Genomic DNA, 60,948 nt, shown 5'->3' on the forward strand with positions numbered 1-60,948 from the left:
AGGCCTGAACCCTCAGGCCCTTGAATTCCTTGTCACCACTTGCCAATTTAGATGAGCTGCCGCAAGGGGGCAGTGGTGTCCAGGCGATGACCTCCTATGTTGCGCAAATTCGTAGAAATACTGAGTTTCAGATTCTCGAGTTTCTCTCGTTGAAAGTGGTAGCAATTATCCCCAGGCCACTTAACAAGCCAACAGCCATTTAGAAAATATGTACGTATATTAAAGAAAATGCTGGATCTGGAAAAAGATCTTTCAAAAACAGCATGTCCAACCAGGGTTATTATACAGAAACTGGGTTAAGAGAGGGCAGTGACTGGCCCAGAGCCGCGGAGCCAGGTCTGGGACCCAGGTCTCGTATATTCACGTCCCATGCTCTGGGTGCTGCAGCCTCCTGCTCTCCTGAGCCTTTCTCCAGCGTTCAGCACAAGCCATACCTGCATGTTGACATGAGCACGTGTCATTGTTGTTCCTACAGCACAGTAGGAACTTGACCCCTGCCTCCAAATTCCCACCCCAGCTGCGCCCTTTCTCCCAAGCAGAGCTGGCGGTCCGAGAGCAGTGACTGGGGACAAGCGTCCACGCGGGGCTGACGAACTGTCAAAGTCGCCACCATCTGTCAAGACCTATGAGGACGCACACAGTACGGGCAGGCGGGCAGGAGAAGTGGCGGACGCAGTCGGTCACCCAGCATCAGCTTCCGAGGCGCACTGCTTCACCTGGTGACCTGTCCCCGGCCTACGGGTCTCCAGGAAGCGCTCCAGTCCCTGCCAGATGCTAGCGGGAAGGCGGGAGGGGGCGCCCTGCAAAGCTGGCTGAGACGCCGTCCCAGCGCCCGAGAAGCTGCGAATCTGCCTGCGGGGCTGAGACCAATCTAGGAAAGGGTAAGCAAAGATGCACGCGCCTGGGAGGCACGCAGCGGATTTCCAAGTCGTCTGCACAAATCATTCACCCCCCCAGGACACGTGCGCATGTTGACAGGGCCGACTCCGGAGGAATTCCAACTCTCCTGAATCTGCCATGTGGCAGAGGGGACAGCTGACCCTTCGCCCCATCTCTGAAAGGGCGGAGGATCTTTCCTCCCATTGCTTCCTACCGAATGCTCAGGATGCCTCGGTGTTACCTACCTTCCGCAAAATCCTCAGGGCTGGATCGTTTTCCGAAACTGCCACCAGAGGGAGCTCCAACGATAGAGCTGGATTTTGCTTCCTCTCAGCTCATAAAGGAAGTTAGGGGCAGGGGAAATGCTGTTCTCTGCTACCAGCAGGTGCAAAGATGAGCTTAAAACGCCCAAGATTGTAACTTCACTACTAATTCATGAAAAGCATATGGTGGAATAATGCTGGATCTGCAGAATGACAGAATAGCTGTCCTCCACCGTGAGTTTGCCTCATTTCAGACTCAAATACTCCAGACCCAAATGATCTCCAAAGTAGAACTCCTGCCTCTGCATTCAGTCTGTACTGTTCTCTCCAGAGGACTGAATCCCAGCATCCTCCCTTCCCTCCCCTCCCCTGCCAGGCTTTACAGCCTCAGGAACTGCCCTTCCAACCAGAACAGAGCCCAGACTGTCACCTCGAACATCAGAGGAGTCCCAGCCCCATTCCTGAGTGCCCCCTCTTCCCCAAACTGCCCTGTGAACGGTGATAAGAGCCGTGACTGTGTTCTCCAGGCACTGAAATAAAGTCAGAACCACTCCAGCTATAGATTCCACGTGCCACTTCTTACTGCAGACCCTCATCTCGGTTTGGGATGGGGATGTGGGCAGTGTGTTTTGCTGCCAGGATGACGTGGCTCAATTCTCCTAGAAGGAGATGCAGCAGTCAAGTCCAAAAGCATGACAAAGCCCGCTGAGATGAGCGGTAGCTTAGAATAGTCTGAATTCATGAGTTTCCCATCATGTGAAGGTGTCACTAGCACTTGTTCCTTCTTCTGGGGGTTATTTTACTCCTCCAGCAATTTCCTTCTTTATGTTTGGAGGCAGTTGTAAAGAGGGGAGAACCCATGGGCTCGTGGGCCTTTCTGAGCAAAACCTGAGACCCCACCTAGGGGGGGAGGCAGAGGGAATTGGCCCTTTCAGGTTTTGGGGCTCAGCACAGATCACTGTTGTGAGCTCCAGACATTCCTGCACCCAGGAGATGTGCAAGGACAAGCATGAGAAAAACTATGCATCTGGCCGGGCACAGTGGCTCACGCCTGTAATCCCAGCACTGTGGGAGGCCAAGGCAGGTGGATAACCTGATGTCAGGAGTTCGAGATCAGCCTGGCCAACATGATGAAACCCCGTCTCCACTAAAAATACAAAAATTAGCTGGGCATAGTGGCACATGTTTGTAATCCCAGCTACTCAGAGGTTCAGGCAGGAGAATTGCTTGAACCTGGAGGAGGTTGCAGTGAGCCGAGATGGCACCACTGCACTCCAGCCTGGGCAACAGAGCCTCAGAAGAGAAGAAAAGAAAGGAGAGGAGAGGAGGGGAGGAGAGGGAGAGGAGAGGGAGAGGAGAGGATAAAAGAAAGCAAAACAATGTATCTGAGGCGTGTGTGACTGCCTAACGGCAGCCGTTCTTTCCTGGTGATGTCTGGAAAGGCTTCAAAGGGCAGGCCGACCTGAGCTCCTCCTGCCCTCTACCGAAAGATGGCTGCAGCCTCCGCCCTGGCCTGCACTAGCAGACACCTTCGAGAGGGATGACAGAGGCCGGACGCGGTGGCTCACGCCTGTAATCCCAGCACTTTGAGAGGCCGAGGCGGGAGGATCACGAAGTCGGGAGATCCAGACCATCCTGGCTAACAAGAAGAAACAGCATCTCTACTAAAAATACACAAATTAGCTGGACGTGGTGGCGGGCGCCTGTAGTCCCAGCTACTCGGGAGGCTGAGGCAGGAGAATGGCGTGAACCCGGAAGGCAGAGCTTGCAGTGAGCCGAGATTGCGCCACTGCCCTCCAGCCTGGGCAACAGAGCGAGACTCCGTCTCAAAAAAAAAAAAAAAAAAGAGGGACGATAGGACCAACAGGGAGCTGCTGCTGTCCCCCAGGCCTCCCCTGCTCAGATCTCATTTGGCATTCATGACTCGTAGCTGAGGTGAGTGGATAGGCGCCCTCTGAGGCGTCTGGATTCAAAACTCCATGAATGAAGACAGCGGTTGCGTTCTCTTTCTTCTCATGCATGGTCAAAAACGCAGACTGTCCAAGATGGCGCACACTCAGGGTTTTGGTCAGGGATGATCAGCCCCTTCATCGGTGATTTTCATCCTTATGTCAGCTAGTGCCTCCTCTGAAATAGCCTAGAGACTTCATGCCATTGCCTCTGCCTTCCCCAGCATCCCTATTTCACAGGGCAGCTTGGGGAAGAGGGGCACTGAGGAACAGGGCTGAGACTCCTCTGATGTTTGTGGTCACAGTCTGGCTTGGTTCTGGTTGGAACGGCAGTTCCAGACCAGCCTGGCCAACATGGTGAAACCCTGTGTCTACTAAAAATATAAAAATTAGCTGGGTGTGGTGGTGCACACCTGTAATCCCAGCTACTTGGGAGGCTGAGGCAGGAGAATTACTTGAACCCAGGAGAGGGAGATTGCAGTAAGCCAAGATCCCACCACTGCACTCCAGCCTGCAGACAGAGTGAGACTCTGTTTAAAAAAAAAAAAAAATCCACCACACTGCTCACATTCTGTTATTCTTGTGTGCGTTTTTCAAAAAAAAAAAAAAAAGAAAAGAAAAGAAAAAAGAAAAATGGCCTTATCAAGGAAGAGGGTTTTGGCATTTGTGCAAAGCCTGAGGTTTTAGGAAAAAGTCATTGATGAAGAGATGCTGGCAAGACTCTCCATTTACAGTAACCTGTGACTAGAAATGTCTCATGATGGGAGAAAAATGTGGAATCCAGGAGAATAAGTGTGAAGGTGGGTTTATGTGGGGCATTTTCTTTTTTGTCCAGCACCTCAGATCTGTAACCAAACCAGCAAAAGCAAGTATGTCTCAGGAAAAATTTCTGCTTGTTACCGAGCTTCCTGGAAAATTGCATTTGGAGAGCTATGATGGCATGGCCGTGAGTAATTTGCTTTTTAAATAGTTCTGTTAGTTGGTCTACATTGTGTTTTTCATTCCACCAGAGCTGAAGGTGGTGTTTCTTTTGTTTATGGTATTAGTGTTATATTATTGGTGATCTCATTGTTCTTGTTTGTGACATATTTACCTCAGTAGGACAGTTATTGTAGAAGGGAAGTCGGGAGCCAGTCTACCCACCAAACCTGCAGAACTAAAGAAAAAGACTCCAATCTGTCCCGCAGGGTGCATATTACTCCTCTCTTGGATTGTTAAATTCTAATTATAGGCTGTTGATCCCCATTAGAACCATTTGTAAGCCTAAACACTGTTCTGCAGCATCTTTTGCCAATAGGTATGTTTCATTTCGATCGTTGTATAAAACATAACATTTGTGCTTTTGGGGGACTAGAATACGTTAGTGTTCTCTGGCAAAGTTGGACAAAAAATAGGCAAAATATGACTCAAAACTAAGATAGGACAAACAAAAGTGCACTTTGCCTTGATGTTTATTTATTAGGGATTTCTGAAACCCTAGGACTCTAGAGCTCACCTTTCAGATCTCAGACCTCAGATGCCACATCCTCAAGGAAGCTCTCCTAGACTGCCCACCTCCACATTCTTGGGACAGCAGGGACCTCCCCCAGCCCTTCCTAGCACTTGACACAGTGGATCATTTCACAGGACTGGGGGGATTATTTAACTGTCTTTCCACTAGATGGAAAGTTTCAGAGGAATCCTGTCAGGATTACAGATACCTAGTATAATGCTTAGCACACGGTAGGCATTTAATAAATTTGTTGTGTAATGCCTGTGTACTGTTTTATTTGGTAATCTTCAGAAGGTAAGAAAAACAAATGGATACATTCATAATAAGTATGAGATGTGGAGAGCAAGCAAGTCAGTAGATTACAAGATAGTAGCAAAATTCATAGGATGTGTTAAGTAGAAGAGGGGATGAATAAGATGGAGCTGTGAGACTCAGGATGAATTCACAGAATTCACATGGATAATGAGTAAATCAATAACCTGTGGGAGATGTTGAAGACAGATACAATAAGTGGAACATATGATAGAACCAACCAGAGTGCTATGGACCAATGGAGAGACATTAAGAGACCAAGTTGTAAGATACATTCATGCTACTTCAGGGCTGGCAGCTATCTGATTTCCAAAATCAGCCACTCATCCATCAGTGACACCCATTATGGTCCCAGTTGTGTTCTGCCCAAGAAGCACAGATAAACAGAGAGAGCTGTTCAGGAGGCTAATGGATGCTCCTGCTGTGGCCAGGAGAACTTGCCCCTGGCTGTCCAATAGCAAAAGGGTGTATCGTTGCCTTGGGCACCTTCTTTCTGTTGGTTCATTCACTCACCCTCAATTATGGTCCTTGTAACCACATCATTAAGAGAGAAAGTTAATATGGGTGGGAGGGAGAGAGAAACATGTGAACATTGCGTATTAAATGCCCCAGGATTCAGGCAGGGGACTTACCACCTGCTTCTGTGGTATATGTGTTAACCTACCCCATCTTTTTCTTCTTGCTTCTCCCTGTGTGTTTAAAAGGTATTCGACAATCTGTGTGATTCAAGTATCTTAACTTGATCTTTCTATTCTATCACCTCCAGAATAATTTGTCTGGTAGCACATTTGGAGGTTAATTTCCTATACAGCATATTGAAATAGTGCGCTGTGAATTAGCTACTATGACTGCTGATTAGGGTGAGGGTTAGGGTTAAACTAGTTTCTGAATCTAGCTACTCCCGCCTACCATAAAAACCACCTGCATTCAACAATTAGCCATTGCGTTAAGTGCTAAAGATACAATGATGAGAAAACAGCCATGATTCCTGCCCTCATGAAGTTTAGAACAGAAGAAAGACCATCTGGTAATCACACAAATAAGTGACAAATAAATCTAATGTTTTAACCAGTGATAAACCCTCTGAAGAGATAGTACACCGAGGTCCTCTGAGAGCATATGCCAGGGGAATTTGACCCATTCAGAGAGAGTTAATTAAGCTAAGGGAAAAGGCATAAATGTCTCAGGCAGAAGGAACTGGCTGTGCAAAGGCCACATGATGGGATGATGTCATCAACCATTCATTCAGCAGTCAGCACTGACCCCGTGTGCCCGGCCTCATGCTACAGGCAGGAATACGGGGGAGAAAGACCAGCTCTGCCCCAAGAAAAGCCCAAGACGACTGTCGGACCTAGGAGGATCCTTGGCAAACTTCAAAAGGTTTCACATTGCATGGAGGAAAAGACTAGAGCCTTATAAGATAAGACATCACTAAGAGTTCAGTTGTTAATCCTGGGAGGGGTGCATCCCTGGCTCTAGTCTTACCCTCCATGCAACTTGAAAACTTTTGATGCCCCAACTCAAACCTAATTTTCAAGCCTTCATTAGCTAAAATCTTACCGAATTCCAGCTTTAGAAGAAATAAATAAGATACTATTCCCGGGCTTATGCCAAACTCTTTACATGCATTGTTTTGTTTTTTGATCTTTGTAACAACCATGTGAGATTGCACTAAACTGACACTCAGAGAGAAGGTAAGTCATGCCCCCGAATCATTCAGCTAATAAGTGAAGAAAAAAAAAAAAAATCAAGATCCAAACCCAGGTCATTCTGGCCCTAGAGCTGAATGAAATTCAGTGAACACCAAGCTCTAGCCAGGAATTGTGGTTACAATAAAGCTGCTGCCGACTGGATACTCCAGGGTGTTTAGGAATGTGCAGTTTGTGGGTATTTCTTGGTATTCTGGTTGTGTTGGTGCTATTGTAGTTTTGGTAATGTGGTCATCTCTTGACAATACATGCTGGAAATGCTTGCAGATTAAATGTGGCAATGTCTAGGTTTTACTTGCAAATAATCTATGTGAATGGGGGAAGCAGTGTGTGTGTGTGTGTGTTTTGAGAGTTGGGGAGGCAGAGCCCGTGGGGAGGAGGGGAGGAAATAGATTGGCCTTGGTTATTGGAGGTTGGGACAGGCGTATGAGAGTTGATTATAATACTCTCTTTTCTTTCGTATATGTTGGAAATTTTCCGCAAAATGTTTTTCTCAAAAACAAGTAAGTTCTGGGTTATGTTTTGAGGGCCTACTCCTTCATTTCCAAATCCCATAGAATTTCACAATTGTATTTTCCCCCATAATTGGAAGTTCTATGGGGCTGTTTCAAAAATCTGAGTCATCAAAGAAGTAATCGACTTCCTACCGCTGGATTAGCAAACAAAAAGGTACCTGATACTTTGTCTTCCGGCGCTGTGTTGGGCTCTGGGCTGAAACCCAGTCTCTCACAGGCCCTGGGAACAGTCCCACCAATTAAGATCCATCCCTGATTTCCGACTCTGTAACTGGGGACAAGTTAATTAACTCCTCTTAGCCCTTAGTGTCCTCATCAATTATTACGTGGTAATAACCCCCCCAGAGTCGCGGGGAGAATTAGCTCGGAGCGGTGCATGGGGCTAGAACTCAGGGACCAGCGGATCTGACAATGCAGGTTTCCCGCTCGCCTCTTGGGTTTTTGAAACGCCCTCAGCGGCGTTTTCTTCCTAATTCTGGTTCGGAGGAGCCATCTCTCTCCATCGCGTCTGCCAGCGGGGTTTGCTTCACACACAGACGTGGGCAGATGGCATCGGGGGCACACGTGTGAAAGCCGAGAAGGTTGCGGCGCATTCGCGGTTTGGTTCACAGGACGCGGGCGTGGGGTTGGTGGGGTGGGATGGGTGTGCGGGGTGGGATGGTGTCAGGGGTCGCAGGGGACAAGAGGGTGTTTGGTGGTAATTGGGAGTCCCGGGGATCTTTGTCAAATTTGGATGCCTACAGTTTTCCACCCCTGAACTTGAGTGGGCTTTGGGTTTTTGTTTAGGTGGGGCTTTTCTCCTCTTGTCAAGCACAGCGCTTGCCCCCAGCGGCCTGGCGTCGGGCTGCAGCCGGCAGAGGGAGGGAGGCGACCGGCATCCGCGCTCGCTGATCAGGGAGTGCGGGGCCTTCTGCTGGGAAACGTGGAGGGGCTCCGGACAGCCGCGCGCCCTGGCGGGTCACGGAAAGCTCTGAGGGACATTCGGTCGGTCTTCTGGGACGAGACTGGCCGCCGCAGCGCGAGCTGGGGGTGCTGGCGGAGCAGCGAGGGGGGCAGGATGAAAGGGGATGGAGCCCCGAGGGCGGGTACGCGCTCGGCTTCCTGCCGCCAGGGGGCGCCCACGGGCAGAGCCGGGCGGGGCGGCAGCTACATAGAGAGGGGTGCGTGGAAAGCGACTAGGCCAGGCCAGGAGGGCGCAGCCCCCGCGCGGTGTCTCCAAGCTCCCTCCAACTAGTGTTGGGTCACCCTCGGCTTAGCCCCGGGGGAGGACGAAAGGGTTGGGTGCAAGGCCTAGCACCCAGTGGCCATTCATTAAATACGTGCTGGCTGACGAGCTCAGGAACGGCTCCAGGGAGCAGCTGGCTCAGAAACCTGAAGTTCAAGCCCACTCATTCCCGTCTCCGTCCCCGACGGCCTTTTAGTTACCGTGCCCTGGGCTGCGACGGCTTCCTTTTGGAGTAGGGTAGCAAGTGAGCCCCCGCGCAGCGAGGACACCGACTGGGCGGCGGGGACAGGGGTGTCCGGAGGTATCCCCGCTCCGTGTCCTCGCCTTCGACTGCCTCCCCGGTACACAGCAGTCATGGCTTCGACTGTGACTTCTTAACTGGCTCCTCCCTGATCTCTGAGGGAAGCCACGGGAGAAAGGCAGGAGGGCTTCCTTCCCATGACCTTAGTCCAGGCGCCGGCCCGAATCGTGCTCGGGTGGATAAGTCTGATCTGAGCACCACAGGGGCCGGGCGCCTGGACCAAGGGGGTTCGCCAAGAGGGTCTCAGAACAAGCTCTGAGTCTCTGGAACTAGCTGGGGTGCGTGGGAGTGCGCGCCACGGCCCGCGATTTCCGGGAGCGTGTCTCGACTTCTGCCAGTGCCAACGCAGGAGAGAGAATTGCAGCTCAGAGAGGGCAGCGGGAATGGAAACTGAAGGGCAAGAGCTTGGCTCTCTAATGCCACCCAACTTAGTGGTTCAGAGCTTGGCCTCAAAGGAAGATTCAGTTCAAGTCCCCGCTCTCCCACTCACCAGCTGTGTGATCTTGGGGGAAGTTAACCCCTCCGAGCCTGTTTCCTGCTCTGTAAAATGGAAATTTAAAAACTTAAACATCTACTTCTGTTGAGGCTGTTGTGAAGAAGTGGGATTGTGGGTGCATAGCTCTTAGCACTGTGCCTGGCACAGGTTAAGGCTGGGTACGTGGCACCTGTGAGAACCAGTGTTCTCGTAGCTGGCCTGGCCAGATGCAATCATAAGCGAAGATGACTCATTTCCCCAGCAAAGGTGTGCGAAACCTTGCGCATGCTGCTGTACTCTGCACCCTGGCAGAAGAGAACCCAGGAGCGTCGGGACCTCCAACACTCAGCCCTCAGGGCTGAGGACACTGCGCTGTTTCTGCCCCTCCTAAACCCGGAGGCCGCAATGCCCCTGTGCAGTACGGCTGGCACCCACCCTACAAGCTGATTCCTGGGGGACTGTCCTGCAGCAGACACCGGCAACCATCACTGGCGACCTTGACTGAACACATGTGGGCATCCTAAGGACATTACCTCAATCCTCACACCATTCCTGAAAAAAACAAACAAAGAAACTGGTGCTCAGAGAGGCAAAGTAACTCACTCAAGGTCACACAGCCAGAGAGTGGCCAAGCTGGGACCCCAACCCACTCTGGCTCCGGAGCTGGCGCCACTTCCTTCCTTCCTCTCCATCAAGCTCAGTCCCAAAGCCTGGGACAAACCATCCGATTGGGGTAGGAAAGGCCACGCGCGTCCTGGGGTCGAGGACCCTGTGCCCACGACGGCAGTCTTGCTCTCGGCAACCGTAGAAGCCAGTGCCAGACAAGTTGGGTTGGAAGGGGCGCGCTGAGCTGGCGGAAGGGGGCTCTGGGCCCCGCCCTGCCCGCGCCCCCGCGGATCGCGCCTCGGTGCTCTGGCTCCTGCCAAGTTTGCCCCCATCTCTCAGGCGTCCTTGGACTGGACCTCTGCACCTCTCCAGCCTGGGGTGCACGGAGGGGCTGGCCCTGATTGACCCACTTCCTTTCTTCTCTGGAAAGCCCAGGTGCCAACGAAAGGTGCCCTGGAAGCTGGTGTTGCTTTAAGAATGAACAGTCCCAGCTCCAAACCAGTCTCTCTGAACAGAAGCCTCTTCCTTCCGTTCGCCCGGGCCAGTAGTCGAAGTCTCCCTGGGTCTCCAGCCCCCTCCCGGGTAGACGTCAGTCGGGACCTGGGCCCCGGAGTTGAGAAAGGGTGCGGACCATGCTGGGGACCTAGCTCAGGCAGTCAGGGTCCGGGTCCCCTTTGGGGAAGTGAGCGCTTGAGGCGGAGGGAGAAAGGCTTTGAGTACGGCTTGGGGGACTTCTTGAGACCCCCGGGTATAGCTTCTCTGTCAGGCCAGGAAAGGAGAAAAAATCTGTCCCGCGCAACCCAGGGAGGAGCCTTGCAGCTGCGGAGGGGGGCAGTTTCAGAGCTGGATACCAGGGGGCAGTGCTGCGCAGCGAATCTGCCGGGCTCCAGTTGGCAGCCCGGGGCAGCACGTTTACCGAATTCCCTTCGTCTCTCAAAGCCGCTGCAAAGTTCCTCTCAGAGTGCTCCTGACGCCAACAGCCCCCTCGCCCCGTAACATGCGAAAGAGGGCACGGTCCTCTCCCTCCGCGCGTTGTCGTCGGTGCGGGCGTCCTGGCTGTCTTTCCTTGGTAAAGGCAGCTACCCCCGGCTTGGTTTTTGACCACTGACTTAGCCGTAGGGAAACGTAAGGTGGGGTGGCGGGGTGCCCCGTCGGGTTTTTGCAGGCCGTGTGAGCAACCTCAGATTAGAGGTTGAGGGGACTTTCTCAGCCTGGGCTGGAGCTCCCGAAAATGCAGGCGCCGCCTTTGAGACGAAAAAAAGGCACTGGAGATGGGCCGCCTGCATTTGATCGCCTTCCAGATTTACGTAGAAATGCATCCGAGGAAAGGTCTGATAGAAGGCAGAGAAGGTGGAGGCCCACCCCCGCCCAAGTAGGAGCCATCCCAAAACTACAGGTGCGAAGGGGGCTGAACCTTATCTCCAGGACGGCGCCAGGCCCACTGCACCCCCAGAATCGGTGTTGTTTGAGGAATGTCTTTCTATTCTAGAGGAGGCTGTGTCCATGCTTAAAATGTGCAGAAGCAGTGAGCAGACGTGACCTGGTGACGTGCACGGGGCTTTTCCCACCCACGGGGCTAGGAACTCCACTCCCTGTCCCGTCCCGGGGAAAGAGACCGAGCACTTCGGGCTCTGGGGCCAAAAGTGAGCCCAGGAACTTGGTAAAATAGAAACCGCACATATTATCTTTGGACTCGGCCTCCTTTTGCTGGGAGTTTTGTTTTTGGTTTCTCTCTCTCTCTCTCTCTCTCTCTCTAATAGCGCTTTGCAATAAATAAAATAAAAAGGCATGTCTGTGTGTGAATGCTATGGCCGTTTGTTCTTTGAAGAATTCACACTTTAAAATTGCTTTCTGTGAGCGCAGAGGAAGAACATATAAACCACCGTTATGTAATTTGAAACCATCAATAGCCCCCTTTTAAGGTTGTCTTTATTGTGGGAAGTCAAGGTAATGATTTTGTCGCTGTCTAATTTCATCCCAATGTATGGCGTTGCTTTTATAGCCTTTCAAAGGTAAGTGAAAGGCATCAATCTAGGGCCCTTTTTTGTGGCCGATTAACAGTTTAAACTGGTTTTCTAACCCTGTCACAACTATTGGGCTGATAAACAGGATTTCTGCGGAGGCATTAGCAAGTCTGTAAATAGATCATTAAAAAAAAAGAAAAAAAAAAACCCACAGCACCTCAGGCAATTCTGAGTTCCTCTGACAAAAATAAACCGTAAGTCCACAGGGGTGTATGTGTGTATGCATGTGTGTGTTTCTCACCTCCAAGAAGAGGTAGTTACAAATGACTTCTCAAGAGTTATTTGTGTCCTGGTTATTATTATTACTACTATTGTCATAATCTTAGGAGAAAGTGAGCAAGCTGACGACACAGGGATGGAAATCAATGAGCTTGTGGGTTCTGCATTGACTCTACCTTATTGTAGGAAATGTCCCCCTTTAATCATTGGGTAAGCCTGGCGCTGCTGCCAACCTTCTTTGACATAGAACGGTCCAAAGAGAAATATCCTATTTTATTGCAAGGGTTCCTTGGAAGAAGATACTTTATGTGGGACAACTGCTGAAGAAACGACAGACATGAAGGCATACTTGACACCAACATAGGGATACCCGTCCGTCACCTTTGATCTCCCCTCCCACATGCCACTGAGAAATAGTTTTTAAAAATAGAAGCAAAATGACAAACTAGACAATTTGAGACTTAAATAAAAATAGCTTTAGGCCCAGTTCCACTGAAAGCTTTTTCTCTTTGACGCTGCCGTGTTTCTCTGTTGCAACAGAAACCTCTAACTCCCCGCCCAGGGTCTCACACCAAGGCCAGACAGCCCCGCTCCCGGGATCACCCGAGGGTTACCTTTGGGTGCAGGCGCGGCCTCTTTCTCCGAAGGGAGGGGCAGCTCCCCCAGTGCAAAATGAAGGAGAAATGATAAGCAGCGGTGAAACGGTCTAGAGGCCCAGCCTGGCACCCGTCCCGCAAGGTGCTGGGGGAGGCGACACCCTGCAGCGCCAAGGGGATGCTCCTCAGGCGCAGCGGGCGGGACAGCTTGGGCTGTCCCTTTTGTCTTCCACGCTTCTCCTGCGGCGGGTTCCGGGAGTTTAGGGCCGGGCCCAGAAAAGAAAAGGCGAGAAGGCGCGTCTGGGCTCTGTAGGAGTGCAGCCGCTGCCGAGTCCGCACCCGGCCTCTTCCCTAGCGGCCCCAGACCAGGCCAGACGTTGAGGTGAGGTTGCCCGGCAGGCGGAGACCCCAGCTCGAGGGTTCTCCGAGTCCCCAGCCGTCGGCGCAGGAAGTTGAAGAGGCCAACACGCCTTCCTCCCCACTCGACTCCCGGGCCCACGTGCTGGTCCACGCCGGGGACCCGAGAGCATCGCGACGGGGCTGGGGGACGCCTCCCGGGCGTCGAGGAAAGACTGGACCGAGGGGGCAGGCGGGGCCCACGCGGTTGCATTTCGCGCCCCGCCGCCGCCTTCAAGAAGCAGAACCCAGAGCCCGACCTGCACCCTCACTCCGGCCCCCGAGCCCGGCCTGGCCCGCAGTGCTCGGGGAGGCCCTGGGTGGCGCTGTCTCCTCTGCTCCTGCAAACGCCACCGCCAGAAAATAGCACCCATCCGACCCGGCCCGGCGAGACACCGACCCGGGGCTGCGTCAGCTTCGCTTCAGCCTCTCCGGGTGCGGATCCCAGGCCGGGCCGGCCGAGGGAGGCGGGCGGAACGCAGAGTCCAGGCGGCTCCCACCTCCCGGAGGGGGCACGGGGACCTGCGTGGGGCCGGCGGGGGCCGGGATTCCGGGCGGCGCGAAGGGACCCAGTTCGGCTGCGGGGCGCGCGGTCGCTCTCCCTCCGGACGCCGCTCGGATCCCGCCCTACCTCTCCGGTCCCTCGCCGGACTCTACATCGCCTTCGGCGTTTCCTCTCCCTCCCGGAGTTTCCACCCCTCGGCTTGTCTTATTCTCGGCTCCTTCGCCCACCCTTTCCTCCCCACCTTGTCCCCCGCCCCCACTCTTCTGCAGTTTGTGACTGAGAGCGCCCCAAACACCTCATCAAGCCAATAAACCCAAAATGTAAGCACTGCCCAAACCCGTGTGCTTATCCTGCCGCTTCTAGAAGGCAAATTGATACGGGGTGGATTTGGATCGGCTTTCTCAGAGAGGCCAGAAAGCTTTCAAAAATTCTAAGTCAGGAGACAGCTGTCTGTTTTCTTAGCACCTCTGTAGCGCTGAGGACGTCTTCAACCTCCTTAGACACCCCCAGCCCAGGGACGTTAGCCCATTGCCCAGATGGAAGACAGAGCAGGGAGGTAACCCCAAAGGTTACAAACTTGATTCTTCTCATGTGGTGGATTCCAGTCTTTTGAATACGATCTCCACCTCTTGTTTTCCCTTCTTATTTAATTTCTTGATGTTTTCTTGGATGGCTTAAGCGACAGGAGGAAGAGAGGGCAAAGGCAGCCCCCATACCTTTCAATAGAGTGAAATAACCTGAAATTACAGCTACATAACTATCAAAAATGAAACTGTGTTTGTGAAAATCTGTAACCCTAGCTATGTAATTGGAGAGATTCATGAAAAAGGATATTGCACAGGTGAAAGTGATTTTACAATTGCTTTCATATTTTTAATATTTTTCAAAAATTGTTGAGAGGACTTTTCCTGAATACAAGGGATGAATGTTTCGGCTTGGAAAGTTCAGTGTAGCCCTAGTCATTGGAAGGCTACAGTTATCATAAATTGCTTTTAAAGTGTTTATTAAAGTGATTGAAATTTGTTTCTTTGAAAAAAAAAAGTCTCTGAACTTACAAACGTCCTACCTTACCAAATAGACTTTCCTGAAACTTGAAAATGGTTCCCATGAACTTTCTCTTGGCGAAACTGCACAGTAAACATGTTCTTGGAACTCTTTTTAAAAAGGAGTTGGAGCCAAATTTTCACAACCATTCATTTTCCTGCCAGATTCTTTGCATTGGGCATTTCCCTGTGTGCCCGGGACCTTACTATTGTTGAAGCAGAAGTTCTCATGTAGGAAATTTTGTATTCCTAGGGGACTCTGCTTTAGGGCAAAGGCTGACATGATACAGGTTTAGGCATCCCATGGTTACTGAGTCAGTGGTCATCACATTAAATATTTTGGGCATGCTGACGAGGTAAGGAAGATGCAGAAACTGACCAGATTGATGAAGGCTGAAGACAAAATTCTAAGCAGTCCCTTGTTTTGCATGAAGCACTGTGATATTCAGGAAGATAAGGTGTTAAGATCGGAATTGCCCAAAGTGTCTATGCACCTTCATATTTATTGCTAATTATCACCTCTTTTCCATTTCTCGTTGTATTTGGCCAGCCCTGAATACCTGGAGACTGATCTGGGAACTGTTTGCTTTCGTTTCTTCCCATATATTTTTATTAACAACTTGAACTGATCCTGCCTAATCCAAATTCTTATACTTTGATCTTGTTCCTTAGCATCCACATTAAAGAGGTTTTTTTTGTTTGTTTCCACCAAATTTTTACCCCCCGCTTAACTTTGTCCCTATGCTAGTTCTATTTGCTTATTATTCTCCCATTTATTCTCTCGACTTGAGATTTCTGTGATGGTTACTTATATTAGTGACCACATTGCCAAAGCACCTTCAAAAGTGACTGATGCCCTTTATTACGTACTGGAGTTGCGTTTAACCAGGGAATCCTCATCAAGCCAGAAAGGTGAGGGAGAAAACTGAGATAATCACATACAGGTAACTGAGGGCAAAAACATTGTTTTGTCTCATCATTGAGTTTTTTCCAAATGAATGTTTTAAAATTAGAAATATCAGATTAATGACGGTAATAAAAATATAAATTGCCTCTTTCCAATGAGTATTCAGGCCAGGATCCTCTTCTGCCAGTGACAACATGCAACATAGAAAAGTTATGTGTCTGGCCCCAAATGCTTAGTTCCTGTTACTAACAATCGATCTGGCGTTCTTCTTTGTAGGGAAACCTGACCTTAGAGGAAATGGAAAAGTTGGAGAGACACTGAGCACTGATATGAAATAATTATCTTGCTGAAATACATGAAGGGAGTCCCAGCAGCCATATTAGTATTTCCATGTCCTGTGTCAGCCCCAAGTAGAGAGAACTTGGAATGGGAGGAGAAATGGCAGCCATCAGGAAATAAAATGCTGGCCCAGAGAATTCTAAGCAAGTCAATCACCAGTCCAAGTAAGGAGGTGTTTTTTTGTTTTGTTTTGTTTTGTTTTTTTTAAAAAAAAAATCCACTTGCCATTTGTTTTACCCAATTCAAAATTTTTTCCCAAGAAAAAAAAAAATACACTTGTAAAATGTCTCATTAACAGCAAAGATGAATTGGACCTCAACTTTTGAATGCCATGCTGCTTTAATGGAAACTGTAGAAGTTCGTGGAATGAAAGAATACTGCCAGCATGCATTCGGACTATTTTCCATCTGTGTGGTAGAGTCTGAGCTGTGTGTTCTACAGAAGCTCCAGTTGGCAGAAGGACGACTTTGGCCCTGAATTTTCATTTATTTTTGTTTCAAAAATGAAAGGATAGTTGCTATTTTTCCAAACTTTAGAATTTTAAATCACTACCCACTTTTGATTTCTGATTTAAATCTTGTTTTGAGAGACACATGAGACAGTCTCTACATATTATATTATTTTGCAAGGGAAAAAAGGGAGAGAAATCGGAAAGTGCTGACTTTCTATGTCAAATGAATGGATTATCGGCTTCATTCTTCTTTATTTTATAAAGGTTTTCTTTTCAAGAAATGCAGAACCTTATCAATACAATATATATCAGTCTAATCGGCAGTCATAAAATGGGTGGCATGAGGGTGGGATATGGCAGCAGGGAGATCTCAGCTGGTAGCAAAGCATGATGTGATTGTGTTTTTATGGAAAGCCTGTTTTGTCCAGTGGCTGATGAAATTCAAAATGGTCCCCTAAGCCTATCTCTGAAGTCAGCAGTTCAGAAACAGTAGAGCTAGCAGCTCTCTTAACCTCTGTACGCTGCCCCCTACTTACCCAGCAACACCCCGGCCCAGAGCACCTCCAAATGTAAGACTTATATAACCAAATGGAAGCTTCTAGGAAGTACTCAGTTCCAGGATCAACAGTTTTTGCTTTAAAAAGAAGGTAGCAGTTCAACCCCTTGTTTGTTTTTGCGTCCGCATTTCCCTACCAGCAGGAGACCATTACCCGGGACAATGTTCTATTCCATTGTCATTATCTCCTACGGAACTAAAACAATGCTCTGTTTGGCCTCCCAGGCAAGGGGGATTTGTTCTGCTCTTCTTTAAGCAGAGTTTCCGACTGAGTTTCTGACCCAGTCACTTGATATCCAGCAGGGATACCTGGTGACAATTTTTTTAAAATGTGCTATCTTGTGTTTTGTAATTTCATTTTCTGAGAAATAACCCAGAAACTCGATTCTCAATCAAGAGGAATCACACCATGGCTAAGAGAAGAGGGCTTGCTCAAGCTGCATGAGCTCTATAATTTAAATCAGCCAGATAGGATTTATTTATAGTTGTTTTATCTTTTGTTTTGTTTTGTTTTGTTATTGAATAGCGAACCCTAAAAGGTTTCCTAACATTGTGTTGTTGATTATCAAACCCCAAAAGGTTGGGAACCACAGCAGCTCAGATGTTTTCCATTAGACCATGGTGTTTCTTTTCTATTTCTTTTTAAATACACAAGTAAATTATAAATATAGATAGAGATGAGATTGAGATAGAGATCAATGATGCCAAGATTTCTAACATGACAAATGTTGATGAACAATAACTCATTGGAACTATTTTGTCATACTTGAGATTTTCCAGAAAATAGAACAAGTCCACAGAATGGGCTTAATCTGCCAAAGCATCTCCCTCTTTACAAGCATCTACACAGGCCTCCAGCCCTAAATACTTTCACCTGGACAATGTTATGAAGCTTAATCCAGTACTAGTAGCAGAAAGACTTGTTTACTTTGGAGCTAAGGAGTGAGTAGGACACTGAAGACTTTGTTTTGTCCTTGGACTTGAGGCAAACTAATTGTTAGCATCGCTCCAGTTGTTGCTATCATTTTATTACTCATATGTAGCTATGAATAACTTGAGAAACTGAAATGTAACTGCTGCATATAATAAAAAATCGATGGCCAAGACTGGCTACCTGAGGAGACTGAGTCCCATGCTAATGAGGCTAAGATTTTATACTGATTTTGTTTTGCTCTGAGATGGTAGTCTAATAACCACCCCCCACCACCCCCCCCCCCCACTCCCCCCCCGCCCCGTCTCCAGCAGCTTGGTGGCTGAATTGGTGGAAACCTATTCTCAGATGGCTAGTGGAGAAACAGTTCAGAGCCCAGATCATGCTGGAGAGCAGGAGAGCCTTGGTGAAAGATGAGATGGCAAAATGCTTAAGATGTGGGGATCAGGAGGCAGACACACCTGCATTTGAAACCTGGCTCCCCCATTTGCTCTCTAGGTGATAGAGTAAGTTACTAACCGCTCTTACCTTCTGATATCTTATCTCTAAGAGTAGAAGAAATAAAAGGAATAGTGCCCCATTATTTGTAAGAAAGTGTGAGCGATAAGGTGCAGGTAAAGTGTTCTACACTAAATATTAGCAATCGTCATTATTATTTGTGTATCCAATGAACAGCACTGCCCACTGAAGGCTCCAACACTAGAGTCCTTCCCAACCCTGTCTCTATCACTTGAAAGAATGGTTACACGTTTTGTTCCTAGAGCCCAGCCTACTTACTGTCATGCCCGAGGGAAGCTTCATTTAGTTGATCTGTTTGGGTTATACATTCATGGATTTATTCTGCAAATCACAGTGGTCTTCACAGTCATGATGATTCTTCTTTATGAAAAATAGTTGAGAAAGCTAGAATATATTTTTAAGCCCTAGTTTTACAAATGGGAACCTACAAGCAGAAATTAACTGGCATATTACTGTGCTCCATGTAAGTCTAAGAGGTTGAAATAACTAAGGCCAACACATTTTATTTTTCCTTAAGGATACCAGACATGTGACAAAACAAAGCTTTCATAAGGAATGCCTGAAATAGGGGAGACCTTCTCAAGGAAACTCCAGCTATGGGAGCTGATTGGTGACTTGTGAGCAGTTCTCATTTCCCTACTGATGGATTGAGAGGCTAACAGAAGTCTATGGAACAAAAGAGATCCACTCCAGCTTTGAGTGCGATAAATTTTTTAAGGCCATGGCTGTCTTATTTATTTATTTATTTATTTATTTTTTTGAGACAGAGTTTCACTCTTGTTGTCCAGGCTAGAGTACAATGGTGTGATCTTAGCTTACTGCAACCTCTGCCTACCGGGTTCAAGTGATTCTCCTGCTTCAGCCTCCCGAGTAGCTGAGATTACAGGCATGTGCCACCACACCCGGCTAATTTTGCATTTTTAGTATAGACGGGGTTTCTCCATTTTGGTCAAGCTGGTCTCGAACTCCTGACCTCAGGTGATCCGCCCACCTAGGTCTCCCAAAGTGCTGGGATTACAGGCGTGAGCCACCGCACCCAGCCGTAGGTCATGGCTGTCTTTAATACCCTTTCCTTAAAGGTCCCTAGTCCTAAATGTATGAATTCTGAAATATTCTTAAAGGGTCATGCTTTTGATGGCATTACATTGGTTTTTTTGTAATATGACCCCATTACACATCATGATATGATGATGTATGGTGTGTCTGCAGAAAGTCCAGGATTATGGCAACAAGTGAACTGGATAACCCTTCTGCTTTCTTACAGCTCTTCTGAAAACTTCCTTGTTTTGCCTTTTCAAACATCAGGGGCACGACTTATAAGAGCCAAATTTTGCCCCGCATGCTATATCATGGTTTCCAGTCTGTGGAGCTCCATCATACTCTGTTGGGCATCCTGGGTCTTATTCCTCTCTTTAGGTCCAGTTTCTACATCCGTTATCTGTGTTACCTCAGGCTTCAGAAGCTTCCCCATAATGTGGGCTACTTTCCCCTCGTCACTGGGTATTTATTTATTTATTTTTACTGAAGCCTGAGCCCTGTAATCTTACCACACTGGCCACAGCTTCAGGAGAAAGATCACTGCTCTCAAGAACTTACAGTCTAGTGATGGATACAAATGTGCATGAAAAAATAACTAGCAATGGAAAGCAAGGCATGAAATGCGATGAAACATGGTCAAGATGCTAAGTGCTATGACATATTACACTCTGAACCTCACTTTGCTCATGTGAAAAGCTGGAGAGAATCTTCCCAAGCTTAGCACACCCTTACAGGATTTTGGTGAAAATCAGATGAGGTGGTAGGTATGGAAGATTTCTGCCAACTACAAATCAATTACACCAAAAAATTAAGAGGGCTTGTCAAATCATAAAATTAACAGAATTATTATTAAACCTTAAGAGGACACTTAAGGATAAATGCCGGATTTAGTAGCATGGTAGTATCATTCTATCTGGAGTGGGGGCAGGAGGGAGGGAGTACCATTGGGAATGGTACACAGAGGGCCTTCAGTTCCATTGGTGTGCTGTGTATCTTATGCTCAGTGGTGGTTATACAAATGTTTGTCATCTCATTTTATAAATTTTGGTAGATATTAAATATTATAACATATATAATTTAGTTATTGAGTTTTTTGTTTGTTTTTGTTTTTGTTTTGAGATAGAGTCTTGTTCTGTTGTCTAGGCTGGAGAGCAGTGACACAATCTTTGCTCACTGCAATCTCCACCTCCCAGATTCAAGTAATCCTTCCACCTCAGCCTCCTAAGTAGATGGGATTACAGGTGCCTGCCACCATGCCCAGCTAATTTTTTATTTTTACTAGAGATGGGTTTCACCATGTTGGGTAGACTGGTCTCCAACTCTTGACCTCGAGTGATCCACTCACCTCAGTCTCTCAAAGTGCTGAGATTACAAACGTGAGCCACTGTGTCTGACCAGTTATTGAGTTTTAGAAGTGTTATTTTCCTGATAAGGAACTGAGATCTAGAGAGGGAAATGCTTGCCTAGAATCAAACAGCCTCTTACTAGCTAAACTAGTGCTAGATCTTAATTGTTTCCACTCCCTCTCAATGTGTATTTCCTTTGTCCTCTGTAGATATTGCAGTCATCCTGGATTCCCTTTCCCTCATACTCAATCCAACGGCAGGTCCTGCCATGTCTACCTTCTAGCTATGGACTGCGTCTGTACTTCTCCCCCTCACCCCTGCCTGTGCGTCAGGGCATTCCCCAGCTGCCCTTGACTGAGGGTGGAAGGGGGAGCGTAGAGTCAGGCAGGGCTATGGTACAGGTTTCCTGGTTGGGTCTAAACTGAAGGAGCATTGTATTTATTCAGATGGAAAACATAAGGAACCAGCAAGTCTGTTATGTGAACTTTCATAAGACATTTATGTAGTTATATTTGAAAGTACTCTAAAAGTATGATGTGTTCTTAAATTTTTTTTTTTTTTTTTTTTTTCCAGATACGGCCTTTTTCTCTCACCCAGGATGAAGTGTGGTAGTGCAACTATAGCTCCCAGCAGCCTCAAACTCCTGGGCTCAAGTGATCCTCCAGCCTCAGCCTCTTGAGTAGCTAGGATTACAGGTGTGCACCACTACATGCAGCTATTTTTAAATTTTTTTTGTAGAGACAGGAGTCTCACTACATTGCCCAGGCTGATCTGGAACTCCTGGCTTCAAGCGATCCTTCTATCTCTCCCTCCCAAAGTGCTGGATTACAGGCATGATCTGGCGCCCAGCCTGAAGTGTTGTTTATAAATGCATATGTGCATGGGGAGGTGTTTAGACATGGTTCTGCAGCCATTGGAAGAAAGACACCTGCTTCTCTCCTATGCTCATCTTTGAATGCCAGGATTGAGTTCCACATCTTCAAAGACGCTGTGGCCACAGTCCAGCTCTCATCCCGGCCAGTCCTTTCTTTCTTTTGAACTCCTTCACCACATGCAGCCTGGACCACAAAGTTTAGCCCTCAGGAATGTCTTGATTCATCTGACATTTCAGTGGAAGATTAGAAGCATCCTGCACTGGGAGCACATATGGCAGGTGAGGTCCCCTCCTGCAACCCAGGAGGCTCTGTGCTCCCCGAGAGTGGGTGTCAGCACATTATGTGGCAGGTGGGTGCTCCTTAAATATTTGCTGGGTGAACGAATGAAGAGCCTCCCCACTGGGGTCCCTATTTGCACTCTTACATTGCTGTGAGGTATCTTTACACTGCTACAGAGGTCTTTTAAAAGCATCGATCAGATTGCAAACTCTCGTGGCTGCCCATTGCTCTTAGAATAAATATAAACTCCCTCTCGTAGCCTATGAAGCCATTCTATGGCCTGTTGCCTGCTTCCTTTCCAAGCTCTTCTTTCACTCTCTCCTTGACTCAGCCAAAGCAGCCTTCCTCTGTTCCTCTAATATGCTACACGTTCCTGCATCAAGGCCCTTGCACTTGCCTTTGTTCTGCCTGGGAATCTCTTTCCCTGGTTCTGCACGTGCTTGGCCAAAACAGTCCCAGTCACACACTCTATGACCTCGTAGCACTTACCACTGTCTGAATTATCCAGCTGATTGATGTGTTTACCTGTTCCTTGCCTGCTGCTACCCTCTCCCTCTAGACTTAAATTCCTAAGCCAGGCATGGTGGTTCACTCCTGTAATCCCTGCACTTTAGGAGGCTAAGGTGGGCATATCACTTGAAGTCAGGAGTTCGAGACCAGCCTGGCCAACATGGTGAGACCCTGTCTGTACTAAAAATAAAAAAAAAATTAGCCAGGCATGGTGGTGCATGCCTATAATCCCAGATACTCAGGAGGCTGAAGCAGGAGAATCGCTTGAACCTGAGAGGCGGAAGTTGCAATGAGCTGAGATCACGTCACTGCACTTCAGCCTGGGAGACAGAAGGAGACTCCACCTAAAAAAAAAAAAAAAGAAGTCCTTAAGAACAAAGCCAATATTTGCCTTTTTCACTGCTGTGTCTCCAGCCATTTAACCTAAGAGTGGCAATTCTTTGTGCTCAGTAAGTGAATGAATGAAAAAAATCATTCCACACTGTTATGGACTGAATTGTGTTCCTCCAAAATTCATATGTTGAAGTCCTAACCCCCAATATGACTGTATTTGGAGACAGAACCTTTAGGAAAGAGATTAAGTTTAAATGAGGTCATAAGGGTGGACCCCTAATCCAATATGACTGGTGTCCTTTTCAGAAGAGGGACACCAGATCTTTCTTTCCACGTGGTCACAGAGGAAAGGCCATGTGAGGACATAATGAGAAGAAAGCCATCTACAAGCCAAGAAGAAAACCCTCGCCAGAAACCAACTCTGATGCTGGTATCTTGATCTTGGATTTCCAGCCCCTGGACAATGAGAAGATAAATGTCTGTTGTTTCAGCCCCCAGTCTGTGGTATTTTGTTGTGGCAGCCCCAGCAGACTGACATACACACCATCACTTACCAGCTGGCTGGCCTTGGACAAATCACTTAACCTCTGTTTGCCTTAGTTTTTTTCACCTGTTATTTTCACCTGTTAAATGGAGTTAGTCATAGTCCCTGCCTCATAGAGTTGTGGTCAAAGATTAAATGAGTTAATATATGTAAGACCTTTAGGATACTATTTTAGTGTTAACTGTATTAGTGTTAGTAAAGCAGGTTCAGTTATATTTAGTGAATAACAGCAATAATGCAAAATTTTAGAACTCCTGATAGGACATCTGGGAGGAAAATGTCACTGCAGAAAAAGGTGGCTTGGATAGGTGGCAAAATTAATGAGCAGATGCAAGAGGATGGAGGAGGAGAAGAAGTTCTGGGGGAGACAGTCTTGGAAGAGACAGGCTATGAGATGTGTCTAGGGGCAGCACACAGGGTAGTCTGGCTTGGGCGGAGTGACTGTAGAGGAGAGAATCTTATTTTTACTTGCACAAAAACACCAGTGTTAGAGAGCAAGGGAGAAGCCAGCAGATGTCCTGAGCATGTTTCCTGTCAGTGGTGACTCCATTCTCTGGACCTGCCTTCCCAAGCTTGTCACCAGGCCCTGTTCCCCAGCTCATAATCAGCTGTCACTCCTCTCTCTCCTTGGTACCATGTCTGTCAGAACACTCTGCTTCTCTTGTTCTTCTCCAGTCACACACTTGAGTGATCATCCTGGTTCGGCAGTGCCTGTCTCTTCATTTCTGAGCCACTGTGCTATACAGTCCCAGCTCTGCTTTTCTGTCCCTCTCCTCCTTTTTGACATGCAGAGATTTGTTCTTTTTTTTTTTTGAGACAGAGTCTCGCTTAGTCGCCCAGGCTGGAGTGCAGTGGCGCGATCTCGGCTCACTGCAAGCTCCACCTCCCGGGTTCACGCCATTCTCCTGCCTCAGCCTCCCGAGTAGCTGGGACTACAGGCGCCCGCCGCCTCGCCCGGCTAATTTTTTGCATTTTTAGTAGAGACGGGGTTTCACCGTGTTAGCCAGGATGGTCTCGATCTCCTGACCTCGTGATCCGCCCGCCTCGGCCTCCCAAAGTGCTGGGATTACAGGCGTGAGCCACCACGCCCAGCCCAGAGATTTGTTCTTTAAAGAAAACTTTAACTGTAATGTTGAACTGCTGTCAAGTGAATTGATCTGTGCAATTTTGATGTTTTTAATCCTTCTTCTCTTCCACAAGACTGAAACAGGGCTGGAATTTTCCTCTCCGGGGCAGTTATTGCCTTCATCTTTCTTCTTTGCTCTTCTCCTGGAGCTAAATAACTCACCTTCGCCTCCAGGGACACATGCACGTGTTCTCTCACTGTTCCCCATCTGCTCAGGGTAAACACCAGTCTACTGTGTCTGCCACCAGCTCTCTGGGTACAGAAACGCAGGCCTTGCAACAGAAGATATAGGCTGTTCTCCTGATTCTGTTCCTGTTTTCTCCAGTCTTGTCACTCTAAGGTTGCTGAGCCTCAGTTTCCATATCTGTAAAATGGGACAGGCAGTGGGGAGATGACCGTGAAAGCTCTTGCTGACTCATAACACATGGGGTGGATATGGCTGTTCGTGTTGTTTTCACTACCTGCCTTTCATTTGTTCCCTTACATTCCCTGGCTTCATGGTGGCTGGATCTCCAAACTGGGGAGGAAAAAGAGATGGAGGTCACTCTGCTTCAAGGCCCTTCCCCCAACACAAGGCTTTCCTGATGTGACCTGGGTTCTAAGTACGCTACTGATGGTACAAACCAGACGGGGCAGTCTTGTTAGATGTTAGATTTTTTTTTTTTTTTTTTTTCAAGAGCAGCAAGCAGTGAGAACCCAAGAGTGCCACTGAGGCTCTTCCACTTTGTTAGCTCCTGGGAGAAAAGAGAGCCTATACCCCCACCTTCTCATGCTGCCCAATCTGATAGATATAATAATATTTAGAATGCTGGCTCTTCATGACATCATCTTAGATTCAGATGCTGCAAGGCTCAAGCACATCATGTGAGTGGCCAGGCCAGCCTCATGGGGACCTGGAGCACACAGGCCCCTTCAGGAGGGGTAGTCACCCCTCAACTCCAGCTGACTATTTTTTTTTTTTTTTTTTTTGAGACAAAGTCTCACTCTGTTGCTCAGGCTGGAGTGCAGTGGCATGATCTTGGCTCACTGCAACCCTCATCTCCCGGGTTCAAGCAATTCTGGTGCCTCAGTCTCCCAATTAGCTAGGATTACAGGTGCCCGCCACCACGCCCAGCTAATTTTTGTATTTTTAGTAGAGACAGGGTTTCACCATGTTGGTCAGGCTGGTCTCAAACTCCTGACTTCAGGTGATCCACCCCTCTCGGCCTCCCAAAGTGTTGGGATTATAGGCGTGAGCCACTGCACCTGGCCTCCAGTTGACTATTGACATGAAAAAATGAGCCCAGTGCAACCATGTCATTTAATGTAAAAAAAAAAAAAAAACCTGGGAATTCAAGTTTTTAGCTAAAATACCTGTTATGGTTTGGCTCTGTGTCCCCACCCAAATCTCATGTTGCATTGTAATTCCCAGTGTTGAAGGAGGGACCTGGTGGGAGGTGATTAGATCATGGGGGCAGATTTCCCCTTGCTGTTCTCATGATAGTGAGTGAGTTCTCACAAGATCTGGTTGTTTAAAAGTGTATAGCACCTCCCTCTTCACTCTCTCTCGCCTGCTCTGCATGGTAAGACCTGCTTGCCTCCGCTTTGCCTTCTGCCGTGATTGTAAATTTCCTGAGGTCCCCAGACATACTTCCTGTATAGCCTGTGGAACCATGAGCCAATTAAACCTCTTCACTTTTCTTTTCTCTTCTTCTTCTTTTTTTTTTTTTTTTTTGAGACAGATTTCCGTTCTGTCACCCAGGCTGTAGTGCAGTAGCACAATCTCGGCTCACTGCAACCTCTGCCTCCCAGGCTCAAGTGATTCTCCTGCCTCAGCCTCCTGAGAAGCTGGGATTACAAGCGCCTGCCACAACCCCTGGCTAATTTTTGTATTTTTAGTAGAGATGGGGTTTCACCATGTTGGCCAGGCTGGTCTTGAACTCGTGACCTCAGGTGATCCGCCCGCATCGGCACCTCAAAGTGCTGGGATTACAGGTGTGAGCCACCGTGCCCGGACATATTGCTAATTTTAAAAGTGTTTTTAAACACATTAAACCCAGACTCTTTTCTTTATAAATTACCCAGTCTCAGGCAGTTCTTTATAGCAATGTGAGAATGAACTAATACAATACCCTTATTCTTAAAATAGTGGAAATTAACTCAAATGTTTTAAAATGAAAAAAAAAGTTCAATGTCCAAACAGAACCCAAAACCACACACTGGATTTGGCTCAGGTTTTCAGCCTCTGCTTTAAACTAATCCATGTCGTCATCTTGGAAGATGCTCAGAGTTATTGTCCTGTGACATGACCTATTTGTGTTTTTCCTGGAGCCTTGGTGCCTCAGAATGACAGTAATGGTAGATATTGTGGATGGCTGAGGGGATATGTTTTTGGTAACAGCACATGGAAAGTCACTTACCCCACTTTCAGACCAGCTTGTCTAAATATCCAGCCACAGTCATATAATTTACAAAGCCTGGTGACTCTACCATCAAAGCACCCAACTCCCTTAGGCTTACCATGTATGATCACAGAATCTGAGAATGTTAGAGCTGGGAGGACCCTTGGGATCACCCTGACCTGCCTCCTGCTTCAGCAAGAAAGTGAAGGCCACATGGGGTAGGGTCTTGCCTGGGGTCACTCAGCTTTTTAATGACCCATTTGGAGCAATAGTATAGCCTCTTAAACCTCTGACTCTATTTTCTTCCCCTTTTCCTATAGCTTCCATTTACAGCTATAAAATACTTGTCTTTGCTTCAACTCCACATTTTCCTCAGAAAGGGTAGTCCTCTGAGTCACCGGAATTCCAAGCCATGAAGGGCAGGTTGAATGAGTGGCCAGTACTGTGGTCTACTTACGGCTGAGGTCCAAAACAGGACCAGCAGAATCCCAGGAATTCTAATACAGCAAACCAAAACTCCCCCTTTGCGTACACTTTCAACTGATTGACTTCTGTTTCCTTCACTAGAGAATCACGAAGTCTCCCTTTTACTTAAAAAAAAAAAAAAAAAAAAGGCCAAATGTAAAAGCAAGCCAAATAATTTGTCCAGATTAAGAACACAGTGGGAAGGCCAGGTGCGATGGCTCATGCCTGTAATCCCAGCACTTTGGCAGACCAAGATGGGCAGATCACTTGAGGCCAGGAGTTCGAGACCATACTGGCCAACATGGCAAAACCCCGTCTCTACTAAAAATGCAAAAATTACCAGGCATGGTGGTGCACGCCTGTAACCCCAGCTACTTGGGAGGCTGAGACATGAGAATTGTTTGAACCTAGGAGGCAGAGGTTGCGGTAAGCCAAAGTCACACCACTGCACTCCACCCTGGGTGACAGAGTGACTATTTTACTATTTTAATCACTGTGACTATTTAAAAACATTTCTGTGGTGGCAGCAGCAACCAAATATCCGAATGGAAGCAGATTGTCCTGCTCTAGACCAGGGAGATCAGACACCTTCCCAGCTCTGAGCTCTGGGAAGCAGGGCACTGGGAAAGTGTCTGACCCCTGCACCTCTTTAGCTGACTCCTTCTGTAAAAATGGTAGATAGAGTTTGGTTGGCCCACAAGGCAGATGTCCTCCTCTTTCCTGCTTCCATCAGCCCAGGGCTCAGAGTCCTGCCCAGAAAAACAACAACAAAAACACCTTATGACAGGTGACCACAGTCAGCCACAGGCTCCTTCCAGAGAGCCTCTGTGGTATTTGCAACTCAGTCTTCAGTGGTTGATGTTGGAGCAGTCACATAACATTGCCATAAATAGCTTCTGAGCTCATCAAATGCCACCACCACACTTTGATATTTAATCCCTCACAAAAGCTGTTTATGGTTCTGTGTACTCCTTTTCATGAACATTATACCTTAATTTTATTAGCTTTTTCTGAGAATTCAAACAGATTAAAGAGGCTCAATTTTCCCTTCCAGAAGTCATGCTGATTTAATTAGTTAATGTTTGTAAAGCACTTCTGAAGTGGGAAAGTGCCACAGAAGAACTAAGTAGTAGCATTTAGGAGTTACTCAACACACTTTATATTAACATCTCCAGTTCCTAAATGCCATCCCTCCTTGGTCACTGTAGGGAGAGGGGGGTGTTCCCACCATTGCTTCATTCCTTGGAGACTGTTTCTTTCATTTGGATCACATTGGGTTCCAGAGCCACTTACAGCCATCTGTGACCCTGTGACCACAGGTCTCTGCTTCTGTTATAGCCGAGAGTCTTGGCAAACTCTTAGAACAAACGCTTTCTCATAAATAGCTAACAGTCTTTCTGTTTTCTTCCCTCCTTTTGTAAATATTGGTGAGTGACCACCATGTACCAGGTATTCCCCTCCCTCTGGGTCTTCTTTTCTTGCCTGGGCTAATGGATTTGCTGAGGGATCTTGGATGAGTCATTTCATCTCTGCTTTTCATCCCTTTACCTGTGTTTCAGGGGAGCCAACACAAAATACCTGGGGATGAAAATATGCTCATGCTCAGTTCTGTATTCCTTTATCAAACATCTCACCTTGGACAGCTTTAAGTAGTGAATAAAGGAAAGTCAATGTTGCTTGCATTGTTTTCACATGGGTGTAGTTCTGCCTTTCAAAATTACGGTGTTGGGGGATGGAGCTCAGTGGCACAAGAATTGACTATAAAATTGCAATGACTTCTCCCTTCCTGTAAAGGAATAAGGTGTCACATATGTAATTTTTCTGAGTTTGTTTTATGTTATCTCTCAAATGAGTTGTGTGCTTCTCTGCTTTCTTAAACGAAATGCAATGTAATCTATTGAGGGTCACTTCCTGAATATCCACTGTCACACTGCATTCTACTGTATTCATGCCCTCAAGAGCACTTGAGGTTGCAGTTACTTGTATCCAAGCAAAGTGACCCCAGAACCTGATGCTTTTTTGAGTCAGTTGGTTTGTTTTTTATCCCTCTCCAAAACTTGCTGCTGGTGGATATTCTCACTGTCTTCAGTGTTTCTGCTGCAAACACTGCTCTCCCTTCTGATTTGTTGCTGCTAATCTACTGTCTGCCGCTAATCCCAACCGCTAAGCAGGTTGGGAAATGGGAGAACTATACTGGTTAGAATTAGGTAAAAAATAAACATGAATAGGCCAGGCACAGTGGCTCATGCCTATAATCCCAGCACTTTGGGAGGCTGAAGCAGGCGGATCACCTGAGGTTGGCAGTTCGAGACCAGCCTGGCCAACATAGTGAAACCCGGTCTCTACTAAAAATACAAAAATTAGCTGGACGTGGTGGCAGGTGCCTGTAATCCCAGCTACTTGGGAGGCTGAGGCAGGAGAATCACTTGAACACAGGAGGTGGAGGTTGCAGTGAGCCAAGATCACACCACTGCACTCCAGCCTGGGAGACAGAGTGAGACTCCATCTCTAAATAAATAAATAAATAAATAAATAAATAAATAAATAAATAAGCAAATCAGGCGTGGTGGCGTGTTCCTGCAATCCCAGGCACTTGGGAGGCTGGAGCAGGAGAATCTCTTGAACCAGGAGGCAGAGGTTTCAGTGAGCCACTGCACTCCAGCCTAAGCAACAAGAGCGAAAACTCTGTCTCAAAAATAAAATAAAAATAAACATGAATAGGCTTTGAATGAGGGACTGAGAAGGTCCCCTATGAGCAAAGAACTCAAGTTGATATATACAAACTCTGTGATACACCGATTTTAACTGCTCAGTGGCACTGTCTTCTTCCTTTTCCAGTTGGGGCTTTCTTCTGGATGGGGTGAGGTTTATAAAATAAGTGACTTCTGAGCAAGCATTCCTACACATTGAAATAAAAACACTTCATGGTTTTGATACAGGGAGTTCTTAGAGACTTGCATGGAGTAGGTGTCACTACCTGCTTGTTGAATAAATGGCTCCAGCAGCTTTTCATGCAGTAAGGAATTTTAGAAAATGATGGGTTTAAAGACGCTTTGAAACACAAATGTACTCCTGTTAGAAAGATACACATTTATAAGTCAGGTTTCCTAGAAAACCTCAAAGTTCTTTGTGACCCAGAAAATGTTGTAATAAAATCAACCTTTCTTTTTTTTTTCCTCCCAGAGTGCTTCATCTGGAGAATTTCAAAGAGCCAACCAACTGCCTGTTGTCAATTTCCATTTACCACCCTAAGTGTTAATGTATCTCTGGTTTCCTAAAGGTGACAGCAGAACGTGTTCATTTGCATCTTTGTTTTTGAAAAATACAAAATTTAGAGCTCTGTACCCACCTTCCAGTGAGACGCCTCCTTTCGATTTCAAGAAGTGAGATCTTGGCAGAGATCACTTTTGCTTCTTTCTTTCTTTCTTTTCTTTCCTTCCTTCCTTCCTTCCTTCTTTCCTTCCTTTCTTTCTCTTTCTTCTTCCCTCTTTCCTTCCTCTCTCTCCTCCCTCCCTTCCTCCCTCCCTCCCTCCCTCCCTTCCTTTTTCTTTTTGAGATGGAGTTTCGCTCTTGTTCCCCAGGCTGGAGTGCAATGGCACAATCTCGGCTCACTACAACCTCTGCCTCCCAGGCTCAAGCAATTCACCCACCTCAGTCTCCCAAGTAGCTGGGATTACAGGCACACACCACCACACCCAGCTATATATTTTTTTTTGTATTTTTAGTAGGAAGAGGGGTTTCACCATGTTGGCCAGGCTGGTCTCGAACTCCTGATCTCAGGTGATCCTCCCGCCTCTGCCTCCTGAAGTGCCGGGATTACAGGCATGAGCCACCATACCTGATCCTTCATTTCTAACTCTAACATTTTTATTCTTTATGGTCTTAAGACTGACATGTTATGTTTTTTTGTTAGTCCAGCCTACATTAGGTAATGTCTGAAATAAGGAAAGAACAAAAATTTTATTTGTGAATTATTCTTCAGACTTTGGTTATTCCATAGGAGGCACTATGTAGTTTGCTGGTTATGATCATGGCTTTTGGTGTCAGATGGTCCTGGGTTTCAATCCAGGTTGTCCCACTTCCTAGCTCCTAGATCATGGACAAGTTGCTTAGCCTTTCTGAGCCTCAGTTTCTCATCCACAATATGGGTGTTTCAGTTACCTATTGCTGTATAACAAACCTACCTAAAGCTTAGTAGCTAAAAACAACAACAACCTTATGTTTTCTCAAGATTCTATTTGGACAGGGCTCAGCATGGGTGGCTCATCCGTGCCTCACATGGTATTTTCAGGATCTCTCATAAGACTGAATTCAGCTGGAAATGGAACATCTAAGATGATCTCATTCACATGACTGGAAATTGGTGCTGTCAGCTGGGGTGCTTCAGTTTTCATGTAGCCTCTTTTCCTCTCACAGTCTAGACTGCCTTCCTTACAACATAGCAGCTGGGTTCTATGAGAGAGCAAGAACAAAAACTACCAGACCTCTTTAAAGCCTGGCCCCAGACAGAACAAGGGCAACTTCCACTTCATTTTATTGATTACAGCATGTCACAAAGCTCCATCTAATTCAGCAAAAGGGAATAGAATCTACCTCTTGATGGGAAGTATGGCAAAAGATTTATGGCTATTTTTAATTCAACACAATGGATATACATAATTGTTCTTTTCTCAAAGTGCCATTATGAGAAGTAAATGAGATAATGCTGGTCAGTAAGTCCTTAATAAGTACAAGCTGTTCATTACTGTTTTACAGTATTGAATCAGTATGAAGCCAATCAAGCTTTGCCATGGAGCACCTGGACCAATCAGTTACCTTGGTTGACTGTTAGTTCCTTCTTGGTATATCTGGTTCTATTTAACACAATGCAGTTGGGTTCTATGGCTCCATAAGAGATGCTCAGATAAAGACACTAATAGCAAATATTTATTGACAGTGTTCACTGTGCGTCAAGCACTGTTTTAAGCACTTTTGTTACATAACAACACTACAGTATCAAAGCTAACCTTATTTTGCAGATAGACTAATGAGGCACAGGGAAGGAAACTGACCTGCTAAAGTCATATGCCTAACAGGTAAGGGACCTGGGGTATAGATCTATAAATCAGGCATCCTGAGTAACTCCAAAACCCATGTTTGTATGATTTGTTGAATAAGTGAGCCTATAGAATTAATGGGGTTCCTTTTAACTCTAAAATTGTATGATGTTTCCAAGTGCAAAATGTATACATAATTGATGAAATAGTTTCTTGGTACAAAATGCTAAGTTGAGAAATGGAGGCCAATGGGATTGTTTGCTTGAAGTGTAGACAGAATAATTCAAAATTTAGCTGTGTACACATTGGCTAATACTCTAGCTATAACTGGTAAGAAATATATGGATATATGGCTGCATTTTCCACTTTGGATAGTCAACATTGGTTCTTATTTCAAGTGCTTCCCCAATGCCCTGACTATTTTCGGTGAAATGGGAATAATAGCAATTAAATGAGATTGAATTCATCACCACTGGCAACTTTGATTGGAGATGAAAGTCTCTGTATAAATGCTAGCTATTCTTCCTTTTAATTAATTATTGTTGTCAAGTACCCTGATTCATTGTTACAGAAACTTAATTTCTGGTTGTATCATCTCTTCTGGTGCAGTCCTTCTTAAAATGTTGTCTCAGACATTAAGTTATGTTGTCCCCAACCTGCTCATAATCTAGAATGATCTCAGATTTTTTCTGCCTGTGTGTCGTCCCTTCCTACTTCTTTCTGAAATAAAAAGTGAAGATGGAAAAGGAAAGCACTCTGTGCCACCTCGATCCTGCTTTCTGTGACTGGAAGCAAGTAGGCGGGGTCAGGGAATATGAAAAGCATCCCCAACACTCAGATTGTGATTTAGTTCATTTTGATGGCATCATTTCACCCAACCCCAGACAGTGCATCTTGTTCAGGTTTCAAGAAGCCTGGGTGGAGGTGGGAATGTAACTTTGAGTCAGGAGACCAGGATTGTAGCACAGAGGCCCCCACTAACTAGTTGTCTAATCCTTAACAAGTTGCTTTGTCTTTGTGGGCTCATTTTTCTCATCTGTCAAGTCAAATGAAGGTTATGGAATAGATGATCTCTAAAAATCCTTCCAGTGCTACAGTTCTATTCTGGGTCTGTCTGCACCTGCAGACAGTGATGTGGGGGCAGGAAGGGCACTGAGGAGGGCGGCAAATTTAGTCAAGAGAATAAAACACTTTCACCTGGAGCAGCCTTGTGTCCTTGTGTGTGTTGTGCAGTACAGGCTTGTCTCAGATTATCCAAATAATTGACTGAGTTCTCTTCTTTCTTTGCCAGTGAGCACACAGCTTTAGTTTTTTTCTGGGACTAGCAGCTGCTTTTCTGAAATTTCCATCCCAGGGCTTCCGTCCTCCACTGTGTCCTCTCAGAAACCTGTCATGGTTTTTCTGGATGGATGCCCACAGAATTTTAATCCAGACACACACACACACACACACACACACACACACACACAGAAAGAAAGAAAAAAGAAACAAAAAAGAAAGGAAGGAAGGAAGAAAGGAAGTAGAAAAAAAGAAAAAAGTACCATGTATAACAAAAAGCAAAACCAGGTTACAAGTTGACTTTCTTTTTTAATTTGGTTACTTCATTTGTGCTGCCAACCTGAAGCCATGACTAACCTAAAGCCAGTGAGTTTTCTTAATTACTGGGTTTGTCTATGATGATGCAAAGATGAGGCCTATATCCTTCAGGGGCTACCTGGGTCCTGGCACCTCCAGACTCCTGGTAAATGTCTGCCTAATTAAATTAGTTGTTTTTCCAGAATACCCCATTTTCTCCTCCTCCTCCCCTCCCCTCTCCGTCCTCCTTCCCCTCCTCCTCCTCCTCTTCTTCTTCTCCTTCTTCTTCTTTTTCAGACAGAGCCTTGCTCTGTCACTCAGGCTGGAGTGCAGTGGCGTGATCTTAGCTCACTGCAACCTCCACCTTCAAGGTTCAAGCGATTCTCCTGCCTCAGGCTCCCGAGTAGCTGGGATTACAGGTGTGAGCCACCATTCTTGGCTAATTTTTACATTTTTAGTAGAGACGGGGGGTTTTGCCATGTTGACCAGGCTGGTCTCGAATTCCTAACGATCCACCTGCGTCAGCCTCCCAAAGTCCTGGGATTATAGGCATGAGCCACTGTGCCCAGCCAGAATATCCTATTTTATGCCTTTTCTCAATAAGTATTTGCATGTCCATTAAGGAAGGAGGGATGGAAGTCCCTGCCCTCAGGAAGCTTAGTGGAGTCACCGAAGTTTAAAAGGTGAAATTATCTAACTTAATTTGTGAAAGATCCTTTGGCAAGCCAGGTAGAAATGCAAATTCCTGGACACTGCTCTCAGACGATCATTCTGTAAGTTTGAAACCCAGGAAATGGTTTTTTACTCATCCCCGATCAGCTAGTAGAAAAGTGATAAACTCCTAAGAAATGCTCATGGCTAGAAATAAATAGCATCATCAGAGTCAATAATTTCATGATTCAATTTCTACTTAATGTTGTTTAGATACAATTCATGAAAATTGATGCCAAAGAATGAGGATTCCTTGCATTAACATTAAGGTCATTGCTCTGTGTCTTTTTAATATACACGTGATCACCTGAAGATTTGGAAAACTCAAAGTAAGTATGGGTTTGGAACTAAAAATGGGGCAAAGTCTTGTGGGGTGTGGCAAAGAAGAGCATGAATAGCTTTGAAGTCAGGCATCAGTCGATTCAAATTCTGCACATACCAGTCTGTGTGACTTGGGCAAGTTACTGAACCTCTCTCTGAGTCTCCATTCTTTCACCTATAAAGACGGAATATTACTACATCTCTGAAGGAGGAGTTCAGATTAAGTGAGTTTATGCATCTGATAAGTGACTGCTTCGTAAATAATTCCCCTGGACATGGTGGCTCACCTCTATACTCCCAGCTACTCAGAAGGCTGAGGTGGGAGGATCGCTTGAGCCTGGGAATTTGAGGCTACAGAGAGCCGTGATGGTGCCACTGCACTCCAGCCTGGGCGACAGAGCAAGAGCCTGTCTCAAAAATAAATAAGTTTAATAAACAAACAGGCTGGGCTTGGTGGCTCACGCCTGTAATCCCAGCACTTTGGGAGGCCAAGGTGGGCGGATCACGAAGTCAAGAGATCGAGACCATCCTGGCCAACATGGTGAAACCCTGTCTCCACTAAAAATACAAAAATTAGCTGGGCGTGGTGGCGCACCCCTGTAGTCCCAGCTACTAGGGAGGCTGAGGCAGGAGAGAATCTCTTGAACCCGGGAGGCGGAGGTTCCAGTGAGCGTCGACTGCGCCATTGCATTCCAGCCTGGCGACAACAAACAAACAGATAGTTTCCACTTACAACAAAATATGCCACAAGATGAGAGAGGGCAGAAATTTCCGAGGCCAAACTTAAAATTTGCATTTGGGATTTGGCCACAGTTTGGGCGTTCCCTGTGGCAGTGAATGCGGCTGCGGACCTCCCAGGGCCGCCATTGCCCGCAGGGTGTGTCATTTCTAAGGGCAACTGTTTGCTTCCGGACTGCCCCCGCCCCGCCCCGCCCCCCAGCTCCCCCATCTACCTGAAAGAAAATGTAATGGGTTGAGCCATTTTTATTTTTTTAAAAACTTTCTTCCGGGTCTTTGACCGGGGGCCGCAGGTGTCCCCGTGGGTTTCCCAGGCCGCTGCGGCCTTCACCGACAGGAGGAGGCCGTAGAGAGAGGTGCGGCGGGCCGGGGACCCAGAGCCATCCGGAGGTGGTCCCATTTGGGCCAAGGCCGCGGTTTGGCACTTCCGCCGCCTGCAGGGCTCCTAAAGGGCTGAGGAAGGCCTAGAATCCTCCTGCGCACCCAATCCGGCGTTGTCCGAGGGTCCGACCCCTCCAACCCCGCCAGGGTAGGAGGCAAGGAGGGGCCGGTGTGCCGGGGGATTCGGTCGCACTCCTCCCTGCCCAAGGGGGCCCAGGAGCTCCCTTGGGCCGAGCTCTGCAGGGAAAAGAAGGCCCCATCAGGAGGCACCCGAATCTCAGGGACCCGCACCCGCGACGCGGTAGTGGGAGTCAAGACCCGGCGGCTGCGCCCCCGACGGCTTAGCCGTAGGGGAGCAAAGCCCTCAGTGCCTCGAGGCCAGTCTGGGTTTTTGAGCGTTGCCGGAGGTAACCGGAGAGTTCGCCGGATTTTAACACAATCCCACTCTACATCTTCAGAACAGGGTGGCCGCAAAGGCCCTTACCTCTTACCCCTCTCTGCTCCCACCCGCCCCACCGACCCGCCGGAGCAGAGCGGCCAATCAAAGGCACTTTCCCCGGGCGCCCAGTTGGCGTCGGGCTTCGAGGGCAGCTTGCGGAGCGAAGCCAGGCTGAGGGGCGATCAGCCCGCTGGGGACCCTGGAAACCCGCCGCCCGACGGAGAGGAGCTCGGGACAGTTCCACCGCTCAGCCCAATCAACTAAAGTGGAAGCCCGAGGTCGGCCTGCAGGGCCAGAGATGCCCTCCGGAGCTGGGCCAACCCTGGGTGCCCCTAAGTGGCGGGAGGGGTGGCTGGGTGGAGAGCGCCAAAGACCCCGCTCAGGGGCCCCCTCTCGGCTCAGGACGGTAGAGGGGTCCCCCAGGGTGGCGGCGGAGGCCGGGGAGGTGGCGGCGGTGCAGGCGGTGCGCGCATCGCTGCGAGCTGGAGCCCCTAGGGGCCCGCCACACACACTCGCACCCCTCCCCCTCCCGGCCTGCCCACCCGCTCGCCGCGACCCCCGCCCCCATCCCCCTCCCCTCCTCCCGCCTCCGCCCCATTCTTGGAATTGTGTGGAAAAATTCTCAGCCAAACCTCCCACCTCTCCTCTCCTCCCACCCACCCCCTTTAAAAAACCCCTTTCCTCCCCAGCCCCTGCACTCTTTGTGAATGAGGGCAGGGAACACGGCCCTTCCCCCGCCCAGGAGCCACGCCAGACCGCCGCACTCAGAGGACTGTTTGTTAATAGTCCAATTAGATAATTGCCATCTTTCACTCCTTTTGCTCCGCATTTCCCATAAAGGAATGAATGGGGAGAGCGGCGTGGAGAGGGCTTCTGCCCCGGCAAGGTGACGAGAAGGGCTGGAGCATGCTCCTTGCACAAGGCCATGCGCTTGAATTGAATCATTGTAGCCTAATCAATGCTCTTATTGGATTACTGGCTGTTGCTTTTCTCAAAGATATTGTAGCAGAGACAATGAAATAGCTAGGGGAAAACTTTTTTTTTTTTTTTGAAGCAGATCTCACAGTTGAGATTTCTCGGCCGTCTCTCCCTCTCCCCCTCTCTCTCCTGCTGGACTCTGAGTACAAAGCTGCCCTTTGAATGGGCTGCCTCAGGGCTGCTGGAGGTGCAGGCATGAAAAAATCCAACTGGAACTAAATGAAGAGAGGTGGCAGTTTAAGATGGCTGTCTGCGTCGAGGTGTGTTAAGAAGGAGTTGTTTAGGGGAAAAGCTTGGCTTTTTTAGAGTGCAGGGGAGATACTTTTTGGGAAAACTTTCTCCCCCCACCTTTGTCCCCCATCCCCCACTTCCAGGCAACTGCTTTCTTCTGCTGCTGGGTGTGTAGGGTTTTTTTTTCCTCCCCCCACCCGCCCCCACCGCCCAACCCTCATTCAGCTCTATCTGGCAAGTGTGGAGAAAACCCCTCTAGCCAGTGTGTGAGCAGGAGGGTCAAAGGCAAAAGGAAAGTTAATAATGCCTGCTAATGGTACTAACAATTCAGGATGAATCTTGTCAAAAGTTTTTCTGGAAGTGTGGGTCTTTGATTGTGTGTTTCCTGAAAGCAAGACCAATCATTTCCGTTTATTCACTGGCTAAACCCCTACTTGATTGGGGACAAGGACAGAAACCATCCATTACGATCTGATATATTATCCAAACAATTTAGTGTATTCATGAGGTAACCGAAACGTGGGGGCTGCGAAATTACCCGTAATCAATTGCAACAGCGAGTGTGCGTCCCCCCGGGTGTCGGACAACTACAACTCGCCGTCTCAGAAACAGGCGGGAGCCGCAGCATTTCGGAGTTGCGCTGTTCGCTACCTGATCGCCAGGCTGGGTACACTGGACGTGCTCAGAGGACGCGGGTGCTGACGAGGCGGCCTCGCCGCAGCTCCACCGGGATCCTGAACCAGACTGGCCGCCTCTTGGCGAGCGCGCCACTCTCCCGTCGCCGCTGACCCGCGCGCGGCCGCCGAAGCCTCCCCGCGGGGACATTCATTCTTGGCTCTTGCCTGTCGCCGGGCCGGGCGTACGCACTACGTTGTCGGGGGTTTTGTCCCTTTTTTCCTTTTTTTTTTTCCTTCTCCCCCCCCTTTTTTTGGCTTTTTTTTTTTTTTTTTTTCCTTTCTGTTGTTGTTGTTCTTGCCTATGTTCGGGAAACCAGACAAAATGGACGTTCGGTGCCACTCGGACGCCGAGGCTGCCCGGGTCTCGAAGAACGCGCACAAGGAGAGTCGGGAGAGCAAGGGCGCAGAGGGGAACCTCCCAGCCGCCTTCCTCAAGGAGCCGCAGGGCGCCTTCTCAGCGTCGGGCGGTGCTGAGGATTGTAACAAAAGTAAATCCAATTCCGCAGCCGACCCGGATTACTGTCGCCGGATCCTGGTCCGAGGTAGGGATGGGAAGGGCTGCCGGGCGCGTTCTTTGGGGTCGACTCTGGGGCCGGAGCTGCGCTCTGCAGCCGACACAGGCCGGTGGGGAGGAGTGCCGGCTGGGACTTGGGAGAAAGTTGTTGGCCCTCCCCGCTCCGGGTCCGGCTGGGGACAAGCGCCTGGGACTCTCCGGTGCGCTCTCCAGGGGCCTCGGCCCTCCACGCCCTGAGGGGCCCCAATGACCGGGCTGCGGGGGGAGACAGGGGCTGCGCGGGTGCGGTCGGGCATCGGACTGCGGCCTCCGACCCGGGAAAGGAGCAGAAAACTCCGGGAGGAGGTGTGCGCGCTTCAAAGGCCGGATGACCTGCCGGGAGCCGGCCAGGGGACTCCAGCGCTCTGGAGGGCTGAGCGCACCCAAGGGGCAGCGCGAGTCCCGAAGAACAGCTGCCGATCGCGGGCTACGGCCCTGCCAGTTAGTGCACTGAGCCGAGGGCCCCAGCGCCGCGATCGGTGCCCAACCGCTGCCGCCGGGAGAGCCAGCTGGGCTGGGTTACGGAGCCGCGGTTGCCGCTTTGGTGCTCTGCTCTGCCGCTCTCGGATGCGCGGCGTGCGCTTAGCCCTGGCGGCGGAGGCTGCGAGGCCGGGCCCCGGCCTGGCGCCGCCCCAGCCAGCAGATCGCCGGGCCCGGCCGGCCCCGACTCAGTCCCTCCTCCTTCCGCTGCGCGGACTCCGGAGGGAAGGAGACTCGAGGGTGGGGGTGGGGACGACTGGAGCACGGTCTGGTCAGCAATCCCAGAGCTGGGTGCGGGACCCAGGCGGGGCGGCAAGGGTACCCTCAGGCTACAGGGGACCCGGACTGCGCAGCCGAGGCCCCCCCAGGCCGGAAGAAACGTCCGCCTATTTGGAATTGATTGGATTTTTTCTCTCCCCTGTCTGGAGGACTCTACAAAAAGACAAAGTGTGGTCCCTCCTTCGGTCAGCGGTATGGAGTTAGGCCCCTTGCCTTCCACACAGTGTCTTCGCTACCTGGTTGTGGTCGTGCTCCGCCCCCCGCCCCCCATCCCCATCCCAAAACTGCACGCTTCTGGGGACTGTGTCCCCAAAGCCAGCTCGGGCCAAGGAGGTGGAGGGAGATGGGAGGGTTCTGCCGGCTGACATCTCCCCTTCCCTAGATGCCAAGGGGTCCATCCGAGAGATCATCCTGCCCAAGGGCCTGGACCTGGACCGGCCTAAGAGGACGCGCACGTCCTTCACCGCGGAGCAGCTCTATCGGCTGGAGATGGAGTTCCAGCGCTGCCAGTACGTGGTGGGCCGTGAGAGGACCGAGCTCGCCCGGCAGCTTAACCTCTCCGAGACCCAGGTACCCAGCGGCCAGGCCGCACACAGTTCTGCACCAGCCTTCCTCCCCACGACCCCTACCTAGCCTGCTCTTCACCTCCTAACCTGCTCTGGACAGAGCTACCCTTGGGAGGTGGAGGAGATGGGCAGGATGGGTAAGAAAGGCCTAAGGATTCCTTCCCCTAAATAATACATCCCTTCCCCCCACCCTTCCTGCCATCCCCAAATCTTCCAGGGCCCATGTTTTATCCACCTTAGCCTAGGCCCAAGAGGCCCCAAATCCTGTCCTTTTGGAATTTTTATTGGCCCCTGGTTTTGAGCATTTCCTTCTTGCTTCTGCTCTACAAAGAACTGTCCTTTGCCCTTGTTTGGGGTACCCCATTTTGGCTAGATTTCTAGGCCCCACCCCTTGTGGGCCCTCCCAGCTGTACACAGCATCCAGGCCCATTCTGCAGGAGTGAGGCTAAGTCTAACACCCCCTGCCCCAGCACCATGGGTGATTCCTAGGAATTAGAAAGGTGTACGCCCTCCTGGAGATCTGCCTCTGCAGATCAGGCTGCCCTGACCCTTAAAGGAAGGCTTTCCCCATCCTGAGCTGGCCCCAGCCCTGAGCACCTGGGAGACCCTGTCTTCTGTACCAGTGATGTGTGAGGAATGTGATGGGAAGCAGATCTAGGACCCAGAAGCCAGTACTGCCGATTGTGCTTTAGATCTTTCCCTTTACATTAAATCCGTATGATGCCCCTGGAGCTGGCCATGTGGGCTCTGGGCCCAGGAGAGGACCCAAGAACTTGCCAAGTGGCATGTCACCAGCTTGGCTTAGCTAAGGCAGCCTTCTTTCTGAAGACCGACCCATTTCCCCATGCCCAACCCTGAAGCAGGTGGAGAGCATTTTAGGTCTGGGATCTGGGCTGAAAGCTGAGGACTGACAGAACAGATAGGGGTGTTCTCTTTGAGTTTGAGATTGGTGTGGTAGCTTTTTCTATTCTCTCTGCTACTACCCCTCTTAGTTTATAAAATCTAGACAGGATAGTCTTTCCCTATTGCTGCAAAACTCTTCTGGGCCACTGCTAGGCCTGCAGAGGGGCAGAAGAATGAGAGAGGAGGTTAGTGGGGAGTGTTCAGTCCACCTTAGCCTCCTTACTTTCTCCCATGATTCCAAGTTCATGACTCAGAGTAGTGGAGAGAGAAACTAAGAGTATCACTCAGACCCTTCAATGCAGCTATCTGGTGAGAGGAGGTGCAGAAAGCTCCGTCTGCATAAAGTCTCCCGCACATATTATTCTCCTGCAGCCACTTTCCCTGCTTGCTAGCCGATGGTCACGATGGTCACGTCTGAAGCAGGAAATGGTCCTTTGTAGCCTTCACCAGGAGTAGCGCTTCTAGGACTAAATCTGAGCCCACTGGGCCAGGGGCCTGGGTCCAGAAAGCCTGGGCAATACTCGCTTCCCCCATCTCTTCCCACTTCTCTCTTCCCTCTTCCTTCTTCCCTTTTCCTTCACCTCAGCCTAGGGCCTCACACCCTCCACCGGAAATTCCGGCTTTGGGGCCCGCACTCACACATCTGTGAGCCCCAAACACCGCTGCGGGGTAGCGCAGGAGCCAGTGAAACCCTTTCCGGTCTTCCTTCGAGTTCCTGCCGTGGGCATTTTATTACTTTGTTCTGTGTAAGCGGCGCCTGCCTGGGCCTGCTTCCCTGACCCGGAAGCGCAGCCCAGTGGAGCAGCTGTGTCCCCCTCGTGGCGGCGCCAGCTCCCCCAGCAGCGCCCCAGCCCGGACCTCTCCCGCTGCTGGGTGGGGCTGCGGGTAGGGCTGGGGCTTGGGGAGAGCCCTGGAGCCGCGCGCCCCGGGAGCTCGCTTCCTTTGACGCTGGTCTTCCCTGCCCCTCTCTCCCACTTTCCCCGCACCCCGGCGCGCAGGTGAAGGTCTGGTTCCAGAACCGGCGCACCAAGCAGAAGAAGGACCAGGGCAAGGACTCGGAGCTACGCTCGGTGGTGTCGGAGACCGCGGCCACGTGCAGCGTGCTACGGCTGCTGGAGCAGGGCCGCCTGTTGTCGCCGCCCGGCCTGCCTGCGCTGCTGCCGCCTTGCGCCACGGGCGCTCTCGGCTCAGCGCTGCGCGGGCCCAGCCTGCCGGCCCTGGGCACGGGCGCCGCTGCCGGCTCGGCCGCCGCAGCCGCCGCCGCCCCGGGCCCAGCGGGCGCCGCGTCCCCGCACCCGCCGGCTGTGGGCGGTGCTCCAGGCCCCGGGCCCGCCGGGCCGGGGGGACTGCACGCGGGCGCCCCGGCCGCGGGCCACAGCCTCTTCAGCCTGCCGGTGCCCTCGCTGCTCGGCTCCGTCGCCAGCCGCCTGTCCTCCGCCCCGTTAACAATGGCTGGTTCGCTAGCTGGGAATTTGCAAGAACTCTCCGCCCGATATCTGAGCTCCTCGGCCTTCGAGCCTTACTCCCGGACCAACAATAAAGAAGGGGCCGAGAAAAAAGCGCTGGACTGATTTTAAGTGTTTCCCTGTATTTATATTTATACTATCTATTGTGGTGATATTTATGGACTCACGCGCGTTAGGTGCCCAGAGCTCCTGCGCTGGGCTCCTGGCTCCCACCAGGCCTCTGACAGCTCTCCTTTCCCACCCAGGCTCTGCTACCAATTTTATCTCATTCGGGCTATTTTTTTTTTCTACCTTTCCTCCGAGATTCCTCCCCAACCCCCAACTTCCTTCTGAATCCAGGAGCGATCCAAAGAATTGGGAAAAATGCCCGAGTTAGTCAACCTGATGCCCTGACCCCGTGCCCAGCCCAGGAGGGAAAAGACTGGTTCTAAGTCCAAAGCACAGGGCGTTTGCTCTAGATCCGCGGCTGCTGCCGCTGCCGACTATTCCTAGGAATATTTGAAAGAGGAAAACTGCGCGCAGACCCCAGGGGCTTCCAGGTTTCTTTAGACCAAAAAGGGAGGACGTTCCTTCCTCTTGCCAGAGAAACCAGGGCTTGTGGGAGCCCCTGGGCCCCGCTTTGCGGACCTCTCGGGATAGTCGATACACAACACAGCTTCCTGGCGGGACAAATCCTGCGGGTTTCCCCCCCTTTAGGGCAACTCCAATCACAACCACCCCGGCCCCAGGAAACAGTAACAAACGTCCTGGTAGGCAACGACACTAATAAATTTGATCTAATCAGCAATAAAAGCAATTGCTACGTGAAACCAGATGAAGTGGAACCAGTTTTTAAATACTCGCAATGATGAAGTTTGGAAGGTGTAAGAAAATTCAGGATAGAGAATGCCCCACAGGGCAATGCAAAATTAAGGTTCTGGGTATTGTAACCTTAAACAGGAATTTAACGGGGGAAAAGCAAAGGAAAAGCCAACGCCGCTAATCAAAGAAAACTCAGAATCTTTTCTCCGAGGCTGTTCGGGGCGGTGGCCGACAGCTTCTCCCTCCTCCAGGAAAGAGCAAAGCGGCTGCCGGCGGTAGTCTGGGCGCCGGCGCTTCACCCTACGGCCTCCCAGGCGCGTAGCTTTGGGCACAATCGCTCGGCTTGGGAAACGAGTCAGCACTCATTGCCTCTTCTCCCAAACTCCCGGATTCACAAATCCTTTCCTGCACGCAGGAAACGGCTGGATTTCTGAGCAGTTCTTTGCGGAAGGGGAGACAGGGACGCCGCTGGGCGGTCGGGCCTCCTCTAGCAGTAGTCTCAGAGTCCAGACAGCGTCTTGTGTGATTGATAGGAACGACACTCCCCTCGCCTCCCCAGTCTTAGGGTTTCAGTGGTCCCAAATCAGAACACGAACCGCGACACCCTCTTTCCTTACCCTGCGCAGCAGCGATCGTCCCTACAGCCACGGCCACCCACATTTTAACCAAATTCACAGACCCAGACTGCGAGGTGCCGCAGTATCTAGAATGTATTCGTCCATCTGAAGCAAGCGAAAGGCATTTTTTAAAATAGTAATTTTATTGTAAATTATTTACGTCGGAAACTCCCCCCTCTTTTTCATCTTTTTTTTTTTCTAGGCAAATAGTGAAGAAAATAATGAACGATTCAAACGCGGGTAGGTGTCACTGAATCCAGGCTACTAACTTTGTTCTGAATGTTTTGGATATTTGGATGTTTTGTATTTATGTGGTGAGAGTGAAATATATATATCTATGATGATAAATGAGGTGTATTTTTGTCTTGTATTTGAAGGATAAAAAAACAAAAGAAGAAAAGGAAGAAAGAGCCAGCAAATGATGAGTCTCGGCGTGGGGACTCCGGGGGCAGAGGGTGGCAGCCCCTATAGTGCGGGGCCCTGCAACTGGTACCGTGAGCGCCTGGGATGAGGTTTGGGCGGATTTCAGGTTTCCAGAGAGGCAGACGCCTGGCTACGACGATTTGTTCCACTTCCTTGAGTGTTTCGCTCTCGATTTCTCTGTCTGTACCTCTGAGGTCGGCCCCTCAGACCCTCCTTCTTCATTTCCCACTGCGTAATTCTTTATTTAGGAACTTATCTCCGGACACTATAAAGTCTCTGCCTCCTAATGCTACGTTTCTAGAGTCTTCCAGCTGCATCTTCATGCCGGCAGCATTTTGGATTTTGTGCAATCATGGGCCCAGAATAGGCAAGGTTTTATTTTCTTCTGACTTAGAATAAGTCTCGCCAATGTCAAAGAGAAACTTTGAGGAAGCAGGAGACCGAAATCGATATTAATTCCTGCAAAGAGACCTCTCGCCCCACCTCGCCCCAGTGCTTATGCTGTGGTGAGGGATGTAGACGTTGCAAACAAATCTTGGGAAGCGAGGAGGGCCGGGAAGGACACTTCAGGACACGCTCTCCTAAAGCGTGTACAGCACCGGGCGAAGTCCGCGCAGCGGGCGCAGCGGCCCCGGCTCCTTCTTGTAGCGCCCGCACACCTGGTTGTTGCAGGGATCCGCTGTTCCCGTGCAGCACCGGCACTAACCAGGCCTTACAACCCCTACTCGTGTACTGTGCCTGAAGCTGGAGTTGGAGGCATCCAAAATAAGGCGGGGCACAGTGTGGGCGGCGGAGTCCCTGAGCCTTGAGCTCGGCTTTTTGCTGAGATCACAGCAGCCGCCCACAGACAGTTCACTTTTATTTCTCAAAGTTGCTGCAGATCCCTCAGCTTCGCTACTCTTGGCTCTTCCCCTCCCTGTCCGCCTCTCCTTCCTTTCTTTTGCTTGAAACTGCTTTTCCTTTTCTACTCTTTTCTTCTGTGCTCCAGTCCTGTAAAGCCCTGCGCTTCCTCTAAGGAGTTCTGTCTCTCAGTGGTGTGGGCTCCGATCTAGTTCCCCCTGTCTCCCTCCTCCATTACTTCTTCCTTCCGGGTCGGTCTCTTGCTCTCATTCTCTCTCTCTCTGGTTTTCTGGTTTTCTTCTCCTGCTCAAGGGGTCCCAAAGGCCAAGGCAGTGGGTGGCTCTCACTGCAGCTTCAAGGCTTGTGGCTGGGGCCCTCCAGGGGTGAGAAGGAAGGGAGAAGGTGGCATAACTTTTTGGGACAAAAGAAAACACAAAATCCTAGCTTGGAATTCCCAATACATTCAGCCTTCTCTCCCAGGGGCCTCAGCCTGGGAAGTCACCAAGCAGCTCCCTCCTTCCATCTTCCTGCCCTTTCTCCTTTTGGCTTTCTTAGCCCTGAAAGAGGGAAGGACCAGTCACCCCATCACTTCTGCTCTCACCTCCCTTCCCTCCCTGGCTTTGGGAAGAGCTGCTGAGCTCTTTGCCTGCCACTCAGGGAGTGCAATTGTTCTTAAAGTGCCTCTTCTGCATAGAAAAAGAATTGCAATTTTAATTAAAAAACAGTTATAGAAAATTCATTTAATTTTAGTGACTATCTTCTTTTCCCTCCTTCCCCAAGGGCCTCCAGTAAGCTGCCTTGGTCCCTGGAGGCCTCTGGCTTCCAACTGGAGACTCACAGGCCTTGGAGGAGGAGGAGGCAGGTAGCCTCTAGGCCAATAGCTGGGCCTGCCTGGGGAAAGGTGGAAGGAGGAACAGCTGCAGGAGAGGGAAGCTGAAAGGAATCTGATGCTCAAGCCTGCACAAAGCAACAGCCAAATTGTTTCAGAGCAGAAAAGAAAAGGGGAAAAAAACCTCTTAGCAAACCCCTGTGAGTTTGGAGGTCAGGTTCAGGAAAGATGTGGGAAGTCACTTGGAGAGCTAAATGGGACACATGCTCATATCCACACTTGCAGTTGGTCTAACCTTCAGCCAGAATGTATTAATAAGTAGCATTTAGCAACCCTTTATAGTTTACAAATAGCATTTCACATACACCATTCTACTGTTCCTCATGGTGGCTTTGAGAGGTCCAGCTCCATTTTAAAGACTCATGTACGGGACTGGAGCAAATAACTTGCTCAAAGCCTCGTGGCTGCTCAGAACCCAAGATTGTAAGCTCCCCCTAGGGCCAGAGGCCTCTTCTTTCAGTTTTTTTCTCTCTTCCGCCTTTGCCCCCTCTTTCCCTCTTCCCTTTCTCCCTTCCTTCCTCCTTTCCTTCTTTTTGTGCCCACAGTGTCTGGATCACGGTATCTGAATTCTTTAGCCTATTTGCACCCACATCTGCTAATGTCCATATCTAGCCATCTATTACACCAGCTGCTGAGGATTTCCTTGGTGCCCTCATCAAGAAGTTTGAATTTCTCCCTCCTTCCTGTTTTTTTTTTTTCCTGCCACTGTCCCAACTCTTTCCCTGTACCTCTGTCTAGAATGACATCTTTAAACCCCTTACCCTCTTTAGTCTTACACATCCTTATAAATGATTATTTTTAAATTGAATTTTAATATCCATGTGGTAAACACAGGGTAAAGTACACAAAGCTTAATTATACACGTTGATAATTTACACACACACACACACACCCCTTCTTGAATCGCTCCAATGATAACCTTTTAACTTCTTCTCTTCAGCCACATAAGCCGTATGATTATACACAGTGTCTTTCTCCTGTTTGAAAAGAAATTGTGTCATATTAGTGTGCTGTTCTTGCATAGAAAGCCTTTCTAAGAAGTCTTTTTAAGGTTTCTTGAAGAATTTAGAGGTCATGTAACTCTTCTAACCTCCTAAAGTCCTGAGTTTAAGTGGCTTGATTAAATGGTTGATCGAAACTTAAAAACATACTAGGTCAATGTTTTTCAAGATACAACTGAGGACCAGCTGCTTTAGAATCATCTAGGGAGTGGCTAAAATTCCAGGTTCCTAAGCCCTAGTCCCATCTGATGAATCAGAAACTGGGTTGGGGTTTAGGAACATGCATTTTAAACACGTTTCCAAAGTGATTCTTATCCAGACTAATATTTGAGAAGTACTGTATTAAATGGCAAACTCCCAAAACACTGCAGCCTCCTGCATCTGGCCCAGGGCCTGGCATTTGGTAGGAATACAATGAATGTTTGTTAAACAAATTAATCTACAGTTTCTGACACAGTTTAGAATTTCTTGGACCACATTATGCTATTGTAATTTAATACCATTTCTACATCGGGAAATCTTTACATTTCAGATTCTTTTTCATTTTCATGGAGGTTTCATTTTAATGGAGCAGGAGAGAAAAGAGAAATCTACTTTAGTGGTTTCTCAGGTCTCAGGGAAGGTGTTTTATAAACTCAGTGGGGACCACCTTCCTGGACAGGCTGCTCCCTTACAGACCTGGTAGTTTGGGGAAAGGAGGAGGAGAGCCCTTCAGGTTTGCTGAAAGGCATTCAGATGCATACCCTTCTTGGTTGGAACCGAAAGCTTCTGTCTGAAGAGACATGAGTTCTGGAAGGAGCAAGGCCACCAGGTTCAGAGAACCTGGCATGCAATGGACATGGAAGCTGAAAATTACTTGTGTATTCTCTGATTTATAGCTAATATGAAACTAATTTTCTCTCTAGAAACACATTTGCCTATCTTCTTACCCTGAAACAGAAAATAAATGTTGTGCTTTATGTGGTAGTGTTGTATTCATTCTTAAAAATAAATCCCATCATATATATGTGTAAAATATACACAAAATTTTTCACGTAAAAGTTTTCTTCATATAAAATCTGTTATGTGTGTTAGCAACAACATAACATGTATAGCAATAACACACACACATATATACACACATATAAACATGTACATAGCATTCCCTGGTATACAAGGTGGAGTATGCTAGTTTAATGCACAGAGAAAAAGTAATTCATCTTAATGGTTTCTAGTTATGGGTTCTGGAGTCAGAATGACTTGGGTTCAAATCCCAGACACACCACTTAATAGCTGTGTAATCTTGGAGAAATTACTCATTTGGCTGCTCTAAACCTATTTCCATGTGTATCAAATGAAGGTAATAATGGCACCTACCTCGTAGGATTGTCATGGTTGTTTAGTTAGATAAAGCATCTAAAGCATCTAGTACAAGCCTAGAAAAAATTATATGCTCAAATATTAGCTATTTATTATAAGACTGTGATTGAGATAGCTGACTATCTGAGATTCTCCCTGAGGCCTCAGTTTCCCCATCTGTAGAATGAAGGTGTTGGCCTAAAGTCCTTTCCTGAGGAAGGGGAATCCGATTGGGTCACACATAATGGAATTTACTCCCCCTGCCTTTACACTTGGTATCACAGCCATCAGTAAGCACAACATCTCTATCAAAATGGTAAATTATTATTTTAATGACTTGGCAGACAGCCCTCGGCTGTCTGTTCTTTGGAGACTGCCTCATCCGAAGAGAGCCACTGTGCCCAAGTAGTTTCCAATGACTTTCCAGGGTGGCTTCCAATGACTGGTAGACCTGGGGATAAGCCTGGTCCTTGCATCCCAACTTTGGATAGATTTGAAGAATCACCTCATCTAAACTCTTGGAAGGAATGGCTGAGGCCTCTGTTGAGATCCCTATGCAGTTTGACTTCTGTCCAATACTGCTTCCTTCCTTTCCCTTCTATATTGTTGAACTTGAAGCACTCCCTAGTAAACCTCCTACATGCTAATCTCCTCAGTTCTTGAGTCAGCCAATTTCAGTGGAAAGGTATGAGAAGGAGAATGCTAAGAGTTGGGAATGGAGAGGAAGCAGTGAGGATGGCTGAGTGCAAGTAGTGGGAGAAGAGGCAGGAATGCAGGCAGCACCTGGAATACCATGTTGACGACACTTGGATTTTGCCATCATGGCAATGAGGAGCCACTGAAAAGTTCTCCCGAGGAGATCATGGAATCATTGTAGTTCTCATTTTACAAGGTCTTTCTGGCAATCTGGGGGAGAATCCCAGAAGAGGTGGCATGGGAACAGGAGTGCACGGATTCTGAGGCAGACGCCAGTTAGTGAGTACACTTCCACTGAAACAGGAGAGCAAGAAAGGATGATGGTGATGCGATGATGGTGGGAGTAAAGGGTGAGGGTGAGGGTCGGTTGGTGAAGTGGCAGTAGAAATGGAGAGGAGAAATGGGTTCAAGGCATTTTGCTGAAATAAAACCAACAGATCTTAGTGTCTGACTAGAGGTGACTGGTGGTGGCATTGATATCAAGATTGGGTCCACGTGGAATTTTGAAACCATTTTCCTTGTGTCAGAGAGGGAATTTGATGAGGAGCCTGAAGCCAATAAGGGTTTAGTGGGGGCACTGGAGGCCGAGTTGGCTCCAAAACTGGGGAAATAGCTGTTAATTGGGGCGGAGGCCTCAGCCTGGAAGGCGGGAGGGCCCAAGGGTGGAAAGGCGTGGAGCCTGAGCCATGTGATCCATTGGGCATGCGCGATGGGGCATGCGTGCTGGGAGGCGAGGCGAGGGCCGAGGGCTCTAGGACTATAAGGGCGGCAGAGCTGGCGCTCTAGGGACTCCTGGGGCTCTCATCCTCCGAACCTGGACCCGGCGCCTCACGCAGCCCATCCCGCACAGCTTCCGTCCACTGCGGCCGGGGCCTCACCAGGAAAGTGGGAAGTTAGGTCTGCTTTTACGCTTTTAGCGGCCGGGCCCGGACCCACGCTGAGCACGGCTCCCTCGCTCTCTTGCCAGCACTGGCAGAAATAGGGACTGAAAATACCTTCCTGGGTCCGGCCCTTAAGACGCCAGCTGTGACCCAAGGCAATGGAGCGGCGGGAAGTGACGTCAAGCGGCAGCAGCGCACCCTGAAAGGCCCCTTCCAGCACTGAGCGCTCGGCCCTTTCAGACCCACGCCCTTGAGCCCCAGCTTCTTGTACGGAGGGAAGCAGGGGCATGGGGGGTGAGGAGCTTGCTAAGGATGCCCAGGACGGACGGAGTGCTAGGTTTTTGTTTTGTTTTGGTTTCCTTCCCTTGCGACTCGTGGGTTAGATAAGGCTGCCATCGGTTAGATCGGTGGCCAGAAAGTCAGGTCATCAGCCCATTTTACTGAGGGTCTGGCTTAGTCCCTTCCTGGGAAGAGCTAAAGGCAAATTCAGTTTTCTGTCCTAGTTGTCAGCTGATGCGAGGGAGAGTAAGCACAGTGGAGTGGGAGCATTATTCACAGGGATGGACAGCCAGCCTGTAGAATTCTGAGATGATCAAGAAGGTATTTTGGTTCTTAACCAGGGAATCCTAGGGAGAAACGGAGGGGAGAGAAAAAGAAAAGGAAATGATGTGAAAAGAGGTGGGGGTTTCGCATTGAGGAGAGGTGTAAGATGAGGCTTGCAAAGTGGCCTGGTCAAGGAAGGACTTGAAGACCAAACTAAAGATCACTATTCTGTAGGCGAAGAGGAGGTTTTGGGCAGGGCAACGATGGGAGGAAGGCCCAGTTACAAGATGAGATGGGTGCCAGCAGGTGAGAAAGGTTAGTAAACAGATTGGTGTTGAGGGCTGGGATTGAGCTGCAGGTGGGGAGGATGGAAAGTAAGTAGTTGTCTCATCAGTGATGGGATGAGAAACAAGTTGGTTAACACATTCATGCCAACATTTGTTTCTAGACATCAGCATTATTTTCGTTTTAAGATCCTTTCCCTGAGCTGCCTGTGACCGTCTCTGTTCAGGGACCAGTGGGAGGGTGGCAAATAAGTTGAACTCTCGAGCTAAGTTGAATTATTTGATGGTAGCTGCCTGGGGATACTAAGTTGCAGAGGATTCCGAGGCCTCATCTAAGCTCCATGGAAAAATATGCTGATCATTAGTGATGTCTGCCAACATTGGAGGGGTTCTTCCAATTCTGAGACAAATATAAATGGCTTTGAGGCCAGATTGCTTCACTAGGTTCTGAGTAAGGAGCTGGGTCCATGTTTGGCTCAGCAATTTTTCTTAGCCTGGGTAGGTCATGGCGGAGTAGGAAGCTGTTTCCGGGTAACCTGAGGCAAGGTTCCTGCAGCAGGTATCCCAGTCATCACCTTCACCCCCACAATATGGCCATAGTAGGAAAACTTGGGCTTTGAATTCCACCTTTGACTTTTATTGGCCATGTGAACTTAGGCAAATAACCCCTTTCAGTCAGAATCCTCATCTGTAAATAGAATTATTACTTTTATTTTATCCTATTTTTTGAGACAGAGTCTCTCTCCCAGGCTGGAGTGCAGTGGCGCGATCTCAGCTCACTCCAACCTCTGCCTCCCAGGTTCCAGCAATTCTCCCTGCTTCAGCCTCTTGACTAACTGGGATTACAGGTGCCCATCACCATGCCTGGCTAATTCTTGTATTTTTAGTAGAGACGGGGTTTCGCCATGTTGGCCAGGCTGGTCTTGAACTCCTGACCTCAAGTGATCCACCCACCTTGGCCTCCCAAAGTGCTGGGATTACAGAGAAATTCAATGAGAAAAGCAAAGTGCAGCCTGTTTTAAAGATGTAGAGCCTGAGACATGGAGAATCAATGTGTCAGTGAAGGGATTATACTTTGAATTTTTATTTTTCTGAGTCCTGGAACACCACTCTGAATATGATGCTTAACTCTTGAGTTTTGCTTCATTGTCAAATGTGCTCTACCCTCAAGCTTTTTCTCTGAATTCAGGGTCCACTATTTTCATTGCTTGAGGCTCATTAACCCCCAAGTTAGAGACAGGACCATCAGTGACACATCTAAAGTTTGGCTTTTTTTTTTTTTTTTTTTTTTGAGACGTAATCTTCCTCTGTCACCCAGGCTGGAGTGCAGTGGTGCAGATCATGGCTCACTGCAGCTTCAACCTCCCAGGCTCAAGGGACCCTCCCACCTCAGCCTCCTGAGTAGCTGGAACTGCAGGCAAGCACCACCATGCCCAGCTATTTTTAAATTTTTTTGTAGAGACAGTGTCTCACTGTGTTGCCCAGGCTGGTCTTGAACTCCTGGACTCAAGCAATTGTCCCACCTTGGCCTCCCAAAGTGTTGGGATTACAGGTATGAGTCACTGTGACTGGCCAGCAATTCTTTTTTTTTTTTTTTTTTTTTTTTTGTGAGATGGAGTCTTGCTCTGTCACCCAGGCTAGAGTGCAGCTGCAGGGACGTGATCCTGACTCACTGCAACCTTCGCCTCTTGGGTTCAAGCAATTTTCGTGTCTCAGCCTCCTGAGTAGCTGGGATCACAGATGTGCACCACCGCGCCCAGCTGATTTTTTTTGTATTTTTAGTAGAGATGGGGTTTCACCATGTTGACCAGGCTGGTCTCGAATTCCTGGCCTAAAGCAATCCACCCACCTTGGTCTCCCAAAGTGTAGGGATTACAGGCGTGAGCCACCGTGCCTGGCCAGCAATTCTTTTAAGAGTACTCTAGCAGTACATTAGGAACAGCAATCAGGCATGCAAAATTAGGTAGAGATAATTTGGAATGTAGGTAGATGTGGGGTGACCCAAGGTCAGGGGTCACTTATGTCATTATTGGAAGTTAAGGGGTGCTAATTACTCACTACCTTTTCCTTCTGGTTCAAATCGACTGCAAACTAGGTGCCACATAGTTTCCAAATTTAAGTGGCATCAAATGATTCTCAAAGTTGTCTCTTCTGCAATTGAATTTACCTATCTACTCACAGGTAGAGAAAGGGAAAATGAAGAGTGGAGAGGGATAGAACCCCTGCCTTTTTAAGAAGAACCCACGCATTGGGAGGCCGAGGCGGGCAGATCACCTGAGGTCAGGAGTTTGAGACCAGCCTGACCAACATGGAGAAACCCTGTCTCTACTAAAATTACAAAATTAGCCAGGTGTGGTGGTGCATGCCTGTAATCCCAACTACTGGGGAGGCTGAGGCAGGATAATCACTTGAACCTGGGAGGCGGAGGTTGCGGTGAGCCGAGATCACGCTGTCGCACTCCAGCCTGGGCAACAAGAGCGAAACTCCATCTCCAAAACAAAACAAAACACAAAACAAAACAAAACAAAACCCATGCAGTGGTTCAGTGAATGGTAGCGCTCACCAATCAGATTACCTTCTTACTTTTCTCTTGAATTGTGAGAGTCAGAGGCACAGTCATCTTTCCCAGAACTTCCCTAAGAGGGTAGAAGCATTGGCTAAACTGCCTTGTATAAAAATGTAATAAAGTACTTTAATTATTATTGTTCTTAAGTTTAATAATATACGAAGAGGTTGAGAGTTCGCACTGTTCTCTTGAATTTGTTCTTACTGTTGAGATTGCTGTTCCTAGATTGGTACGTAGTAGGCACTTTAACGTTTGTTGGACTGATTGAGTGGAATCACAAAGTTAATTTATTAGGACAGCTTATTTGGGTCCCTAGGATTTCATAAGTTGTGTCATGAAAATATACTCTTAAAAAGCATTGTCCTAAGAGATGTGAGGTGATACCTCATTGTGGTTTTGCTTTGCATTTCCCTGAGGATTACTGACGTTGAGCACTTTTTCATGTACCTGTTTCAATTAATCATGGATCGAAAATATTTTAAAAGACAATAGGGCCAGGTGCAGTGGCTCATACAAGTAATCCCAGCACTTTGGGAGGTGGAGGTGACAGGATCGCTTGAGCCCAGAGTTCGAGACCAGCCTGGGCAACAAAATCAGACTCTGGCTCTACAAAAAATAAAAACATTAGCTGGATATGGTGGCATGTGCCTGTGGTTCCAGCTACACGGGAGGTTGAGTTGGGAGGATCACTTGAGCCCAATAGGTTGAGGATGCATGAGCAGTGTTCATGCTACTGCACTCCAGCCTGGGTGACAGAGTGAGGCCATGTCTCAAACAAATGATAAATAGTAATATGAAAATAAAAAATAATGTAAATACAAATACAGTGCAACAATTATTTACATAGCATTTACATTGTATTAGGTTATTATGGGTAATCTAGAGATGATTTAAAGTATACAGGAGGGTGTGTGTAAGCTATATGCAAATACCATGCCATTTTACATTAAGGACTTGGACATCCTCTGATGGGGGTGTTCCTGGAAACCATCCCCCACTCATACTGAGGTATGACAGTATATAAAACATGTATAAAATTTAGAATTTTTTTTGAGACAGAGTCTCACTCTGTCAGCCAGGCTGGAGTGCAGTGGCACAATCTGGGCTCACTGCAACCTCTGTCTCCCTGGCTCAAGCAATTCTCTTGCCTCAGCCTCCCGAGTAACTGGGATTACAGGCATGTGCCACTACACCCGGCTAATTTTTTTGTATTTTTAGTAGAGACAGAGTTTCACCATGTTGGCCAGGCTGGTCTCGAACTCCTGACCTCAGGTAATCCTCCCACCTCGGCCTCCCAAAGTGCTGGGATTACAGGCGTAAGCCACTGCGCCCAGCCCAAAATTTAGAATTATATACGTAATCTATAAGATCTACATAACAATATAGATTATAGGAGATTTTACATATCATCTCCTTTGATCTTCATAATATCTTTTTAAAACAATTTTTTATCGAGGTATAATAGATACATAGTTTTGGGGTACATGTGATAATTTAATACATTTATATAATTTGAAATGGGCATGGTCGCTCATGCCTGTAATCTCAGCACTTTGGGAGGCTGAGGTGGGCAGATCACCTGAGGTCAGGAGATTGAGACCAGCCTAGCCAACATGGGGAAACCCTGTCTCTACTAAAAATACACAAATTAGCTAGGCGTGTTGGCACACTTCTGTAATCCCACCTACTCGGGAGGCTGAGGCAGAATTGCTTGAACCTGGGAGGGAGAGGTTTCAGTGAGCTGAGATTGTGCCACTGTACTTCAGCCTGGGCAACAGAGCAAGACTCTGTCTCAAAAAAAAAAAAAAAAAAAAAAAAAACCAAATCAGTGTACTTGGGATATCCATCACCTGAAATATTTGTCTTTTCTTCTAGCTATTTTGAAATATACCATAGATTATTGTAAATTTTAGTCACCCTGCTGATCTAACACTAGGTTCTGTTTCTTCTATCAAACCACAGATTTGTTTGTTTTTACTTTTTTACTTTTAATTTTTGTGGGTACATAGTAGGTGTATATATTTATGGGATACATGAGATGTTTTGATACAGGCATGCAATATGTAAAAATCACCTCATGGGGCCAGGCGCTGTGGCTCACGCCTGTAATCCCAGCACTTTGGGAGGCTGAGGCGGGTGGATCACAAGGTCAGGAGTTCGAGACTGGCCCGGCCAATATGGCAAAACCCTGTCTTTACTAAAAATACAAAAAAATTAGCCAGGTGTGGTGGCGGGTGCCTTTAGTCCCAGCTACTTGGGAGGCTGAGGCGGGAGAATCGCTTGAACCCAGGAGGTGGAGGTTGCAGTGAGCCGAGATCGTGCCACTGCACTCCAGCCTGGGCGACAGAGCGAGACTCGGTCTCAAAACTAAAATAAAATAAAATAAAATCACATTATGGAAAATGGGGTATCTATCCCACAAGCATTTAACATTTGTGTTACAAATAATCTAATTATGCTCTTTTCAGTTATTTTTAAATGTACAATTTATTATTGACTTTAGTCACCCTGTTGTTACCAAATACTAGATCTTATTCATTCTTTCTATTTTTTTTGTACCCATTAACCATCCTTACCTCCCCCACTGATCCCAACTACCCTTCTCAGCCTCTAGTAATCATTCTTCTACTCTCTATCTCCATGAGTTCAATTGTTTTGATTTTTAGATCTCACAAATAAGTGAGAACATGCTAAGTTTGTCTTTCTGTGCCTGGCTTATTTCACCTAACATAATGACCTCCAGTTCCATCCATGTTGTTGGAAATGACAGGATCTCATTCTCTGTCTCCAGCTGAATAGTACTCCATTGTGTATAGGTACATTTTTAAAATTCATTAATCTGTCAATGGACACTTAGTTTGCTTCTGAATCTTGGCTATTGTGAACAGTGCTGCAATAAACATGGGAGTGCAGATATCCCTTTGATATACTTTTGATGTACCGATTTCCTTTCTTTTGGGTGTATTCCCAGCAGTGGGCTCGCTGTATCATATGGTAGCTCTATTGTTCTCCATAATGGTTGTACTAATTTACATTCTTACCAACAGCGTATGAGGGTTCCCTTTTCTCCACATCCTCGCCAGTATTTGGTATTGCTTATCTTCTGATTATAAGCCATTTTAACTGGGGTGAGATATCTTACTGTAGTTTTGATTTGCCTTTCTCTGATGATCAGTGATGTTGAGCACCTTTGCATATGCCTGTTTGTATATCTTCTATTGAGAAACGTCTATTGAAATCCTTTGCCCATTTTTAAATCAGATTATTCATTTTTTTTCTATAGAATTGTTTGAGCTTCTTATATATTTTGGTTATTGATCTCTTGTCAGATGGGCAGTTTGCAAATATTTTCTCCCATTCTGTGGGTTGTCTCTCACTTTGTTAATTGTCAAACCATCTGTTTGTACTCATTAATCAACTTCTTTTTATCCTTCCCTCCGCCTGTTCTTCTTTTTTTTTTTTTTTTTTTTTTTTTTTTTTTTTTTTTTTTTGAGACGGAGTCTCGCTCTGTCGCCCAGGCTGGAGTGCGGTGGCGCGATCTCGGCTCACTGCAAGCTCCACCTCCCGGGTTCACGCCATTCTCCCGCCTCAGCCTCCGCGCCTGTTCTTCTTAACCTCTGGTAACCACCAGTCTACTCACTATCTTCGTGAGATTCACTTTCTTAGATTCCACTTATGAATGAGAACCTGTGATATTTGTCTTTCTGTGTTTAGCTTGTTTCATTTAACGTAATGACCATCAGTTCCACCCATGTTGCTGCAAATGACAGGATTTAATTCTTTTTTATGGCTACATAATATTTCATTGTGTATATATGTCACATTTTATTTTTAATTTCCAACTTTTATTTTAAGTTCAGGGGTACATGTGCAGGATGTGTGGGTTTGTTACATAGGTAAATGCGTGTCATGGTGGTTTGCTGCACTGATCATCCCACCACCCAGGTATAAAGCACAGCATCTATTAGCTATTCTTCCTGATGTTCTTCCTCCTCCCAGCCCCTATCTTCCAACAGGCCCCAGTGTGTGTTGTTCCCCCTCATGTGTCCATGTGTTCTCATCATTCAACTCCCACTTATAAGTATACCACATTTTCTTTATCCGTTCATTCGTTGGTAAGTACTTAAGTTGATTCCGTGTTTTGGCTGTTTTGAATAGTGCTGCAATAAAACATGGGAGTGCAGATATTCCTTCAATGTATTGATTTCCTTTCTTTTGGATATATAACCAGAAGTGGAATTGCTGGATCATATGGTAGTTCTATTTTTAGTTTTTTGAAGAACCTCCATACTCTTTTTCATAGTGACTATACTAATTTACATTTCCCACTCCTGTGTATGAGGGTTCCCCTTCTCCAAATCCTCACCAGCATCGAGTATTGCCTGTTTTTTTTTTTTTTTTTTTTTTTTTTGAGATTGATTATATCTCATTGTGGTTGATTTGCATTTCTCTGATGATTAGGGATGTTGAGCATTTCTTCCTATACCTGTTTGCCATTTGTATGTCTTCTGTTGAGAAATGTCTATTCAGATCTTTTGCCCATTTTTAATCGGATTATTTGTGTGTGTGTATGTGTGTTTTCCTATTGAGTTGTTTGAGCTGCTTATATAGTCTGGTTTTTAATCCCTTGCCATATGGACAGTTTCCAAATATTTCCCCCCATTCTGTGGGTTGTCTCTTTACTTTGTTAATTGTTTCCTTTGCTGTGCAGAAGCTTTTTAGCTTAATATAATTCCATTGTCTATTTTTGCTTTGGTTGCCTTTGCTTTTGAGGTCTTCCACAAAAATCTTTGCTAAACAAATGCCCTGGAGCATTTCCACAACTTTTTCTTTTGGTAGTTTAATAATTTCAGGTCTTAGACTTAAGTCTTCAATCCATTTTGATTTGATTTTTGTGTATGGTGAGAGATAGGGTCTAGTTTCATTTGGCTGCATGTGGTTATTCAATTTTTCCAGCACTGTTTATTGAAGAGACTGTCCTTTCTTCAGTGTATGTTCTTGGCACCTTTGTCAAAGATGAGTTGGTTGTAAATGCATGCATTTATATTTTGGTTATTTATTCTGTTTCCTTGGTCTGTGTGTCTGTTTTTATGCCAGTATCATGCTGACTTGGCTACTATAGCTTTGTGGCAAATTTTGAAGTCACATAGTTTGATGCCTCCAGCATTGTTCTTTTTGCTAAGGATTGCTTTGGCTATTTGGAATCTTTTGTGGTTCCATATAAGTTTTAGGATTTTTGTTTTCTGTGTCTGTGAAGAATGTCATTGGTATTTTGATAGGGATTGCATTGAATCTGTAGATTGCTTTGGGTAGTATTGTCATTTTAACACCATCAATTCTTCCAACCCATGAGCATGGAGTATCTTTTCATTTTTTGTGTCCTCTTCAATTTATTTCATCAATGTTTCCTTGTATAGATCTTTCATTTCTTTGGTTAAATTGATTACTGGGTATTTTATGTTCTTTGTTGCTATTATAAGTGGGATTGCTTTCTTGATTTTCAGATTGATCATTGTTGGTGCATATTAACGCTATTGATTTTTGTATGTTGATTTTGTATGCTGTGACTTTATTGAATTTGTATATTAGTCTTAACAGTTATTTTGGTGGAATCTTTTGTTTTTCTAAGTATAAGATCAGTGTTGCCCACCAACAAGGATAGTTTAACTTCTTCTTTTCCAATTTGGACACCCCTTCTTTTTTTCTTTTTCTAATTTGCTCTAGCCAGGACTTCTAGTGTTATGTTGAATAAAAGTGGTGAAGGTGGGCATCCTTGTCTTGTTCCACATCTTAGAGGAAAGGCCTTCAATTGTTCTTCATTCAGTATGTTAGTTGTGGGTTTGTCATATACGGCCTTTATTATTTTGAGATATATTCCTGCTATATGTAATTTAATGAGCATTTTTTATGATAAAGGAATGTTGATTTTATTGAATGCTTTTTCAGCACCTATGGAAATCATTATATGGTTTTGTTCTTGGTTCTGTTAATGTGATGTATCACATTTATTACTTTGTGTATGTTGAACCATCCTTGTATTCCAAGGAGGAATCTCGCTTGATCATGGCAAATGATCTTTTTAATGTGTTGTTGAATTTGGTTTGCTAGTATTTTTCTGAAGATTTTTGCATCTATGTTCATCAGTGGTATTGGCCTTTAGTTTTCTTTTTTCATTGCGTTCTTGTCTGGTTTTGATATCCAGGTAATGTTGGCATTATAGAATGAATTTGGAAATATTCCTTCTTCTTTAATTTTTTTGGGAAAGAGTTTGAGTAGAACTGGTATTCTTTAAATGTTTGGTAGAACTCAGCAGTGAAGTCATCAGGTTCAGGGCTTTTCTTTGATGGGAGACTTTTTATTATGGCCTCCGTCTCATTACTTGTTACTGGTTTGTTGAGTTTTTCTATTTCTTCATGGTTCAGTCTTGGTAGGTTGTATGTGTCCAGGAATTTGTCCATTTCTTCTAGGTTTCCCAATTTGTTGACATATAGTTATTCATAATAGCTTGTAATGATTGTGTTTCTGTGCTTTCAGTTGTTGTGGTTCCAATTTTGATTCTGATTTTATTTATTTGGGTCTTTTCTCTTTTTTTTCTCTACCTAAAGATATGTCCATTTTTGCTTATCTTTTCAAAAAACCAACTTTTCGTTTCATTGATCTTCCATATTTTTTAGTCTTAATTTCATTCATTTCTGCTCTGATCTTTATCATGTCTTTCCTTCTACTAATTTTGGGTTTAGTTTATTCTTTTTTTTTTTGAGATGGAGTCTCGCTCTGTCACCTAGGCTTGAGTGCAATGGCACAATCTCAGCTCACTGCAAGCTTCGCCTTCCAGGTTCATGCCATTCTCCTGCCTCAGCTTCCCAAGTAGCTGGGACTACAGGTGCCCGCCACCACGCCTGGCTAATTTTTGTATTTTTAGTAGAGACGGGGTTTCACTGTGTTAGCCAGGATGGTCTCAATCTCCTGACCTTGTGATCCGCCCGCCTCAGCCTCCCAAAGTGCTGGAATTACAGGCGTGAGCCACTGCGCCCAGCCAGTTTGTTCTTGATTCTCTAGTTACTTGAGAAATGATTTCTATAATTATCTCCACTCTACAGATGAGGAATTGTATTTGTCCAAGATTGTATAGCTATTAAAAGTTGAATCAGAGAGAGTCTCAAGCAAACGTTTAGAGAATGTACTCCTAGACTTTTAGACTGTACACTAAGTTGTCTGGAAGGCTACTGAGAGGATTAAATGAAATAATGTGTTCATTTAATCAGTGCTTGGCATATAGCAAAAGCTCAATATAGTGAGCTGCCATTTTTATTTCTATTGAAGAAATGTCTAGTGAAATGTTTGAAAATATGGTAAGATCATTAAAAGTTGTGAGTTGTGGAGTATATCACAATTTCGGTGTTGATTTCTGGATTATTAATGTGACAGTGCTTCTGTGAGATACAGAAGGAGAGACTTCTGTGTCTGTTTGGAGACTTGCAGTAGGCCAGTTGAATGTAAAGAGAGATCCTCCATCACTAGAGCAGCCTCACAGAGAAGGGGATTTTAAGATAACTTTGATAGTCAAGCAGTAACATTTATGGAACACCTGAAGTGCACAGATAACTGCTGGTTACTGTGAGAAAG

At 47.4% G+C, this 60,948-nt stretch overlaps 1 protein-coding gene and 1 long non-coding RNA gene across 3 annotated transcripts in view; one reads left to right on the forward strand and one right to left on the reverse strand.

Annotated features, from left to right (window-relative positions):
- The window catches only part of LOC108580477, a 15,258-nt gene extending 7,854 nt beyond the window's left edge, over positions 1-7,404 (reverse strand). Inside the window, exon 1 of the long non-coding RNA XR_001891569.3 lies at positions 7,278-7,404. This is a non-coding gene — a long non-coding RNA (uncharacterized LOC108580477). The remainder of the gene's footprint in view (positions 1-7,277) is intronic.
- Positions 7,405-38,263: 30,859 nt separating this feature from the next.
- VAX1 (ventral anterior homeobox 1) lies at positions 38,264-47,973 on the forward strand. Of its 2 annotated transcripts, XM_009215448.4 has the most exons (4): positions 38,264-38,738; positions 39,891-40,078; positions 44,064-44,101; positions 44,239-47,973. In XM_009215448.4, the coding sequence occupies exons 1-4, from the start codon at positions 38,498-38,500 to the stop codon at positions 44,330-44,332; spliced, it is 561 nt and encodes a 186-aa protein (XP_009213712.1). In that variant the 5' UTR covers positions 38,264-38,497; the 3' UTR covers positions 44,333-47,973. The 2 variants fall into 2 exon arrangements, with proteins under 2 accessions (XP_009213712.1, XP_003904355.1); XM_003904306.5 differs by having other exon boundaries at positions 38,295-38,738; positions 41,976-47,973.
- The last annotated feature ends 12,975 nt before the right edge of the window (positions 47,974-60,948 follow it).

This window comes from Papio anubis, chromosome 11, assembly GCF_008728515.1.
Source record: "Papio anubis isolate 15944 chromosome 11, Panubis1.0, whole genome shotgun sequence".
NCBI classification, from domain to species: Eukaryota; Metazoa; Chordata; class Mammalia; order Primates; family Cercopithecidae; genus Papio; species Papio anubis.

Coding starts and splice junctions, on each gene's coding strand:
- VAX1 (XM_003904306.5), top strand. CDS start 38,498: ATGTTCGGGAAACCAGACAAAATGGACGTTCGGTGCCACTCGGACGCC. Junction 38,739..39,890: donor TCGCCGGATCCTGGTCCGAG/GTAGGGATGGGA, acceptor CCCCTTCCCTAG/ATGCCAAGGGGTCCATCCGA. Junction 40,079..41,975: donor TTAACCTCTCCGAGACCCAG/GTACCCAGCGGC, acceptor CCCGGCGCGCAG/GTGAAGGTCTGGTTCCAGAA.